Genomic DNA, 72,089 nt, shown 5'->3' on the forward strand with positions numbered 1-72,089 from the left:
TTCATGGTTGTTTTGAAAGATCATATTTAATATTTTAACCCCATTCCTCCAATATTAAAGGTAATTATTTATTACTCCTTTAAATGTGCTGTAAATGAAGTCATATTTAAGACTGGAGTAGATTTGCAGTAATTTGACCTCTTCTTAGGTATTTTTTTATCTAAAGACACTGCACATTTTCCTTCAGTCTTTCCTCTCCTAGAATTCAGAACTTAAAACAGGAATGTGAGCACAGTTTGGACTGAAATATTTGTCTTATGTCCATTTTTATATACTAAGAAAAATAATTACATTTTTAAAATTTAGAATGTGAAGATCTATATCTAGGTACTTGATCTTTTGAATTTCTTAAACGTTTACATTATTATGTATGTATATAGAAAATAGTTTTCCCTAGATGATCATGTGATCATCAGAACTGCTGTCAATCAGCATGGCTAAACTCGTATCATACCACAGTAGTTTTTTCCTCACTTTGACATTCATGCCACCTGAAGCCACACCCTGCTGCTGTGCTTCTCCTCTCACACTAGGATGAGCTCACAGGCTGACAGTAAAACCTCATGATTCTTAAAGTTTGTTAAGATTCATGATGTTGCATGAATGGAACTCCAACAAAACAGGCTTAAAAAGCTGTTATTAGCTTTTACTTAGTCTCAGGAGATTAGGGGGAAAAAAGAACTGGGACACCACAGGTTGGCTCTTTTGAGTCCAGTGTATTGTTCTCAAGCCACTGCCATCCAAAGAAAACACTTGACAACACACTGATCTGGATTTTTGTTCACTTTCGCCATCGCTGTCTAACCAAGTGTTGAAGTCTCCCGCTCACTTCCGTGTATCTATAAATGGTCTTTTGCCAAGTCTTTGAAGCTGACCCATCTCCCTCTCGCTCCACATTTTGCAAAGAGAGGACCCGCCTTACTCTGCTTCTGATTGGCTCTTTGTTTTAGCTGACCAGTCCAACCGACAAGTGGCAGTGGCAGAGTAGGAGGGATGAAAAAAACAGAACAATTAGCGTCCTGTTACGTGTGCCTGGCTCTGCATGTTTCCTCTCTCCCTCCTCCCTCTACCTGTGGGCTGCAGCACACCTGTGTGCTGTTAGCACTCAGGGTGGAGGAGGGGGAGTATTAGAGCGGCAGGGGAGAGGAGCATCGAGAGCAGAGAGAGCAGAGCTGGGCCAGGCACCCGTGACACTCTCATGGAGAAGCGCGCGAGGAGGTTTGTTTTCTTGGTATTTAAGTAACTCTTTTTTTCGTTTAGTATTAATTCGTTCGGTTTAACCAAGCGTTTTGTTCCCCGTTCTCCTTTTCCTCCCTCCCCAGGCATGTTTAGATTGCTGGGTTTTGTTGTTTTAGTTTGGCTGTAGTCGTCGGTAGTCCTGTTTTCTCGTTGTGTTCTTTTCTTGATTAAATAGTTAGTTCTTTTGGTTAGGTAGTTTTAGTTAGGGGTGGTGGCTGGTCCAATGGCCCATTGCGTGGTTAGCCAGTCCACCACCCCTCTTTTGTTCTTTTTGGCCGGCGGCTGCAGCCCTTTTTATTTCATTGATTTGATTAATGTTTAATTAATTAATTGACCTGTTTGTTAAAAAAATAAAAGCTTGGATTATTTTGGAACTCAAACCATTTGTCTGTGTCCTTTTATATATGTTATGGTCTCTTTTGATACGAGCCTTAATTTTTTCCCGGTTTAAATGAATAATTTTTAAAAGGCCGTAACATAGGGCCATTGAAATTAAAGGCCATAAAAAATCTACAGTCTTAATTTTACCAGTGAGTGGTCTTAAATTTTAGAAAGCACATTGTCTTAGACATGTTTTTTATCAAGTCTTCGTTGTCAAGCTAACCATTTTCAATTTAAATTTTTCTTTTTTGATGTCTGTCCACATAACAGCAGAGCTGCCTGCTGTCTGAAGTTCTAGACCTGAACTACATTTAAATATCGATATCTGTATCACTAAAAATAATTTGTAAACATCGGCATGTTGGTTATCAGCAAAAGTCCAGTATTGTGCTTCCCTGTCAGAAATAAACCTGCTGATGTTTTACACCCTTACTTTTAAAACAACCTCCCCTTTCTAAAACATCACATTTTAGAAGGATTTAGAGTCATTAAACACAACACAGAAGGGTTGTAGGTCATTTATTTTACATGCTTTTAACCTCAACCATAAACCCTATTACAGTAACAGTCAGCTTGCTTTATATAACTGATTGACTGATTGTTCTTTATTTACGTGTCATGCACAAAAAGTGCACAACCCTCATGGGTTTATAAGACACCAGAAATACAGTTGCAGTGTTTTACAAAAAGAGAAATTGATAACAGTTACAAAGTTGCGTGATCTTTTCCCAGCTCAGTAGTGAACAAAACACTCTGTCTTTTCTCCTTGGCTTTGCAGATAAGATCTGTTATAGCAAAGGTTCCTTTTCTAAACAGAACTCAAGTTTTGCAGTCATCCAACCACAAAAAGTCAGCATTAATCAAAGACATTTTCCTAAAAAGTAAATCCCTTAAGTCATCATAAACTGGACAGTAAAACAGAAAATGAGTCTCCTTCCTGAGCACAACTGTGCACATAATGATCTCTGTCTTCTAGTGAGATTATACTTCATATAAAGCTCTACATCAAAGCTATTCTTCATAAGACAATATTCTTTTAAATGATTAGTATTAACATGAAATCCCCTCCTATAGTCAGATATTACACATAGACTACTGACTTGATGTAAGCTTCGTTTTCTTCATTAAACGCAAAAATAACAGGCTACAGATCTATGAAGTCACGTCCTTACTCTATAATTATGTAAATCACAATCTAGATAAATTCATGAAACCGTGTCTTACCTGTGATCGTATTTATGAATCCCTGTGGTCGGCAGATGCTGTCTGTGTGCAGGAGTGAATGACGATGAGTCTGCTAACTTTTATCCACTTATTGTCCTTTCTCCCGGTCTGGACAAAAACACTTGAACCCTACACAGCTCAACTTCCCGCTAAGAAGAGACTAAACTGTGTGTGGAGTAATTTGGTAACAGAAACTTAAGAAAACCACAAGTTTAACAGGACTCTAGTTCATGTTTAGCATGCCTGTAACACTTCTGCGGTGCAGAGACGCTGTTTCACTGTTGTGTGGTGCATTCAAGAACACTACGTTGCATTCTTTTTAATGAGCAGACTTGAGAAACAGCCTAAAACAGTGTTATATGAATCCCCTGATGTAAAACATCGACTTAAAGGGATATTTCAACATTTTGGCAAATTCTCCCATTGCCATAATTTTTACAATCTTAGTAATAGGTTTGTTTCCTTTAGTTGTCAGTGCAAGCTGTTTCTAGATCTGGGGGGACCGATATACCAGCTGCGCAGCTAACGCTATGTAAGCAGATGGTATTTTTTACTTTCCCTCATCAAACTCATCAAATGCACAATCCAACAGCTCAAAAACGCTCTCGTGGACAAGTTGTGACCTGCACATCCCTTTAAACTATTAAATCTGAGGTGGGGCACTGTTTCTTCCTGACTTTCACTCTTCCTCGGGGGGGCCCCCTGGTTGCGACGGGGCCCTAAGCAGCCGCTTATGTCGCTTATGCCTCGGGCTGGCTCTGGTGCATCCCTACTACTTTAACAGTGAACTTTGCACTGATGATAGTGTACAACCTGTGGAATCAGTGCAACTTTGTTTCTGCTCTGTGAGGGCAGCAAAGCCTGTAATTCTGCTTTTGAAGTCACCCTTACATTACTTTGGTTAGTCACTCCCAACTCAAAAAATTTCATCCTGTCATGGCTGATAAAGGGAACTGAGGACAGCCCAACCTATTTAAATGTCCCAGCATGGAAGAGGCAGCAATGGCCACTGCAAACACTAAATCAACAACTCTTTCAGCATCAATCTATGGAATTTATTGTCTCAGTGACAGGGTGTAAATGAGCATTAAGATTGGCTGTTGCTGGAGATAAGGGATCTAGCCCAAACCTTAAAAAACAGCCCCATCCCTCCTCCACTAAAACCTTACAGTTGAAAAAAATGCAGTCAGGCAGGTAATGTTCTCCCAGCATGTGCCAAACCCACATTCAGATCTGACTGCCATACAGAGAAGTGTGATTGGTCACATCACAGAGCCTTAGGCCCCGTTCACATGGAAACGAATTCAGGTGTATACGCAAAAGTTTTTTGTCAGTTCGGCGTGTCATCCACACCGAAACAACGTTTCAGGTGACTGTAAACAAAGCTTTTTGAAACCAGGTCCCAGAGTGCATAAATCCGTAAACGAATACCGTTTCGTCTTCGTGTGGACTGTTATCCGCATCTTTCTTGAAACGATTACGTCACACACAGCGTAGTGCCCTTAAGGCCCCTGCGCGGGTTAGGCCAAAACAATAATAGTGGACTACACGGTTGTGTTCATGCTGCAGAAGCTAAAGAGCTTGTTGTGGCTTTTACAGAATAATCTAATGCTCCTTTACCACCACCGCGAAACGCATACACCATATGTTCTTAAATCCAATGCGGAGAACAACTAGAAGGGCAACTAAATGGAAGTTTGTGTTAGTTTTCTGTGATCTTCTTCTTCTACTCTGGTGCATTTCCGTGGCAGCGTTACAGCGCCACATATAGGCTTGGCATATGTACTACAGCGTTTTCAGTCATTTCAGTGGTTCTGTGTTTACACGGATATTTCCTGTAACGATCCCGCAACTTTTCCAAGATGAAACAGCAGTATAGCGTTTTCGTTGAGGTCAAAGTTTTAACGGTGAATACAGATGAAATGAGTCTTTGAATATGTGTGAACTCTTATTTGAAGTGAACTTATCACTGGTGAGGACAGAATTTGCTGAAAGAGCCTAACTTTCTTTGTTCTTTCTCTGCAGGTTTAACAAAACCTGGGGTTCCACTTTAAAGATCACTTTCACAGTGATTTTATTTCTTACTGGATTCATCGTTCTGCTTTTGATGTACTACCATTCAATGCCATCTCGAAAGTGTCCTCCTCCCATGGCTCGCTCAGGGATATGGGGACAGACAGTTCGATTTCCCAGCATTGAAGAGATTAAAAAGGCATCAGTGAGCAAGCCAAAGGCACCAATGGAGGACAAGCCCCTACTGTTGTTGTGGTCCTGGCCTGAAAACAAGAAGTTTGACCTGCAAGACTGTGACACTCTTTTCGGAATCGACGGCTGCCGCCTCACTGATAATAGATCCCTGTTCTCCAGCGCTCATGGAGTTTTGTTTTTTCACAGAGGCATAAGTGATGATCTCTCAAACGTCCCTACCTTACCGAGACCAAAGTTTCAGAGGTGGATCTGGTTTAACCCAGACCCACCTTCCAGCACACGCACCATTGAAGGCATCCGAGGCCTTTTTAATCTGACTATGAGCTACAGGAAGGACGCGGATATCCAGGCTCGCTGGCAGGTGTCTTTCAAGACGAATACTGATGCAGAGTTTATTCTGCCAAAAAAGGAGCACCTGCTTTGCTGGATTGTAGACGCCGAAGTCCTCCACACAAAATCCAGGGAGAACTACAGATACTACAGAGATCTTTTGAAGCACATCAACGTGGATATTTTTTTCTCCACAGAGTTTGCTAAAAGTGAGGACTACTTCCTGACCATCAGCAGCTGCAAATTCTACCTCTCCTTAGAGAACTCAGTTGAGCCAGACCACATCACAGAGACCCTGAACGGACCTCTTGCAGCTGGTACTGTGCCAATAGTTTTGGGCCCGCCGAGAAATAACTACGAGGATTTTATCCCAGGTTCATCTTTCATACATGTGAATGACTTCTCTGGTCCTGATAAACTGGCCAAGTACCTCGTGGAGCTGGATAAAGATTACTCAGCCTACATTAGATACTTTGAGTGGAGGAAATACTACATTGCCAGACCCCACTTTATTGAAGACAATTATGAGTTTACACACTCCATCTGCCAGGCCTGTTATCATTTGAGCATAAACAAGGTGTACAGAGTGGTTCCTGATCTGTACAAGTGGTTCTTTGGGTGATTTTTCTTTTCTCATGTATAACTTGACTGTTGTAGCCGGTCAAAACTAGAATCAGACTGCAAACATGAATGCCTGTAATTGCCTAGCTACAATGCACATTTTGGTTTAACATGTTTAATTTCCATGGGTTACAAGTGGGAGTTGTGGGTGGGATTTTTTTTTAATCACCATTGAAAGCATGTTCAATGGTGGCCTAGTGGTTAGGTATGCACCCCTAGTTCAGGTCCAGCCTGTGGTTCTGTCTCTGTTTATCATTCTCCAATCTCAGTTTCTGTCTCTGTCCACTATTCTGAGACAGACTGAATAAAGGCTATGTGTTAAAAGAAATGCATTTTATCACTAAAGCAGTGAGTGGGGTTTGTTGTGTGATTTTTGCATGAAAGAGACTGATGGATTTAGAGAAACTCTGTCAGATGTGAATGTAAATTAAAAGTTTTGAGAACTGTGTTGTTCTGCTATATTGTCTATTGCTTCATAAGAATACAAGGTCAGAACTACTGTAAAACTCAATTTATAAGCTGCACTTTTGATACCTGCTTTTTCATCCAAACTGATATAAAGTGCTTAACAAATTTATTAGACCACCTGTCATATTTGTCTCAGAGACCATCCAGCATCATGAAGTGCTTTAATGCGGACTCTTTTATTTTCAGTCAGCTCTCCACGTTTTACCATTTTGAACAGGAATGAGGAATTTCAAACTGAATTCACCGTTTTATACCCAAATTTGAGCCGGCTCCCTGGGCTTCTCTGAGAAGTCAGAAATTAATCAAGCATACCAGTCAACCACTAAAACTCATTTTTCTGTTCAGGAATGCAAGTAAATAACTATAATTTGACATATTAATCAAGAAATAATAATGTGCTTTACTATTTTTTCAGTTTTTTGTAAATCAGTAAATTTGAAAATTCGTGGATAACAATAATAATTATATTTTAGCGTTAAGAAAATATCATTTGGGTTAAAGAGCTTCAACATATTGGTGTATTAACCATTGCAGAAACATGAAAAATGATTTTGGTAATTACTAATGCTGTTAATTTAGGGCAGCTGTGGCATAAACCTTACTTTGGGTGGTGGTCTAATACTTTTGTTAAGCACTGTACCTGGGTGACTTATATACTAATTTAAATTGCTAGGACACACAGTGTCATTACCCCAGGTGGGTGCAGCCACTGTCACACAAGACTTAACTAGATATAAAAAATAACTATAACTATGTCATTATAAACATTTTTAATTCTTAAGCTCTGGGTTTGAAGAAAAACATGGAGAAACAGCAGCAGGTAGGAATCATGAAGCCCCTCTTCTAAAGTCTGGACAAGAGGTGTCACACATCACTCATGTATGGCCCATCTCCATAAAGCGGCCCAGTTTGGTTCAGTCCAGTTTTGTCCCATTTTTGCACATTTAAACTCTGATCTTACACGTTTCTTCAGCTGATGTCTGTCTACCCTCATACATTGTGACATTAGAGATCCGGATCATTTGGCTCAGCTCAGTAGAGCTGGTTGTTTAGTGTCGCAAAGCTCTCCCCTGACTCGTGGCAACCAGTGGAATTTTCAAAAATGGCTTCAGGGCATTGGCAGACTCCAGGGAAGGGACCCTCCATATGTATGAGGGCGATTCTTCTCTTCTTCTATTGTGGAATTTGTGTCCCTGGCAGGAATAAGAAAAACAAAAACATATTTCTTAGTTTTTATTTTTGTCACACTTGACACCAAAAGGAACATCGGAAAAATGTATGATTGATCAGTTCTTGTTTTTATTATATAAAAAACCCAGCTTTTTATGTATGGATTTGGCTTTATTTCCCTTGTCACTGGGTCAGATTTTGGACTTCAATCCCTCTTAATATTGAATTTAGTATTGTTCTAATCCCACCTCTTTTTTTTTTTTTTTTTTTTAAGGTTTGTGTTCTTGAAACATCAGTAGTCATGTGACAGGGGAGCACATGGCTGCAGAGTACATGAGCTCCATGGAAGGAACTGAAAAAAGGAAAATCAAAGGTTAATTAGAGCTAATAGAGAGTATGTTTTGTGGTCGTCATTTCCAAACAGGTCATATTCTCTTTGAATCTACAAATAATGAGAAAAACAACCAAAATACTGTGTGTTTTGTGTGTATTTAATGCTCTAAAACAGAGATTATCATGATAATATATCATGATTTTTTTTTTTAAATGTGACAAACTGTCATTTCCATAACAGTCATTTGCATCACTTGTCACTTCTTGCAAAAATGCAAAATTAAAAGACGGACCCAAGTGCAGATATATATATATACATATATATATATATATATAAATTTAATCAACAAAAATCTATTAACAAAACTTGTGTATAAAAAAAAGTCCATCGAAAGACAAAAATTCACAGGGAGAAAACACAGAACCTAAATGGACAGGGAGTGATTACAAGCAGGGAGACAGGTATGACAATCACACACAAGGAAAGGCAACTAATACATAAAACAGGAAACTCAACAAGAGAGCATGGAAACATATGCAAACACAGGGAGTGAAACTAGACATGAAACACAGGGGACAAGGAACAAATACCAACAGTGGGGAAGAAAAACTAACTCACAAAATACCAAATAAAACTAGAAACATGAAAAAATACATAGGATGACCCCAGAAAAACACAGAGAAACTCAGGAACATAAATCAACATCTGGATCATGACACACTTTGTATATCTTGATGGGGAAGCCTCAGTCCACTCCTCGTGAAGCTTCCCTACGTTTTTGAATCTGCTTTGCTTGACAGTCCTCTAAAGGCTGAGCTAACTCCTGTTGCTTGTGCTCCTTTTCTTTCCACACTTTTACCTTCCTGTCAACTTTTCATGAAAATGCTTTGACACAGCCGCTAAGAACAGCCTGCCCTTTAAACAGTAACCTTCTGTTGTTTACCCTGCTTGTGAAGGATGTCAGTGACTGTCCTCTAGAAAAAAAGTCAGGTCAGCAGTTTTCCCCATTTTTGTGGTTGTGTGTATATTTTGAGATAGTAGATTTTTGATTTTTGTGAGCTGTAAGCCACAACCATCAAGATGAAAACAAAAAAAAAGGCTGGAAATATTTCACATTGTATGAGATAAATCTAAAATTTAGTAAAGTTTCACTCTTTGAATTAAATCACAAGGAAAAGATTAACTTTTACATGATATTCTATTGCATATTTGAGATGCACCTGTAGTTAAATGTTACTATAAAACATTCATCACTGAATACTTTTTGTTTTTCAATTTACAACTAAAATTGGTTAAGTTATTTAGAAACTGTGCACTGCATCAAGAGTAGCTTAAACTTGATGTCATTTTAGCGTTCAGATCACTAAATCAACCATGAATATTTGCACTCAAGTATAAAAACATGAATGTTGGTATAATAAATTCACATGGAAGCTACATAATCTGTCATTCATTGATTTATTAACACACCAGTGATTAAATTGAGAATATCTGATTTTTTTTTAACATTGTGGCCCTTTTGGCAACCAAAGCTGTCCCATCTCTGATCTACAGCAAGTTAAAAAAAACAAACTTAACTGGTTTCCTGCAAGTCAGTCAGCTGGAAGACACAACTGATATGAGTGGGTGCATATTTGTTGTGTCCTGTTCAGTCCCAGTTGGCTTTGTTTCATACACATTGATGAGATTTAGGATAACGGTGATGCATCCTGATCTGATTGGTGTTAACATAATTACAACATAACTTCCTTCAGGTGAGAGCAGGACAGATGAGTTCATAAGAAACAGTGTCAGTGTGTTATTTCATAAAACAAAGTAATCATAGTTTAACCACCATGACTCATCTCCTGTTCCATTTGAAAGCCTTAGGCTTGATTTGTTTATCCTCACCTTGCTGTATTTTAAATGAGACAAGAGCTGGAGATGAGCAGGAAGTGGGAAAATGCTAAGTTGTCATCCAAACTCTATTTGCCTGTGGCTAACTTATCAGCTGGTAAGCAGCTAGTTTACTGCTGTGTTTCTCACTTGGAGGCTACAGTCCATGACGCATCGTTTGCCAGTTCAAACTGCAATCTTGGCACTGTTTAGCATGTCTTTACCATATTGGTCTGGACATATTTCCTGTCCTCTTCATCTGTCGTGTTTAATAAAGGAAAAAGCACCAAAAATCATCAGAGAAAAAGTCTTTTGGGTGGCCTTAAAGATCTTTACACACCGGTCTGTTATTTTCGGATCCATTTTTTCGGATCTGTAATCCGAAAAAATGTCACGCAGTCGGATCTTGCACACTGGGTCTGATGCATTTTTATTTGCCTTCGCTGCAAAAATTCGTAGAATGTGGGAAATTGCCTGCGCCTCTGTCACTCCTTTAAAATCCCGCTGGATCCATCCTGACAGAGCTTTATACAGCACCTGCTCATGTGTCATAGCACTGATCCAAGTTGAAGAAACGGAGAGCAACTTTATAATTCGGTCTCTGTTATGACCTGTGAGAAAGTTACAACTTATGCCTTTATCTGTCATATTTCCATGGCTAATATCCACATAATACACCTGCAGACTACGGTGTTTGAGGTCATTTGCATCACTTTGTCACATTTAGCAAAAATGCAAAATCAAAAGACAGACCCAAGGTCAGATATATATATATATATATATGTATATATATATATATATATATATCAAAAATCCAAGAAAAACCTATTCACAAAACTTACTTCAAAAGACAAATATTCACAGGAACCAGAAACATGGGAGAATCCACAGGGAACTACACAGGGAAGACACATGACAATCAGACAAAGCACAGGGAGAAAACACAGAACCTAAATGGACAGGGAGTGATTACAAGCAGGGAGACAGGTATGACAATCACACACAAGGAAAGGCAACTAATACATAAAACAGGAAACTCAACAAGAGAGCATGGAAACATATGCAAACACAGGGAGTGAAACTAGACATGAAACACAGGGGACAAGGAACGAATACCTACAGTGGGGAAGAAAAACTAACTCACAAAATACCCAATAAAACTAGAAACATGAAAAAACACATAAAAGGAGAGCAACTTTATAATTCAGTTTCTGTTATGAGCTGTGAGTAGGTTACAACTTATGCCTTTATCTGTTATATTTCCATGGCTGATATCAACATAATACACCTGCAAACTAGGGTGTTTGAGGTGAGGTTTTGGTGCGAGAATGAGGGAGAAGGAGAGAGGGGGAGTGGTTGGGCGGGGGTGAGTGACTGAGATAGAATAAAGCAACAGATGCTGCACTGAAGCATCAATCACCCATCTCTCTGTGAAATTTCCTTGGTTGATATCCACATAATAAATGAGCAAACTTTGGTGTTTGAAGTGAGTTTCAGTGCGAGAGAGAGAGAGGAGGGGTGTGTGCAAGTGAGGAGGAAGCAGCGGGCACTGATTTGAATCATCAGTCACCCATTTAAATGACTTTGACTGAGATGAAATTTTGCATAAAATTGAGCCTGTTCCAAAAATAATATATGATGGATGAAAATTTCGGCTTGTGTGTGCAAATGTCGTTAGAACAACATGAGCTTGATTTTATTTTGTAATGTGCGAAAAATTTGGATGAATTAAACAGACCCAGTGTGCAAAGTTCTAAATTAAAATATAAGGAATTATTTGTCTACAATCCTACAACGGCACTTATCAGCCATAATTGTGTAGCTTGGACAGGCCTTATAAATGCTGCATGTGTTAATGGATGACTTCGAGCAAACCACAGAGGAATTCTGATACCTTCAACCCATCCGGGTGCTTTGCCCAAATGATGCAGGCTTTGCCTTTTTCTGGGTGAAAACATTCCATCAAGATAAACAGCACTAAATGGGAAAGATTGGGTCACAGCCTTTTCCACAGCCTTTGATCACTTCCGCTCTGAGAACGCGCAGCATGAAAAGGGTGCATAGGCAGACTCAAACAGCTCTTGAAGCCAGTCCGCGGTGGCTTCCATGTTGAAATCGCGGCCTCAACCGAACTTCGGATCAACCTAACAGCCCGTCCACTAAGCGCGACTTCCTGTTAGATAGGTAGCTAGCATTCTGGTTGACAGAAACATAGCCTCTGCCTGTTGAGCTATCTGTCAATCAAATAAGACAGGCCAATCAGTCCGCAGTGAGGTCTTTCATAAATATCATAAATATATCATAAATATAATCTAAACCATTGTGGTTCAAAAAATTCACCACCCTTACAATGAGAGCACATGAAGACATCAGCTAATAAGACATGTTTGTTTTTTTGAACCAGGCTGTAAACCAGTTTATTTCTAGTGTAAAAAGCGTCTGTTTGACAGGAGTCCAGACGGGACCTCTGGTGTTCCTGCAGCCAGTTTCAAGTGGACACTCTCCATATTGCAATTTTTTTGCACTCCCGCGTTGGCTTCATTTTTTAGGACCAGAGGTTGGAGCTTGGGTCATTTGTGGTTTAGAAAGACAGAGGCTGAATCTCAGTCTCCTCCCTAAACCCTGAGCCCTTACTGACTTAAGTGACTGCACCTGGAAAGTGATTGAGTTCCTGAGGTTTCAAGGGCTTGAAGTACTATAAATAGGAATGGGACAGCCCTTTGTTTTTTGTTGACAGCAATGCATCATGCTACTTACTATTGCAGCTTTGGGACTTTTTATTTTACGTTTTTTGCTTTGCTCAAGGCCAAGGCACTGGAGGGATCCACTGCCTTATGTTAACATGATCTAGGCTCTTGCTGGAGAAGAGGTAAATGACAATTTATCAGTGTACTGTTGTTTTTTTTATAAGGAAATGTATACATTTGCTGTACTGCATACACTCACACATGTTGACGTTGTGTGTAATTACATTGCATTTATGTGGCTAACACCTTTAATGTTTTCCCTCTCTACCAGCTCACCCCATGTACAAGACTTAACATCCATGTGCCAGTTCTCCAAATATATATGGATGTTTAATGTGAAATGAAGATTGACTTCAGAATAACAAGGCAGGATTTCGACTGTCTTTTGAGCATTTTGGATGAGAGGAGGGTTCATGGCTGGGGACATCATGTAGACGTTTTGATTTTTGTTTATTGGCTAGCCCATGGAGTGTCATACGAGTGTCACAGCCCGGGCATTTGATGTGCCAAAGTCCACGGTGTTCAGAGTCGTCCACAGAATTGCAAAAGAAGCCGAAGATGCAAATCCAAGGTAATTTTTTTCCCATGTCGGTGAGCATTGGAGGATGTTGGTTGAGGATTTGGGGAGCTGGCACAGCATGAGGCCTTCAACAAGGCAGTGGGGGCCATAGATGGATGCCACATTGGAATAAAAACACCTAAGCAATATCAGCAGGATTATTTTAATTTCAAACAGTTTCATTCAATCCAATGCAAGACACCTGTGACTCCTCTGGGAGATTTCTTGACATTTTTGTGGGATATGGTGGCTCCGTGCATGACACGTATTTTAAAAAACAGCCCTATTGATGTTAATGCCCTGTATCCCCCACCTGTTTTTTTTTTTCTCTTGGTCGATGGAGGCTACCCTTGTCTCGAGCATCCTATTACCATCATTACACCTTACCGACATCCACTGCAAGGAAGGATACAGCAGTGGTTCAATGTGAAACATGCAACGGCCTGGTCTGTAATTGAGCAGACCTTTGGGGTCATGAAGGCAAGGTGGTGGGCCACCTTATTTAAGGCCCTTGAAGTTCGGCCACAGTTCTGCTCTGAAGTTGCCCTAGCATGCGCATTTCTTCACAATGTGTACTTAACGTATGGTGACATCATGGAGGAACCAGAGCAGACACCTGAAGAACCTGGTCCCTCAGCTCCAGGTGACCTGAATGATCTCCAGGAGAGGAGTGGTGCCCAAATGACGCACCAACTTTGTGCACATCTATCAGCACCCCAGCACCTTCCAGCTCCACCAGGATGTGATCTTCTGCTATTTTAATTATGTGGCTGAGGTTTGTTTTTTTTAAAACTGTGGCAAGTCTTACAGTTTATACCAGCAGTTACTATTTGTCTGACAACATCCCATGCATTTCTGTTCAATTTGTTGATTTAATTTAACTTTAGGGTCATTAAAATATGGATGAATACATTATGGCTGTCATTCCTGTTTGTCATTGTTTAGTTTTCTGCTACTTAATACTGTTTTAACATGCATATCTTGTTGTTTTAATATATATATTTAAACACAGGTGCCATTGCTTCTAGAGTATTCAAAAAATGTAAATTAAATTCCTACAGTCCTCACAAAATGAAATTCAAACCCTTTGGGTTGATAAAGCATAATATGAAGTATAAAAGAAACAGAATTAAAAACTTTAATTTTGCTTCTCCACTAGTTTTCCAAATATGTTTATGAGTTTGTCCAGCCGTTCTTCCCTTTTCTTTTCTCTCTGCTCCTCCTTTTTATCCAGCTCCCTTTGTCTCTTCTCCTGGCTTTCTGTATTTTCTTTAATATACTCCAGTGCCTCATTTTTTTCATTTTTTGCTCCTAGACTTTTTTGACAACCCCTGGTGGTAGCCAAAGGCCAGGCAGAGGTACTTGGTCCTTCACCAAAGTCATCTGCCACATCAGATGAGTTCACCGCAGTCGAAATGATGTTGAGAGGCCTGATTGAGTCCCTCTGCCCCAAGGCCTCATGCATCACCTCAAAGAAAGACCAGTTTGCTGCTGTCACTTCCCCTCCATCAGTTCCAGAACCAGTCCATGGTAAAATAAGATCTGGGACAAAAGAAAGAAAGTTAAACTAGCATCTTACATTTTTGGATAAAGCATTACTGATCAGAACTGGTTCCAAATTATTCATGAATATTCACCATATGTGTACAGAAAGGGAAAAAGCCTCTATGTGGCCCAGTAGCCTATTCATCAGACAATAACTGATTAAAATGGTTCACCCTTTACTTTTTCTTAAGTTTTCCCATTTTTTGGATGCTTGAATTGTTGTCCTGAAGACCCATCTCTTTAGTGACCACTCTGTGAAGACAAACAAAAGCGGCAGTCCTTTTTTTGTTAGGACAAAATTTCAGTAAGAAGAGGACATTTACAACAGCAATATACAGGCTACTATATAACACTCACACACACTTCTTTATGACTGTGTTTACAGTCTCTCTGTACATTGCATTGCCAATTAATTATAAACTTACATGTCCAATATGAGAGTTGAATACTCACTCAAAACCTTGAGCTGAGGCATTTCTGTGTCCTGTAAAAAGATGCTCATGTTTTGCTCTTAGTTGAACAAACTCTAGGGTTTGCTGTTCGGTCCCTGTTTATGCAAAAAAGGGGGTCAATCGATGCATTTACCAGTGGCAGAAATTCAATTACCTCCCTATAGGCTACTATAGAGAGCCAGAGCAATACTGCTACAATTGGAGTAGTATACCATCTCTTTCTTATTTTTGTTAAAAGTTGAGCAGGGTTCTAAATTAGCTGGAGTTTCTCAAACTGCGTTTTACCTGAGTCGTAAAAACAGCACTAAACAACGATCTACTCCCACAAAAGGCATTGATGAGCTTGCCTAGAGATAAATTTACCTTGCCTATATGCCTATTTCCTTCATTGATGAAGGCTGTTTTATATATAATATACTTATATGGGAACTTCTTTTTTGTGGTGTCAACGCTGATTGCACCCTCCAAGTTTTTTTGTTTACTAAATTGCTCATTTCACTTCGCTTTTTTAGTGGCTGCCAGCTGGTTTCCCCGGGGGATTCCTGTCATACGTCACAATGCAATGAACTATGGGTAATTCCCACACACTAAGTCTGCAGAGATGCCCAGTCACAGAAAGGGTGCATGAAGGGCTCAAAAAGTCAGCAAGAGATCCCTTATCCACTTTATGATTTGACAGTGGGACAGCGCTAAGCCCTCACGGACTTAACAAAAGCGTGCCTCCAAGTCAGTAAGTGTGTGAGTGTGGACATTTAGATTGGGCCAGAGACTGTTTACAAGCAAAACTACCCAAAAATGAGAGCTCTGCTCTCACAGGTGTAATGATTGCTTTGATCACACCTGCAAGCTGTGATCACCCATGCTTCCACTTTTCTTAGGTACATGTAGGGGGGCTCCAAGGAAAAATGGTTGGGAGACACTGGTTGTTATTTTTTTTTTCACATTTTTCACAGTAAATTCCATTTCATTCAAACTTTGTATTACCATATTTTTTTTTATCATGCAGCTTTATTTTCTTAAAACCAGCATTAGCAGTTTGACGTCAGCCATTCGAAATTACATTTAGCTTGTTTCTTAGATTTTTCAGTCATTTAAAATTACATTAAGCTTCTTTCAGGGATTTTTCATACCCAGCATTGGCAGTTTAGCGCCAGCCATTCAACATAACATTTAGCTTGTTTCTTAGGTATTTCAATGCAAGTTTGAAGCAGCAATTCAGCATTCACAGCGCAGTTTCTTCAGAAATTGCATTTACTAGTTGTTAATTGTGGTAGTGGTGGGCCTATCGATACTAAAGTATTGATGTATCAATATTTACAAAGTACTCATTTGGTATTGAGTACTTTTTAAAAGTATCAATATTAAATGAGTACTTTGATAAAGCGTCCAACCATGCACCTCATCCGTTTGTTTGCAGTCATCCTCCTCTGTCTGTTGTGCCAAAAGTCTGCTGCTGCACTGCTTTCCATGTCACATGACTTTGGAGACCAATCAGCTGGAGCAAACAGGCACATACACACTCAAGGCATCAGCACATAAATGGTTATTCATAGTCCTCACATCTGTATCAAACTGGAGAGATCGGCAGAAATAAACTGCTGCAGCTTTGTGGGATAACTTCACACAAAAATACAAAGGTGAGTCAGCATTTCCAGTGTCTAACAACATACTATCTCAAAGTTATAAGAAACTAATACAAGAAGAGGATGTTAGATTCATGTCTAATCTGCACTGCTCACTTTCAGACTAAAGACATTGGTGGCATTTTTCACCGAGCCAAAGCCACAGCTAGTACCGTTAGTCATAAAAACCAGGGAAATAAGTTCAGTATCTGACTCTGCTGCATGTGCAATTTATTTAAATTTACTTTGAGAGCTTCAAAATCTGTTCCCCTTTATTATTGACTTGTTTTTCACCAATAATTTGACTGCCTTTTCCAAAAATGCAGATTGTTGTTTGCAGCATTTCCTCAAACCACACATTGAATAGTACACAGATTAATTCATTCATTTAAAGAGTCCAACCATTGGGTACAGTAGACCTACAAACTAGATAAAACAAGTCCCATATTACTAACAAATTTCAGTTAAAATCCAGCTTTGAAATATGGTTTACTTAGAAAATAATTTGTTCCATTAATTAAAATTTATAATTAAGTGATACATTATGGTTTTTGAGTTTTTATTGGCCTTATTTTTATCAATCTAAAAATTATGTATACCGCTGCTTTTTCAAGTAAAAGGATCAGTATCGATACTGGTCCTGTATTTACTTGGTATCGGATCGATATTAAATTTTGCAGTATTGCCCACCACTAAATTGTGGTTGCTCCCAATAGGTGAGACTTCTCTAACTCAGCCAGTAACTTCACTCATGGTGCAGAAGTGTTGAACGCCCATAAGTGTTCAAGGAAATGCAAATCAAGAGATGACTGTCGAATAATTTGATTACAATGACAAAAAATGCTCATGTGATTAAGTACTGTAAGCAAAACTAAAAACTAGTTCTATTCAGTCAAAGATAGAGCTGAAATAGCTATTTCAGGTCTTTAACTTAACACAACTCATTTTTTTCTGACAACTTCAACTGTTCGGTCTTACAGAGCAGGACAGTTGTGTGGATTCTTGAGTCCAAGTTAATGTAACTGAATCCATGGTTTCTCCTCTCTACTATTCTATAAAGAACAGCCAATGTAGTAAAGTAGAAGTTTGTCATGCTCTGCCCATGTGTGTGCAAAGATGAACACGTTTTTAGGATATTACAAAGATGGATACATTTATCAGAGCAAATATGCAATTCTAGGCCTAAAAGTCTACCTTATAATTTCAAAAACATCAATATATTCTCTTCACTTCTGTTTCTGGCAATCTTTGCTCAAACACATACTCAGATTGCTCAGGCTTGTATTTCTTCTTCTTGTTGTGCTTGTTTGAGTGACGCTTTCATCTGACTACCGCCACCTACTGGACAGTGGTTAGAATCAGCAGCCCAGCCCTTCAACTTTGAGTTGACTTTAGGCTACTTGAAACAGCAGTTAAATGGTTTCCTTCACTCTGCAATAAAACATAACTGATCAAACCTAAAGCCTCAACCTAGTAATAAGTTAATATGCTTGATTAAAGGAATCAGGGCCATCTTCAGGTGGACACTTTTGTACGGTGTAAACAGGCAGCACTGTTAGTTAAGGCAGTCATGGGAGCATCCACATAAAAAAAAATCTTTCATTTAAGTTGAATTAAACTACAGTGGTTAAGTGGCCTACAGCAGGTGCTAACTAGACCCCCAGTTTCCATCATTCATCCGCAAGAGCGGGGCTCCGTGACGTCACGTGAAAACTGTAACGTTAATTGAACGGCGCCGGTCCACTTCACTATTTCAGCAACTGAAGGAGCTGACAGGAGTATTTGTGCTCGCTCTCAGATTTTACCAAACGGTGACGGATGTTTCCACATGGGGGCGGAAGCAGCTGTCCCCTGGATGTGACCCTGGACTGTGCGCATGTTTGTGTATCGAGCCTGCAGTGGTGCTTAAATACCCTGGACGGAGACAGGCGGATCACAAACACATCAGACAGCGGAAGAACTGAAGTGGACCACTTACAGTTTTAAAGCAGTATCCATCGACAGATAACCTTCCCCTGATTTAACTTCAAGAAGTTTTCTACCTCCTCTGCTCCTCTAGGACCTACTTTTTATTTTAAAAAGGGGGGAAACCCCTCCCATTTTTCAGCTGGGCATGAAGAAGTAGATCCACGCCGTGCACGGAGCACCGAGAAGCGGGCTCCTCTCGCTTCTTCCGCCTCCTGCTGGAGCTGGAGAGATGCCCGGGGCAGGATGTGCTCCAGCCGCAAGATTCTGTGGAGCCTGCTCCTGCTGTCGGTGGTGGAGGTGGGCCTGGGTGTGGCGAGCATCGTCCTGGGAGCCGTGGGCATCAGCTGGGTCCGGGGCCAGTACAAACCGCAACAAGGGGACGCGTCTCCGGTGTGGAGCGGACTCTGTGTACGTCCTGGGAGCAACTTTTGGTCCCACTTTTTCACTTCCAGAGAGGATAAGTAACTCATACGAGGTAGATGGGAGTAGATGTACAGCTAATACTTGAGAAAACTATCAGCTTTATGCGTTAGACGAGGAAGGTGTTTCACTTTATTCAAATTTAAAATATAAGATGAAAGAAATAATGACCTAAAATAAGTTTAAATGTGTTTATTTGTTACTTCCATTTGACATAGAACACATCTCCTCTAAAAATCCAGTAAAAGATCACAATTTACATCTGAATAGGAGACTTACAACTATAACAATCCCTTTAAAATTAATAAACTGTCATTTAAATATTCTTAAAATTCAGAATAAAATCAGTTTTATCACTATGAAGATGGAAGAAATCAAATTCATTTAAATGATCAAAATCCTCAGAACTCTTTGGGTCTATTCAAGCAGCCATTTGGCTCTCTAGATCTGTGCTAAACATAAGATCACTTTCATTTATTCCTGCAGAAGTCATGTCTCAGTACTCAGGAGGGTCAAAGCTTCATCCCTCATAATGTTCCAACTCTCCTCTTAGCCCCAGTGTCTTGATTTTGTTGCTGAGTAATGAAAAGTGGAGTTACTGACATTCTTGGTTGCTAAATATAAGATATATGCATGAATCATCTTTACTACATGGCTGCTCCTCCAGACGGGATATCTGTCTGTTATTGCAGTGAATTAGTTTAAGTGCCTGGAGCTCAGGAAATGTGAGTCATATGAAATATATATCAGCTTCTGACTTATGCATATTGTAAACCCTGATAGCTACCCAGACTCAAACAAATTAATTTTACTTTGCTTGATAATCAAGTATATGTACTTAGTACTAGGTTTTGTCAAGTAATGTTTAATAGCAGGGTGAATAAAAATGAAACAGCTTTTTCGAGTAAAGTCAACTTAAAGAAGTAACATAAAGGCAGGGCTGTCAATTTGCTGATTCACACCACTGTCCAGTAGGTGGCGGTAACCAGGTTAAAGCATCATTTAAAAAAGCAGAAAAAGAAGAAGAAATTTAACCGTCTGAACATCTGAGCGATGGAACGTGGCTACCCAATCCATCCCGGAAACCAGATTTGTACTGCACATGTGTAAAGATGCATCTAAATCCGCTCAGCAGCCTATCAAAGCTAGGTTAGGTTTAGCATTTTAATTTCCACTGGTTAGATTATGGGGTAGCTCACTGGGGTGGGTTTAGATTTTAATTAATTAGCTTCCTGGGGTTAGGTAATTTATATTCCACTGGTTAGGGTTAGAATTAATTTATGTAGACGCGTTTGCACATGTGCACAATTCAGATTTACTGCATGGATCGGGTAGCGACATGGAGTGTAAAAAGAATCGGACAAAGCCTGTGTGACGCCAGCTGCTTGATTACAATAGGTGGACTCATACAGCTTTTGAAGCCAATCCATAGCGCCTTACACATTGAAATCGCTCTTTCAACCGAACTATGGATCATCGTAACGGCAAACAAGAGCCTGTCCACTGAGCTCAACTTTGACTAATGTTTGTGTATATTTGTATTGTGGGCACGTATCAATTAAAAAAAAAAAAAAGAGCTGGACTTTCTGCCAGCTAAACTGTCATCAACGCTGGGGTCCGTTTGAATGGTCCACTTTGCTTAGGAAGGTTCCTAACTGAGTGAAATGACCCGGAAGTATTTTAGTGTCGGTCATGATAAAGGCTGTTCAAATTCTCTAACTGATAACGAATTGAGCTTCGTTACTCCCGTTATTATCACCTTTAGCCAAGGAAACACTGGACCATCCATTGCCAAAGGAGAGATGAAAAGATGAACCACACTTCTGTGCATAAACTTTGTTTAAAGTGACCCGCCTGTTGGCCGCTCATCAAAACATGCGATCAATTTGTAACTTTACTTGTAGCCTATTTATTTAAACAGTAAAATTCATTGTCAAACTTAGAATACATGTGATAAATTGAGGGAAATAGGGTTGAACAGAGGAATATTGCAGACATGAAAACTATCATTCCACTTATGATAACGATCTCATTTCTTCCCCATTTAATTTTTTTATCCCACCAGTAAACTGATTAGTCAGTATTTTAAACTGCATTTGTTTTGCTATTTTGAAATATTACAGTAAGCGTGATAAAAGTTTGTAAATCACAACCAATTCAATAAAGCTGGCATGTTACCATAATGGGATTATTATATCTATCATCATAAGCTGAAAGAAAGACAGAACCAGAGGAGACCAATAACATTAACAGAGACGAGAAAAATAAAGAAAAGGGATAGGCAGGGAATAAAACAAAACTATTTAATATCGTTGTGAAATAAAAAAGGACTTGAATATTATTCATCTAGTCGTATTGATTTTGCAGAGTTCAGATTAAGAGGAACGTTTCTGCTGTTCTAGTTGTTCACAGGCACAGTCTTCATCCTGAAGAGACTTTAGGATATAAAAGCTTAATAAGCTTATAGTTATTACCGAGGTTTTCATGTTTTATTTGCTGCACATAACAACACAGAGAACACACCGAGTGGTTGATACGAATTTTGTAGTTCATCAACATTAAATTGTAGTTTTTACACAAATGACACACGTCATGTCCGTAACATCCGCCTTCTGGGGAAGTGCGGACAGATTCCCTAATCACCACTGTTCTCCTTTTCTATCCTCTTACTCCCACCTTTCCTTGACCCTGTGACGTTTTTCACCAAGGTTAAGGAAAAGTGGATAGGAAAGGACTTAAGAGGTCATTTTTTTGGACTTTTCGAACAGACCCCTAGCCTTCTGGTTAACTGAGAGGTAGCTTCTGCCTGTCAAGCTATCTGCCAATCAAATGAGACGCACCAATCAGTGCACAGTGAGGTTTTTCCTAAATATAATCCAAATGACTGTGGGACAAAAAAATTCACCCCCCGTACAGTGTGAGGACATGAAGACATTAGCTAATGAGACATGTTTTGTTTTTTTAACCAGGCTTAGACCAGTTATTTTTTAGTGTTAAAAAAATTCTTTTTAACGTGTTGTGTGTGGGACTTCAGGTGTTCCTGCAGCCAGCCTCAAGTGGACACTCGCCGTATTGCCATTTTTTGCACTTCCACATTGGCTTCATTTTTCAGGACCGGATGTTGCCGCGTGATCTGAGCATGTGTTTTTGGCCAAAGTTTGCCTACAAGCTCAGTAGTAATACAACCCTAAAGGACATATCCAAGAGCTGACTCTTCAGTTTTTGGCGTGTTTTTGGTCATGCAACTGAAGAGTTCACATTGTTTATCTACTCTGGTGCAAGAAAAGTTAAAAGAAATGTGATTTAAATTGATTTGACTTCATCTCTGTCACACTGTTGTCCAGAAATTTTCAGTTTGGTTGCCATAACCCCGTTCTCTCTCTTCTAACAGTTTTTTCAGAACAATTGAGTTTCATTAACTTAAAAATTAAAAAAAAGCTTTGTCAGCTCTATTTTTCTAAGTTGCTCAAACATACTCGTAGTTTTAAGAAAAACAGTACACGATCATTCGAAGTCCTTTTACTCAAAATTTAGACTGTCTAATACATTCATCCGCATAGTTTTCCCAGAATACTTTCGGGCTTTAGACTAGAGCTTGACCGATATGGGTTTTTTGGGGCTGATGCCGATACCGATATTGGGGGCTAAAAAAAAAACCGATATCTGATATATCAGCCGATATCCGATATATTGGCCAATGAACGATATTTTGGCCGATATATGAAATAAGAACATTGATACACACAAGATATTTACTGTACATGAACACAAATGTGGACATGTGAATAACCAGTTGCATTTATCTATTTCACAAAGAGGCAGCTTAGACGACATTAAAACGCTGTATAATAGTCTTATACTGTGGCTGTGGACCATATTAGACAGGAAAATGATAAATGAAGAGCCATGTTTACATTGTTGTGGCAAATATGCACATAGAATATGTTTACAATGTGTTTCTTGATAACCCTGAGGAAGGCCACAAGCTTAAATGCGCATTTAGTTGTTCTGTAAAGATCTACTATTAGTGAAACTTTCTGTCTCCACACTGGTAGAATATGTCACAGGAAAGATAAACACCATATGAATGCTCTTCTGGTTTGTTTTTTTAAGTAAAAGCGCGGTTTAGCTTTTCTGTAGAGAAAACCGCAACCACAATACAGAAGGAAAGGTGTACCAAAAATGATGGAGAAGGACTTTCTGGTTCAGTGTGCACTTTCACTTTTTGTTATTGAAATCCTTAAGTTGCACCACCTTGGGTGGCATATATGTTCAAGATTAAAGTTTGTAATACAAATAAGCGATAATTGCAGTGGATGGACAACATGTTCCTTTGTAAAAAGTATATGAACATGTTATTTGAGTTGGATTTACAGTCGCTAGAAAAAGTATGTGAACCCTTTGAGATTTCTTGGATTTCTGCATAAATTTGTCATCAAATGTGTTCCAATCCTCATCTAATTCACAACAATAGACAAACACAGTCTGCTTAAACTAATACTGCACAAAAAATGATATGTTTTCATGTTTTTATTGAACAAAACATGTAAACATTCACAGTGCAGGGTGGAAAAAGTATGTGAACCCCTAGGCCAATGACTGGTTGACCCTCTTTTGGCAGCAATAACCTCAACCAAACATTTCCTGTAGTTGCAGATCAGACCTGCACAACGGTCAGGAGGAATTTTGGACCATTCCTCTTTACAAAACTGTTTTAGTTGATATTCTTGGGATGTCTGATGTGCATCGCTCGCTTGAGGTCATGCCACAGCATCTCAACCGAGTTGAGGTCAGGACTCTGACTGGGCCACTCCAGAAGGTGTATTTTCTTCTGTTGAAGCCATTCTGTTGTTGATTTACTTCTATGCTTTGGGTCGTTGTCCTGTTGCATCACCCATCCTCTGTTGAGCTTCAGTTGGTGGACAGATGGTCTTAAGTTTTCCTGCAAAATGTTTTGATAAAATTGGGAATTCATTTATCCATCAATGATAGCAATCTGTCCAGGTCCTGAGGCAGCAAAGCAGCTCCATACCATGATGGCCCCTCCACCATATTTCACAGTTGGGATGAGGTTTTGATGTTGGTGTGCTGTGCCTTTTTTTCTCCACACATAACGTTGTGTGTTCCTTCCAAACAACTCAATTTTGGTTTCATCTGTCCACAGAATATTTTGCCAGTAGTGCTGTGGAACATCCAGGTGCTCTTTTGTAAACTTCAAACATGCAGCTATGTTTTTTCTGGACAGCAGTGGCTTCCTCCATGGTGTCCTCCCATGAACTCCATTCTTGTTTAATGTTTTACTTATTGTAGATTTGTCAACACAAATGTTGGCATGTGCCAGAGATTTCAGAAGTCTTTAGCTGACACTCTAGGATTCTTCTTTACCTCATTGAGCATTCTGTGCTGTGCTCTTGCAGTCATCTTTACAGGACAACCACGCCTAGGGGGAGTAGCAACAGTGCTGAAATTTCTCCATTTGTAGACAGTCTGTCTTGCCGTGGACACATGAACATCAAGACTTGTAGAGATACTTTTGTAACCCTTTCCAACTTCATGCAAGTCAACAATTTTTGATCGTAGGTCTTCTGAGAGCTCTTTTGTGCCAGGCATGGTTAACATCAGACAATGCTTCTCGAGAACTGCAAATTCTGGTGTGTGTTTTTTATAGGGCAGGGCAGCTTTAACCAACACATCCAGTCTCATCACATCGATTGGACTCCAGGTTGGCTGACTCCTGGCTCCAATTAGCTCTTGGAGAAGTCATTGGCCTAGGGGTTCACATACTTTTTCCACCCTGCACTGTGAATGGTTACATGTTTTGTTCAATAAAAACATGAAAACATGTCATTTTTTGCACAGTATTAGTTTAAGCAGACTGTGTTTGTCTATTGTTGTGACTTGGGTGAAGGTTGGAACACATTTGATGACAAATTTATGCAGAAATCCAAGAAATCTCAAAGGGTTCACATACTTTTTCTAGTGACTGTAAATAGAATTTTAATTATAGGAACATTTCCACTGTGCAGTTTCACTTCAAAGTCCTGTTAACCTAACATAAATGTACGAGTAATGATTATTCAACACTACATAAAAATAACCAGACACGCCAGATGGATGTGTTTCACACATACTTCTCGTAGAGAGTGTTTGGGAGAGGGCAGAGCCTTTAAAAAAGAACTTGGAAGGTGATTGGATGAAGGTTCTGCCTGTCACATCTTTACGGGCCAGTCAGAGCAACAAAACACGTGACACAGCCGTTACCTAGTAGTAAACTACATAAAGAACTGCATAACACGAACCATGGTGACTGTAGACATGTCAGTACACGACTTTTGTTGTTTCTGAGAAGAAAACAACTCACTGCTGTTCTTTTTTCTTCTTTTAATGAAGAAATGTCAAGTTCTGATAAAACTGGCGCTTAAGCCGCATTCACGCTAATCTCTTCCGCCATAATTGCATTGGCCTCTCGTTGCTGCTTGCTTACGTCACAACTCCGCCGCGTCCGAAAGTACTGCCCCTTGTCACTGATTGGTCCTGTCACTTTTTAACTGGGCCCAAACTGTTCAGACGGGAGCTTTGAAAGATGGATTCGCCAGTGAGAAACACAGAAATGGGCATATCCATCTGCTTTGCAAGGGTAACATAAAAACTTTGAAGTATGAGTTTCAACAAAATTTTTGAGCAGTTTGGTTTTACAGTGTATTCTTCACTTGTTCAAGGTGCAGCAGCAACTAACATCTTACCTGCTGAAGGTGTGTTTCAATCCATATTTCACTGGGCATTAGTCCTGGTTAAAAGAAGACTGTGGCTTTGTCTCTCTCAAAGCACTGTTAAATCCCTTCTGTCTGTTATTTGTCACAGTGCTAAAGTTTAGTAAGGTATCTGATATGGTCTAATCTTGCCAAGACTGTCACAAATGCCTGTAATGCTAATCATTATTAAAGACTTCTTTTTTTTTTTGTTTTGGAAGAGCAACATCAGGAAATGGAGTGTTTTCATCAGAGATTTAGAAAAGACGTCTTATAAATGAGAGAGACTTAACTTCCCATAACTCAGAAAAAAGAAACTAGGTATACCAGAAGAATTAAATACAGGATGAGAAAATGAAACTGAGACTTTGTAGCTCTAAACTCATGACATAAATGTGATTGTTTCTCTCATGTCTTAAAAAAGAGAGTTGTAAAATAGCAGCATAGCAGACAGATGATTCCTCTGTTCAGGTTGTAATATTTTTAAAATTGGAGTGGTTTGTATTTCTCGTGTGTGGGTCTGGCAACGGCTCATTCAGAAGACACAGTCACACCATCTTAGAGCAGTTTTTACAGCCTCATTTTTCATGATTTTGAATCTCAGTCTTTTAAACTTAGAGAACTTTGACCTGTTGGTTTATAACACAGTGGCCTTTCATACAACGAACCTAAAAACTGATTTATTTGATCACTTTACAGGGACTTTAGGGAAACAGTGCTTGATCACTTTAAGTGTTTTTTGCTTTCTACTCGAATTATTTGACAATCATGAGTGGTTACCTACTGGGTTAGAGAAGTTCTGACAGTGTGGAGAAACAGTAACATTTCATTACTGATGTATGTTCAGTGTGCACCTTTCATTCATTGCTACTTAACCACAAAACTTAGACTACTCCAAGGAGCTCGAATGTTAGAAATTAGAGTATGTGAAAGATTTAGCTGGAAATTACGATGGATGAGAAAAGTAAGTTAAGAAACACTTCCCTTATATGAGTGATTTATACTTGATTATTGTAAGGCAAGAAGTTTAACGTGATTAAAATTGCTGTTCAGGTTCAGACAACTAAGAAAACTTAATTTACGGGTAGCATCTATGAAGTTCACCTAAAGTTAGGCTGTGACAACCATATTTCATTTTTAACCTGAATAATGACCACTCTTATCAAAGCAATAAAAATAAACTTTATTGTTGCTGTAGTACAATATAGCCTAATTAAAAAGTAACCCCTTTTCTTAAACCAACGCACCCTTTGTTTGCTAATGTTTACAGTGTGCATGGGTAAATTGACTGAAATATTTGGAAAGCAATGGCATACTTCATAGCTAAGCCATGATGTGCAAAAATGAGTTCAAAGAGGCAAAAATGGTCGAGAAAAAATGGGTCAAGAAAGGCAAAATGGTAAGAAAAATGGTTGAAAGTAAATAAAAATTGGCAAAAATGGATTAAGGAGGCAAAAATGGGTCAAGTCAGGCAAAACAATTCAAAAAAAGGAAGGGAATGGTTTGATTTGATTTTTGATTTGATTTATTTTATTTATCTCGAACGTACAACAACAAAAGAAAAATATATTGCTCAGTATGGTTGTGTCAACTTGCCAGTCCAATTTCATACACATAAATAAAAATATACATATGTATATACATACACACACACACATATACATTTATACATATCTGCATACATATATACACACGTATGCACATGCCACATTGTTCGAGACGGGGCAGAATGAAGCTCAATGCTTATCTTGTCCTGCCCCTACCTTACATTACCTTATCGATTAACAAAAGTGTTTTTGATACCTGAGCAGTAATCTATATTCTTACCTGTAACAATACAATATAAACAAAACATATATACACATAGCCTACCTTAACACACCCACACCAAAAAAAAATGCACATATACTGTATATAGATGCACACATGCATCTATACTTGCCTATATACCTACACATACACAATGGTGAAAAACGGTTTAAAAGTGGTAGGTTAAAAGAGGCTGAAATAGGTGAAGTGTGGCAAAAAGAGGGAAATATGGACGGGAAATGGTGAAAAATTGGTAAAAATGTCTAGAATGGGCTAAAAATGGAAAAATGTGTCAAGAAAATCATAAAGGGACAAAATTGGGTGGGAAAATGGTGGAAAGTAATAGAAAAATTTTGTGATAAGAGGCAAAAAGGGACATTAAATGGTAAGAGAATGGTTGAAAGTGGTTAAACATTGGCAAAAACGGATTGAGTAAACAGAAATGGGTCAAGTCAGGCAAAACAGAACAAAAAAAGTGGTACAACATGGGTTTAAAGAGGCTAAAATGGGTAAAGTGTGGCAAAAATGGAGAAAGGTGGTTAAAATGGCTACAATGTGATAAAAGTGGACAAATCTGGAATAAATAGGCAAAAACAGTGAAAAGAGGTTTAAGAGTGGTGAGAATATGTAACTTCAACATCAGAACCCAATAACACCTTAGCCAGCTGTTAGCTAGGATTCTAGCACCAGTGCCACTGATTCAACACACATTGATATATCAATAGATCCTGGGCAGGGCCCATTCTCTGGGTTTGTCACCAGCCCAGACACTTGTGTGGGCAGGCTTGGTCGATTTCACTTGAAATTGCCCACTTGTATAAATGGGTATTACGTGATGTCTCCATTCAGCCATTTACATCTTACATAAACTCAAACGCAAGTGCAACACAAAAAAGCTTTTGTAAATGCGACAATATCTCTTTTACTTTACTGAGGTCACAAAGATATTGATAATGATGGTTTGCATGACTTTTAAAGTCCGGTTTACTAACATGGGTTTTACAGTGGAGAGTGTCTAAATTCAACATAACTCCTATAGTGTGTGCACAAAGGCAGGAGAAAGTGGACTTACACCATGCATGCTGTGTATATGAGTGTTTAGCCACAGTGTGAGTGGCTGCTAGACTCTACTGTAAGTGACATCTGTGTATTCAACCTGACTGTGCAATGCTGACTGCTGAGTCAGCCACACTGTCTCGTGTTTAGCAGAAGGTTTAGATCTCCTGCTGGGACCCTACAGTTATTAGATCTGACTCTTCACAGTCCTGGAGTTAGACCAGACTTTTTGTTCAGTTTCCTGCTGAAACAGAACAGTGGGCGGTACATTTAGTTCTATGAAACGGTGTCCTCTTACATGATGTCTTTCCAAAAATTATTTTGATATTGCTTCTAGTTTTAGGGCAAATTTTTAAGAACTGGAAAATGATCTGATTCATTCCTGTTGGATCTTTATGGTTTTTGACATTCAAATGTCTTGTAGAAGTTTGACTTTAACATTGGACCGCTGCTTTATAATGTGGCGTATAGATGTAACTGATAAAATTGCAGAAGTACAATGTCTTTCTATTTGAATGTGTTTTGGTAAAAATAGAGAAGGAGGAGAGTGACCAGGTCCAGCACCCTTGAAATCTGATGTGCCCCTCAAAAGAGTAAGGGTAACTTAACCCCCTGGTTTCTGCAGATTTTTCTTTCAGCAGAAGTTTTCTTACAGAAGCAGACGGACGAGGGAGGCCGTTTAAAATGGTTTATTGGTGAAGTTGCTGGCTGGCCAGTTTGGGTCATTTGGCTTTCCATAGAGTGAGTCAATTTTTTTGAGGTGTTGACTTGACTGTAGATGTAGCAGGATCTGAGCACAGAGTAAAAGTGTCAGACAACATTGAAAAGCTCAAAGACACATATCACTCTGATCTTAGAGTGTGCAGAGCAGCTGACAAACACTACCGCTTAGTGGATGTAATCTGGCGGCAGGTCAAGCTGAAACCAGGCTTTTAAACCGAGGCAGACGAGTCGATGGGATGCAGGTGTGTGGTCCAGCCAGGTGCTTGATTGCAGATTGATTACCAGGACGTGTTGCATGTAAACACACACATAAAGACAGAGGGAAGGAACACAGAAAAACAACAGGATAATTGCCAGAGTTACCATGCAGGTTGCTGCAAGGTTTGAACACAAACTTCATGCCTCCCTGGCACATTCATTACAGCAGTTGGTCCGTCCCATTAAAAAATTGGTTCTGCCTGTGAGTAGAAATAAGTTCTCAGCAAAACAGAGGTTTCAAATTTCCAGTTGCCTTTCATTTTGCATCTAACAATGCAAATTAGAAAGTCAGCAAACTCCCTCATCTGATGGAGACAAGGTAAAGGTAAAAGTTCAAGAATAACTCCATAGACTTCTTCACTACTGTATTAATTAAAGGTAAATAAAATTTAACCAAACTGAGAGAAGGGTGGTTTTAAAATGGTTCCAGACACGTGATAAATAATTGTTAAACTGTATTTAAAAACTTGGTTGAAGATCCTCAAACTACAAAACATTCCTTTGTGTTAGAGATGTCCAAATTACGACACACAGCCCAACTAAAGCTTGTAATATGTAACCATCTTCAGAGTTTGTTGATGTGCATTGTTTGGCAACTTGGGCAGTTTGCTCTTGTTTTGTGTCTGTGTGTCAAATAGAGATAGCCTATCAACTCTCTGCTGGAGCTCCATTCTCATCCTGACCAGGGGTGAATCCAGTGGTGGTAAGGGCCAATCAGGGCCCCTTGAAGCCTGATTGGCCACCTTGAAAGCTTTGCAATGGTTGTAATTTGCCTTTTCCTTGCAAAGCCAGTGGATTGGCCAGACTCCATGTCTGTCATCAGGTAGAGACATCCTGCAAAGCTCCAGTTTTAAATGTTTGTTCCCGGTCTGAAAATGGACCTGGTCAATCAGCATTCTTTGAGAAGAAGGAGGCTGTGGCTATGGACAGGGCTTAGGCCAGCCACACACTACTGGATTTTAAGCCCGATATGGGGCGAGATTTGCCTCTCTCGACAATCGTGGGGGCGTATACCGACTGGAGCCTCACCGCAAACAATTATTTGTCTGAGAAGTCTGCATGTGTGTAGTGTCAACATGACTAATTTACTGCTCCAAATCGCGTCACAGTCTCCCAAACCCTGAATCGTAAATATCAAACATGTTTGATATTTACGATTCTAGGTCATAGTGCCGCTGACGGAGTACCCATAACAACCAATGAGAGTGAGCACACCGAGTTGTGACACCAGACCAATCATACAAACTTTCACTGTTTACAACCATAAATGCAACCGTACCTTAATTCCAGCCAGGATTTCGTCCTAAGTCTTTCCCTTTTTTTATGATTGTTGCTGCACCTGTAACGCATGTCAGGACACGTTGTGGAGAGACAGCAAGACGGTATCGACATCATTTCTGAAGTCATGTGATCACACAAGGTCGTTGTTAGGTCGGCAGGTGTGTGGTCTCCAGTGATCTGAAAATCTGGCTGAGTCGTCTAGTGTGTGTGTTCAGAGGATTAAAGATGAAAAATCTTTGGAAATTGTTCTGAAGTCTGTGGTCTCCCACGGTTTCAAAATCATTTTAGATTAAAAAATCATCAAGTGTGTGGCCGGCCTTAGTTGTACTAAAAGTCTATAGCAATGGCTGCCACTTGTGTAGCACTTAGCTCGGATGTAGCTGTAGTATATTATAGCAGCTGGCAACAGCACAGTCAAATTACATTGTTACAAACAATGAGCCATGCAAATAAAATGTCAAACACCACCTTAATACCTTGAAAGAGATGGTGATGTTCTGTATATGAGGGCTTCAGCCAAATGTCCACAGTCTTTGAGTTTTCTTTATGACTGTTCTCTGAGGTTTGAACTCAGATGACCTTTCAGGACATTTCATTCATACCAGTAAGCCTGAATGTCTTTCTTTCAATTTTCAATCCATTTTTGATAATTTATTACCGCTAGCTTGAATGCTACCTGACATATTGTTTTCCCTTTGTGAGAGTCTGGTAACCAATGGCAGGCCACCACATCACTGCCTGAATAGAGCATAATGGAGAGAAAGGAAGAGAGAGCCTGTGCCTCCTGTGTGATTGTTATTTTAATGTTTGTATAATATCTGTGGCATCGGAATCAGTATTGGGAAGGAAAAATGGTATCCTCTTGTTTTTCATGTGCGGAGTGTACTTGGAAAAAGAGGATGTCAGTTTTGCAGCCCTGTGTGCATGGAATAATCTCCAAACGGATTTAACACTGAACTCAATTCACCTAAAGTTCTGTTCTATCTTAAATGACAGACAACGTGAGACCACAGCGCCATGTCTGTGTTTTAAATTGTTACTGTGACCTCAATTTCCTGCACTTCAATTGCAAATGAGCTTTGCACTCTTTAAATTAAGTATCATTTATTATGATGTGCTGCTGACCTCTTGGCAAGGTCACACTTATAAAAGAGATCTCAACTCAGTGGGTCTTCATCTGGTTAAATAAAGGTTAGAAAATATTTAAATCAAAACAAAATAAGGAGACTAATTGCAATTAACTACAGACAAGATGAGGTATATCAGTATATCATCCATATAAAGTTTGGACACTTTTACATTTTGCTGTGATTGTTCTGTACCATCATAATACACTACAGTTCTGGCTTAGCTCAGTCTGAACTGCTGACATCCAGGACATTATGGCCTCCTGCTGGAAGCCCACAATGACTCTCTATTTTTGGAGGGAGAAAATTACATCTGAACCAGCTGAGTGTGAAGAATCCATTCACCATTCCTACTGTGAGCACAAGGGAGGGGTGACAAAAATAGCTTAAATTTCATCGACTATTTACTGTTTTCTTCCAAACAAAGACGTGTTCATTTACTCTTTGCTCTTATCTTTCTCTTTTTCCAGTTTCTGGTCTGTGGGATGTGCGGAGTGCTGTGTGCTCGAAAAAGGACTGGTCTTATTGTAAGTATATTTAATCTTTTGGTTACTTATTTTGTTTTATTTTATGTTATGTAGACTGCAGCCTCTCTCTATGAAAGCCATTTCCTGCCACAAACAGGGAAGGATTTCAGTAATGTGGAAAAGGCATAATCACTTCCTTGCAAAGACAGGTGTCCCAACATGTACATTACCATTTACCACCTGTATGAAAAAGCCATTTTAGTAGTGCTGTTAGAGCAAGGAATTTTTAACACAGCTTTTCCAAATATCCTGGTTTTATTTTGGATGCTAAACATTATTTAGCTTTGCACAGAGAAAAAAAAAATCATGCATGTCTCCTGAGGAATCCCAGCCCATTCTTTGTTTGCAAGTCTCTCAAGCTCCTCCAGATTTGTTGTCAAGTTCTGATGAAACTGCTGCTGTTGCTACATCCAAGCTAATGTGGCTTGCAGTACAACTCAACCCCAACAGTAACAATCACAAACTCATACTGAAGCAGGTTGGGAGGAGAGTGCAAACACTTTTTTGGTCATCAAGGGTCCAATTTGAATATTGCTCTTCTTTCTGATAAAGCTGCTACTATACTATAGCTACAAAAGAGCTAAATGCTGCACCGACAGCAGTCATTGCTGTTAGCTTCCAGTACAACTAAACCTGTTGCTATCTAGCTAGCTTTGTTCTCCTGAATTGAAGCTGATTGGTTTGGCACAAATGCTGCAGATTGGAGCTTTGCAAGGTGGATTTACCTGATAATAGTCTGGCAAATCCAACTGCTTTACAAGGTTAAGTGCCACATAGAGTCTTAGAATTTTTGTGGCATCACAGCAGCTCAATTTGCAACATAGAAATTATAAACAAAGACACATTTGAAACGTATTTGGATGCAGCTTCAAATTCAATCTTTGACTTGAATGGTGTTTGAAATAGTACTTTGAGTCTGACCTTGTTAAACATTAGACCCTGTTTCTCAGTTTTGATGGTAACTTACAAAGATTCTTTCACATTGTCAGTCGGGATTATACATTTTAAAAAAGCAATACTATTAGTAAGTAAGACAGTTACTGAAAAACAAATCTAAAACATATGGACAAAATTAGGTGTATAAAATCAAGCAGAAAGCCATGCAGTCTCCATTTGTAAAACATAGTTCTGTGATGAATGCCACCTTTGCAATAAGATGTTGGGGAAATTTCCTCCATGCTGAATATTCCACAGTTAACTGTAAGTGATACAATTGCAAAGGAAATTGAAATGTTTAGAAACATCGCTACCACTCCATAGCTGAAGTGTTCTGAACTTCCACTGGCATTAATATAAGCACAAAATCTGTGCGACAGGAGCTTCATGAATGGGTCTCCATGGCTGAGCAGCTGCAGGCAAGCCTCACATCACCAGGTCCATTGTCAAGTGTCAAATGTAATGGTGTAAAGCACATGGACACTGGACTGTAAAGCATTGGAAACATGTGATAAATCACACTTCTCTGTTTGGAGTCTGGGTTTGGTGGATGCCCGGAGAACATTACCTGCCTGACTGCATTGCGCAAACTGTTAAATCTGGTGGACTTTCTATTCCAGCATGACTGTGCCCCAGTGCACAAAGTAAGGACTATAAAAACATGCTTTGATGAGTTTGGTGTGGAAGAACTTGACAGAGCTCTGACCTCAACCCCATTAAGCACCTTTGGGATGAACTGGAGTGGAGGTTGCAAGCCAGGCCTTCTTGTCCAACATCATTGCCTGACCTCATAAATGCTCTCCAGAATGAATGGGCACAAATTCCCACAGAAACACTCCACAGTCATGTGGACAGCCTGCCAACAGAGGGTTATAGCTTCAAAAAGGGAGCCAACACCATATTAAAGTACATGTATTTAAATACAATGTCATTACAGTCCCTGTTGGTGTTAGGGTTGGGCACGGTTGATTGGCATTTGGTGAGGATGAAGATCCTTTGAGCAGTCATGGAGATAAAACCCAAATCTTCATTCATTTTTTTTGCTGAGAAGCTTTGACTTTTTTTCCTTTGAAAGATATTTTATTTTGAAAAATGAGTACCATTTGATGTCCAGTGGAAACACTTGATCATATTTTCTGCTGTCAATCAGGAAATATCAATATAGCTTGCACACATCGATGTTTTAGTATATGTGTAACTGCATCTTTAGTTTGCAGTCTACAGGATCAAAACATTTGCAGCATGCACAGGGTTTTTTCAGAGGTATTGATGCCACACATGTTGGCATAATCTGATCCTGGAAGTCTACTACCAGGGACATGCGGTTGACATTTGTGCTGCCGAGGTGCACGAAGTTTGATTTGAAGATGACATCTGAGGAAACCAGAGGAGACAAGCAGTCACCTCTCCTCTTCTCTTTTGTCTGTTTTCCTCAGTGATCCTCTCTCTGTCTCTGCCTGAGTCCTCGTGTTTCTCTCTGACTCGCTCTGTCTCCTGCAGGGAGGGCACTAATGACGGATCAATGTCAGCACAATCTGCTGTAACGGAGACATCCTTCAACCTTTCTCTCCCTCTGTCTCACCCGATTTATCCGCACCTTTAGTCCCCTGTCACCATCTCTATTCACGCTCTTTTTCCCTTTCCAATCAGTCTTATTTAGCCACCGCTCATCCCTCTTCTTTTCCAGATAAATCTCACTTTCACAGTCGTTTCTACGCTCTGATTCTCTCCATTTTCCTCCCCTCATGTGCTCTCTTGCCCTCCCTCTTTGTCAGCCTGTGGGGTTATGATTGCATTAGGTTGGTTTGGCTCCGGACTCCTACGAGCCGCTTTCCACACTTCACTGAGGTAATGACTGAAATTGGAGACACCGCTTTTCCATGCGGTTAAAGGCACTAAAGGCATCTGCACCAGGAGCAATGAAAGGGAACCTGAACTCTGAGCACAATACACACTCATTCATGGACAATAAACAGAGAGAGGAATGAATCGATATATTTTGATGAGCTAACTGCAATCATTTTTCCATGAGATCTTGCACAAGTTCCAGTAACAATTCTGAGGATCCATAAAATAGGATTTACTGAACTCTAAAAGTAAAATCTCACCAACACACAAGCACAGAAACAGTAAGTGAGTGATGCAAGAATATTTACAAGCCACACAATATTTCTGGAAGAGACTGTGTGCCTTGAGAGTGATCCAATTTTCTAATAGGAAATGAGATTTATTTTGACCCACATGCATTACTCACCAGAGCCGCCGCCATCCCAAACAGCGAAATGATGGAGATGGAGGCTCGGTAGCAGTTTGTTTATCTCCCATCTCATCATATTTTGTCAGTTTGTTTATGGTTTTGTTGATAAGAAATAAATTCTGAAGCTTGCATTAACATAAAGCATTCTTGCTCTGTTTTGCAGATGATCCTATTTTCAGCGTGCTGTATCTGCGGCCTGATTGGTGGGATCCTCAACTTCCAGTTTGTCAGAGCTCTGAACAAACGTCCAGACTCAATGAACTCCATCCATCTGGCAGCAATGACACTGGCCTGTCTGGGTAAAAGGAGCACTTCTTAAGACAACCCGATAAGTTTCTTTGATTGCTGTTGCTGTTTTAAAAAGGCAAATTCTTAAATATTAGCTCTGTTGAAGTATCTACGGGGGAAAGGGGAACCATGGGTTTAAATCAGGGAGCAAACATCCAGGGCTTAGCCCAAACCAGAGCATGCTCCTGGATTATTTATGTCTCCATCAGGCACTTACAGTGCATTCAGAAAGTATTCAGGGTCCCATAACTTTTTCATTTGTGTTATGTTGCAGCCTGATGCTACAGTTTAAAAATATATACACAGTTGCAAGAAAAAGTATGTGAACCCTTTGGGATTTCTTGGATTTCTGCATAAATTGGTCATCAAATGTGTTCCAATCCTCATCTAAGTCACGACAATAGACAAACACAGTCTGCTTAAACTAATGCCGCACAAAAAATGATATGTTTTCATGTTTTTATTGAACAAAACATGTAAACATTCACAGTACAGGGTGGAAAAAGTATGTGAACCCCTAGGCTAATGATTTCTCCAAAAGCTAATTGGAGCCAGGAGTCAGCCAACCTGGAGTCCAATCAATGTGATGAGACTGGATGTGTTGGTTAAAGCTGCCCTGCCCTATAAAAAACACACACCAGTTTTGAGTTTGCTGTTCTCAAAAAGCATTGCTTGATGTGAACCATGCCTGGCACAAAAGAGCTCTCAGAAGACCTACGATCAAGAATTGTTGACTGGCATGAAGCTGGAAAGGGTTACAAAAGTATCTCTACAAGTCTTGATGTTCATGTGTCCACGGTAAGACAGACTGTCTACAAATGGAGAAATTTCAGCACTGTTGCTACTCTCCCTAGGCGTGGTTGTCCTGTAAAGATGACTGCAAGAGCACAGCGCAGAATGCTCAATGAGGAATCCTGGAGTGTCAGCTAAAGACTTACAGAAGTCTCTGGTACATGCTAACATTTGTGTTGACAAATCTACAATAAGTAAAACATTAAACAAGAATGGAGTTCATGGGAGGACACCATGGAGGAAGCCACTGCTGTCCAAAAAAACACTGCTGCATGTTTAAAGGTTGCAGAAGAGCACCTGGATGTTCCACAGCACTACTGGCAAAATATTCTGTCCATAGATGAAACCAAAATTGAGTTGTTTGGAAGGAACACACAACGCTGTGTGTGGAGAAAAAAAGGCACAGCACACCAACATCAAAACCTCATCCCAACTGTGAAATATGGTGGAGGGGCCATCATGGTATGGAGCTGCTTTGCTGCCTCAGGGCCTGGACGGATTGCTGTCATTGATGGATAAATGAATTCCCAATTTTATCAAAACATTTTGCAGGAAAACTTAAGACCATCTGTCCGCCAACTGAAGCTCAACAGAGGATGGGTGATGCAACAGGACAACGACCCAAAGCATAAAAGTAAATCAACAACAGAATGGCTTCAACAGAAGAAAATACACCTTCTGGAGTGGCCCAGCCAGAGTCCTGACTTCAACCCAATTGAGATGCTGTGGGATGACCTCAAGAGAGCGATGCACACCAGACATCCGAATAATATTGCTGAACTGAAACAGTTTTGTAAAGAGAAATGGTCCAAAATTCCTCCTGACCGTTGTGCAGGTCTGATCTGCAACTACAGGAAATATTTAGTGAAAACATATCAACATGAAAACATATTTTTTGTGCAGTATTAGTTTAAGCAGACTGTGTTTGTCTATTGTTGTGACTTAGATGAAGATCAGAAGACATTTTAGGACCAATTTATACAGAAATACAAGAAATCCCAAAGGGTTCACATACTTTTTCTTGCAACTGTATTTATTCTAATTAATCTACACCGGTGGTTCTCAAACGGTTTGGCAAGGAACACTGGTACATCTAGCTGTGCCATGGGAGTTTTTACAGTCTTATGTTACCACTTAAACTATACAACAAATTGAGCAAATCTTGTTTCTTCTGGCAGGCCACCGTATCAAGCGCTGCCTTCTCATTAGAGATCAGCTGACTGCTGGCCGATTCAGGCTAAGCTTCCCATTGGCTATTGCTGCCATATTTAAGCTGCTCTGGCTGCCTATTCTTTGCTGCTTACTCTGCAAACTGCTTTTGCAACCCTCCTCCACCAGAGCTCCTCGATTATGTCACATATGACAATCAGTGTCATTCTGTTGTCACTGATGCCTGATCTGCTCTGGGATTTTGCTGTTACTCTCCTTGCAAAAGGCTTCCTTATATGCACTGGAAGGGCAGGAACATGTGCTGTTCCTTCTTTATGCTTTCCACAAAGGCTCGTGGAAGGGTGGGGGATCCCTGCACAGCCACACTGCCAAATTTAAATAACCACCTGTGGTAAATTTAATTGATTGGACATGATTTGGAAAGGCGCACACCTCTCCATAGAAGGCCTCACCGCTGACAATGCATATCAGATCAAAAACCAAGTCATAAGGTCAAAGGAACTTTCTGCAGAGCTCAGAGACAGAGTTGTTGACAGGCACAGATCTGGGGAAGGCGACAAAACAAATGTCTGCTGCACTTGAGTTCCCAAGAGCACAGCAGACTCCATAATTCTCATATGGAAGAAGTTTGGCACAACCAGGAATCTTCCAAGAAAGAGATCTGACCAGGAACCCAATGGTCACTCTGACTGAGCTCCAGATGTCCTGTGTGGAGATGGGACAAAGTTCGAGAACAACCATCGCTGCAGCCCACTGATCTGGGCTTTTTGGCAGAGTGGCTTGTCTGAAGCATCTCCTTATTGCAAAACATACGAAAGCCCACTTGGATTTGAAAAAAAAAAACACTTATGAAAGCAAAGTGGACTTTCATGTGTTTTGCACTGAGGAGAGAATATGGGACATAGCTGTCCTGGCTAAAGGGGGCCGTTTGGCAACCCTATTCTGTTCTGACAGCCGGCGTCTCACAAGGGGAGAGTCCACAGTCAGATTTTCTTGAACAATTAAGCATTTTCAGGATAAAAGCCTATGGCAATGCCAACTTGCAGTGAAGGTCTAATGTAATCTTAGCAAAGAGTCTGCTAATAAATAGACCTGATAGGTACCTAGAGCGGAACAGAGTAGTGCTTCTAACATGTACCAAAAAAGGGCATTAGGTGTGCATTAGAGAAAAATGTCAGTGTTGTGACTTTGTTTAACCAGAAGGAAAATTTGAAAGCAGAGTTTTACTTTCACCCTCCCCATTTCTTTTTCTTTACAGATAAATCTTCTGACTAAAAGCAGTGGTATGATCTTAATTGTGTATCCTGTGAGATGTTACATACCCAAACATTCTGCATTTTTGGTAGTATCAAAAAAAAATCCATCTGTTCCATAAAATCACTGTCAAAGAGAGGAAAATTTCTTAGATTTCACAGCACTCTGTTCTTTTAGAACTAACAAATATTTGGATTCTTCTTTTAGCTGGTTTGCATTCCCTGTCTTGTCCAGGTATCTCCTCCTGTACGTTATCTACATGGCTGACTTGTCGCTTGGCCAGCTCGGAGCAGCAGAGGATGTTCCTGGAGAGGGAGCACTCGTTGCACCACTCACACGAGATGACCGAGAAGGTAGGACACAGCAGGGAAAGACGGCCTATATATACCTGCAAAATAGCAATGTTTGCAACATTTGCAGGAAATCTTGTGCCGAAAAGCTTTCATGTAAACCAGTCTATGAAATTACCCGGCCTTTATTTGGGACAGGCATCAACAGGAGACAGACCTTTAGTGGTTTTAAAACTGTCAAAGCCATGCTCATGTAGAATGTGGCTTGGTGTCATCTGGCTGAAATAAGCAAGAGCATCTATGAGTCACTTTTCACTTTAGTACTGAGTATCTACAGAGGAGTTTTACTGTAAAATCTGATCCTCTCTAGTGGCAAAAACAACAACAGAGTAGATCTCCAACTAGATGTATCTGCTAAAGTCACACCTCTGTAATAAACTGAAATACAAAACAAAATGTCAGTGATGGTTAACCTCATATAGAGTTAAATTTAACACTTTAAAGTGTCTATATTAGCCCATAGTTAAACTACATTTTTAAAATGTTAAATATTTTACAACAGGACAGAGCTGCAGTAAGGCTGGCCACACACTGAACCCTAAAGGGTTTTAAACACATGCGAGACCACAGACATAAGAACAAGCTTCACTGATTTTTCATTTTATAATCCGCTGAGCGCACACTCTACACAACACAGCCAAACTGTGAGACCACTCGGACCACACACCTGCTGACCTGCCAGCGACCTAGCATGATCATATGACTTCAAAAGAAAACCAAACATGAATGTCTATCAGTGCTCTCATCTTGCTGTCCTCCACATTAAGCTTTCCTGGCGTGTGTTACAGCTACAGCAAAAATCATGAAACAAAGACAAGAATCAGAAGGAAATCCTTGCTGGAATGATGATACAGTTTTGTTCATGTTTGTGAACAGTGAAGATACGTAAGATCTGGTAATGTTGGTTGTTGAGGCATTATGGGGTTTGGGATGTCATGACCTGATTTGGAGCAGTAAAATAATTGTGCTGACACCACACACTTGAGGATTATCCAGACAATTAATCGTTTGCGACAAGCCTCCACTCGGGATACACCCCCACGATCGTAAGGGGAGGAAGTTCTGACCTTGAGCTGAACTAGCCTAACTCTTGAAAATCTGTGGCAAGGTGGGTCTCCTATGGCAAGAAAAAAGCAGAATGCATACTGATGAAGAATATGCTCTATGTGTCCTTTAGTGACACCTAAAGTCAACACAGTTGAAAACTTCACTCATGTGCAAATGTGCCTATAATCAAAAACACCAACAATCCAATCCAATAGTCCAGCAGGGATCACTGTACAGCAGGAGACATCTAAAACACTCTGTCCAAGGGCATGATGGGGAACTCTGCCCTCACACCCCCCCTGATTTGAAAGTGGGCAGAGCTTAAATCAATTGACTCTTAGTTGAACTAACACTGCTGGATCAACACTGTCAAATAACTCCAACACTGAAGACCATTTCACTCATAGTGGAGTTAAACTTACACTTTTTATTCAGATAGTTCAACTACCAAAAAAACACTACTTAATTACAGTCATTTGAGTAAATGTAATTAGTTATTTCCACCCCTGCCTGCTACCAATCAACCTACTTACCTGTGAAATGTCCTGGGTGTTTTTCAGCATTGCACAACTTTCTCAGGCTTTTCTTTCTGCTGTCCCAACTTTATTGGAACATGATGCAGGCATCAAATTTAGAGTGTGTGTATAATTCCCATATCTAATGAACGTTAGATATTGTATCTCTGTGCTGTATTCAATATGGGCTGAAACAGATTTGAAAAGTAATGAATTCTGTTTCTATTCATATTTTATGTCACAACATTTTTGGAGTTGGAGTTTATATTCCAACACTGAACACATAGAGGCATAGATGATTGAGACCTGCCTTTGTTTGTCACAATGTGTAACAACAGACTAGTAAAAGGCATTGGGCCTTAAAATTGTGGTGGACTTTGTATTTAAGGTTTTACTGCATATGAAGTGAATAATGTGTGTGTTTCTTCACTTGCAGGAGATCCTGGACAATTCCAGTAATGGCATACCCCAGATCTCCTATAACGGACACACCACAGCAGCTTCACCGTGATGGCATGTCACTGGAGCATCTGTGTCTTCCTACATGCCCTGCAGTATACACAGTAACTAAATACGCTGACCGCAGGAAGCGGAGGGAGTAAAACCAGGTCTCTCTCACCTTGGGACTCTTCATCGCTAGAGTCAACAGCAAGACAGAGAAGGTCTGAATAATTATGCAAACAGAAGTTCAAAGATGCAGAACAGATGCTGTGTGGGCAATAATTCAGGTGACAGACATCTGCAGGACATCATGTGACCTTTGAACCAATGAGCATTAAGGATGGACTCTGCAATCGGAAGCCTCAAAGCGATGAGCACAAACCAAGCATGCAGCTGATTCACTTGTTATGAAGAGCTATTTCAGTCTCAGTGTCCTTACTCTCTCTATATGTTATGGAATGCAGATCTTGAGATAGGCTATCTGTATAATGGAATGCTTATCATGAAAATACAGCCATGCACAATGTACTGAACTGTTTATCCATGCTTGTATTTCAGGTATCCAACCGTATCTATAAATCAACATATTTTTATAAATGCTTCTTATAAAATGGAATTCAATAAAAGTATTACAAATACCATGATGATTTAAGTCAGGGGGATTTATTACAACCTCAGTTCAAAAAAAAGTTGGGGCGTTGTGTAAAATGTAAATAAAAACAATTCAATGATCTGCAAACCTCATAAACCCATATTTTATTCACAATAGAACATATACAACAGTTTATGATTATAACAGTTTAACAATCAGATGTTAAAACTGAGACATTTTACCATTTCATGAAAACTATTACCTCTCAAAGAAGTAGGGACAGGGCAACAAAAGGCTAGAAAAGTAAGTGCTGCAAATGAAAAACAGCTGGAGGAGCATTTGCAGCTAATCTTACTACTATAACTGGTGGCATGTTGTCTGTGTTGATTTGCACACCAAACAGTTGCAACGATTGTTTTTGTTACCTTTCAGAAGACTTCTTGGGGAGTACTGGTTCAAAACTGTTGCCATAAAAAACTATAAATGTGTACAGATTTTCTGTAAAATCTGAAAATGTTGCACGGAGGCATCATTCGGGGACTTCTGCTGTGTTCTGTTTATCTCAGAAGTCAGATGTTGGAGCTGGGAATGATGTCACACCAGTTGAATGTGTTCCATTTGCTCTTAGGGTTAATTTGCAACAGGTCAAAAACATGACAGGGTATAAAAGGAGCATTTTAGAGAGGCAGATTCTTACAGAAGTAAAGATGGGCAGAGGTTCACCAGTCTGGGAAAAATTGTGTTGATAAATTAGGGAATAATTTCAGAAAATGTTCCTCAACATGTGAAGACTGACCATCCCTCCATCTACAGCCCAGAACATCAACAAAAGATTCAGAGAATCTGGAGAAATCTCTGTGCACAAGGGACAAGGCTGAAGGTCAATACTTGACACTTGTGATCAGGTGACCCTGCATTAAAAACAGTCTTGATTTTCTACTACAAATCATTGCATGGGGTCAGGAACACTTCCAGAAATCATTGTCAACAAAGTCACCAGTTACGGGGGGATATATGGGGTCCAGGCACACTGTGGACCCATGGAGGTCAGCAAAATCACAGCCCATTAAAAAGTTATGCTGTAACAAACATATTTTATTTATTACCTGAATAATAACCACTTTTATCAAAGTGGTAAATATTTTTAAAATATATTTCTCCACTTTTTTAAGGGGTTAAAGTTTAAAAAATATGTTCAAAGTGGTGAAAATGGGTTAACAGCAGTAAAAAACGGTGGAAAGTGGGAAAAATGGACAGAAAAGGTGGAGAAACATGAACAAAAAGGAGTGAAAACTGGGATTACAGTGCCAGTATGTGTTTGAAGTTACAAAAAATGATTAACAGAGGCAAAAAAGGCATTAAAAGGCCCAAATGAGTCTTAATTGTCAAAAATGTACAGAGAAAGTGTGCAAAATTGATGAAAAGTGGCAACAAGATTAGTTACAATGCAACTGATCCAACACCCAAAAACACAGCTGGAGTGCCCATTCTCTGGGATTGTAAGGAGCCAAAATCTGTGGGCAGGCCTGTCTGTCGACACAGTTGACTGTGCAATCCACAAATGCAATTTTCAGCTGTATCATGCAAAGAAAAAGCCATAGGATCAACAGGATCCAGTAATGCCGTCTTCTCTGGGCCAAAGCTCATTTTAAATGGTATGAGGCAAAATGGAAAACTGTTCTGTAGTCAGATTAATCAAATTTTAAAATGATTTTGTAGAACATGGGCATGGTGCCCTGTGGACTAAAGAGGAGGGGGACCATCCAGCTTCTTATCAGTGCACAGTTCCAAAGTCTGCATCTCTGATGGTATGGGGCTGCATTAGTGCCCATGGAGTAGGCAGCTTACACATCAGGAAAAGCACTGTCAATGCTGAAAAGTAGATAGAGATTTTGGAGCAACACGTGCTCCCATCCAGTCAACGTCTCTCTCAGAGAAGGCCTTTTAGATTACAGTAAGACAATGCTAAACCACGTACAACATCCATCACAACAGCATAGCGTCACATTAGGAGAGTCCAGGTGCTGGAATAGTCCATCTGCAGTCCAGACCTTTCAACAACAGAAAACATTTGGCACATCATAAAGACTCCCAAGACACCAGAAACTGGTCTCCTCATTTCCCAGATGTTTACAGACTGTGGTTAAAAGAAGAGGGGATGCTACACAATGGCAAATATGGCCCTGTCCCTACTTTTTTGTGTTGCCTCCATCAATTCAAGATGAGCTAATACTTTTCACGAAATGATTAAATGTCTTAGTTTCAACATCTGATATGTTGTTTATATTCTACTGTAATTAAAGTATGAGTTTATAAGAGTTGACAATCATTGCATTCTGTTTTTATTTACATTTTACACAGCGCCCCAGCTTTTTTGGAATCAGGGTTGTAGATCAATAGAGAGATCAGGTGAACATTATCTCACATTAACAACTGGTGCTCCACACTCTCAAACAATCAATGCACAGCAGGATTTAAGAAGTCTGTGCATTCCTATGGGACCCCACTTCAACACAGTGCTGCCTTAAAGGTCCACACAGCCATCGTAAAACAGAGTGCTGGTGTAAATCTGTTTAATAGCACCTCTCTAGCTGATTCACACTCAGTACTTTACAAAGCAGAAGCTGAAACATAAACAAAGTAACACACAATCACACGTCTGCACACAGACTCACAGCTGGGGCGACTAATGAAGATATACAGTCGCTGTGAGAACGCCATGCTGCTCAATACCTCATTACTGGATTTATATGTGCGTGTGTTAACCAGGCCCAACGGCAGCAGAAGCCACTGGGGTAGCTTGTGCTGACTAAGAGGCCACGTCACTATTTATCACCGCGACAACAGACAGGAGCGGGCCCCAGTGCCCCGGAGAGCACCAGATCTGCACTGCACTGCATGTGTATGTGTGTCTGTCCATGTGCTAGAGAAATGCTGAATCACAGAAGCTCCTGTGCTGCTGCTCAGTCAGAAAACGGTAACGTTAGATTAGTGTGTGAAAGCGTGCTCTTTATGCATGTGTGTGTGTGCACTAGTTGCACTAATCGACACCTCAGGTCACCCTAATGATCTTATTGTGCCATTGCAGGTAAGAACAGGATACAGAATCAATGGACGTCTCTTATGAGGTGAACAGCTCGACTGCATCCTTGCTAAGCAGACAGTATGCAACCTTCAGTATACAAAGGGTATGTTGGTGACAATATGTTATTTCTATTGTTAAAGAAACAGGAATGACTCGTCTGCATTATGAAATATTATTTAGCTTAAAACGTCCTGAAGAATGAGAGGCCTTTGTCTGTGAATGTTAATTATAGGGGTGAATATGGATGTGTCTATACTGGGAGTTTAATGCTGTGGCTGTACTGTCAGAACCTCATTTGCTCCCTGCTCTTCACATTCTCTATCTCATCATTATGCAGGAGTATAGCACTAGCTACAGCATCTGATAAACACAGTTTGATTTTGTTAAACCCGCTGAGCAAACTGACCTAGTGGTACCTAGTGGTGCTATTATTAAAAGCAGTGGTTCTCAACTGGTGGGTCACAAAGCTCTTTCCAGTGGCTCGCAAATGCGTGCCAGGAAAAAAAAAACAGGGGCAGAAATTCTACATACCGAAGCAATAAGTCAGGGGTGTCCAAACTTTTTTCCACTGAGAACCACATTCGAAAATATATGAGGATGAGGGGGCTATTTTTATAGGCCTCACCTTGAGGATAGTACAGTTGGTAAAAAACAATCTTATGATGGTTAAGATAAGGCAAATAGACAAAAATAGACAAAAAAAAACTCAAATCAATAAATCCTCTTGTCAAAATATTTGTTTACAGAAATAGAACGGTAGCACTGCTTTGTGCTGAAACCACAGTCAAGCACAAGCTTCATGTTCAAATGTGGGCCGTATTTCATTTAATGTTTAATGTTTTAGTTTTTCTGTGCCATAGTTTGGACACCCCTGCCCTAAGTGGATGAAGAGTGGACAAAGAGTTAAAGTCATAAATGTATTGTTTTGGTTTTCCCAGTTACAGGGAAATGTCAGTATTTGCCTCAAGCTATCTACTTATTTATCTCCTTTTAATAATAATAACTTTATTTATATAGCACTTTTAAAAGCAAGGTTTTACAAAGTGCTTTCACACTCAGAAAAACAAAGCAGCAAGACAACAAAACACAACAACAAAGACAAAAGTGCACTCAAGGGGACTCTTTTCTTTGGATAATACTGCTGGTTTTCCCCAGATAACATGGAAATTCCTCCAGAAATGACCAAATTTCCATTCTGTCTCTGGAAAATGAAATAAAATAAGGTATGCATGTGTGTCCATCTGGAATGATGTGCTTTGAAGCATGTTTGTCTAGTCTGGTCTCATTTTTTGATATAGTTTTTCTATTTAGGGTCCAAAATTTCTATTAGATTAATTTGATTAGTTGGTAATTTTAAAAAACCTTGTTGGAATTTCTTTTAGGAAATACTTTTTGATGTTGCACGTGTTGAAATGATATTATCATAATAATGGTCACCTTAATCAGTAATAGATATCCACAAATATCTGTATTAACACATGTTAAAGTGTAGTAAGTAGGTTACTGTAAATATTCATGCATGGTTGTACAAATTCCCAAGGCACACATAGACTTTCCTCAAGGCACAGCGGTGTGCCTCACTGTTTGAGAACCACTGCTGTAGACAATGGTACTCTGGACATGTTGAATGACAATTGATGTCAATGATTTACCAGCGCCATCTTGTGTTTTCCACATAAAGGCTTTTTTTTTTAAATATTTGGACTACCATTTGAGAGAGGCATCACATAATCTACCAGCTGAATATGTGGTGTTAGGCCTAGTGGGGGATTCTTTATGCCAAACTGTAATGTACCTTTTGTAAAAACAGGAAAAGCTCGAAGAATTAATTTTTATTAATATGATCTTTTGCAGGAAATAAAATCAAGTTAATGATTTTAAAATAATTTGAAAAATCTCCCAAGTTCTTAATACCTCTGGAAAAGACAGGAGGCCTTCAAATTAAATTTTAACTACATTACCCTCAATGCAGATGCACAACAAATATTTGAAATTAAAACTTAAACCAGGATAAGTTGCTCAACAAGGTTGTGGAATCATATAAAGAGCACGTTTTACTTGTTTAAATTTGTTTTATTTAATGATAAAGTTATTGAAATCAGCAGAGCAGCTGTGGATTATCATGCTGATAAGAGGTACGCAAAAGGCTCAGGTAATCACTGATACGTAAATAAGAATATCTAAAACGGAGAATAAATAATTAGAACTACCTTAAATTATTATTTTTTATCTTTGGACACGTAAAGCATACTCTCTGTATGGTCAAAACACTGATTAGTGATTTAATTTAAGTGACGTTAATAAACTGGACCGTCAGTCTCTTGGGTGTCATTCCACTCCTGACCAGCAGGCGGCAGCATAGAGAAAAACGGTTTGGTATTTACAAGCTGTTGGGCTCTCTTCAGAGGACGTTGTCGTCCTTCAGTCTTCCGGTTCCCCCACGCAGCATGGCGAACTTAAAGCATGTAGCAGACAACTCTAAACATGGGAAAATGTCCGCTGAAATCACCGCTGAAGCTCAGCCGGCTGAAGTGCCTTTTGTACAGCACAGAGACGGCGGACCGGTCCCGTGCTCGGTCCCGTCGTTCGCTGCTGCCTCCGAGCTGCTGTCAGCTCCGTACTCGTGTCTGGTCATGAACACGCACAGGAGGCACATCGCTTTACCACCAGTGTACCTGAACAAGAAGAGGACGGGTATTAAAGAGGAGCTGGAGACTGAGATGCTGAAATTTTCTCAGAGGTAACTGAGGTTTCTCAGAGGTCGCTGACACGTGTTTTTCTTACCCTGCTCTCCTGTCTGCTGTGTCCTACTAAAGAGTTACCCTGTTCAGGTCTGGCCAAGTAGCTGGATTCTGTATTGAGACAGGCAGCTTTAGAGGACCTCTATGTCACTGTTTAACTGTGAAGAAGAGTCTGTGTTGGCTTTGCTACCACATGTATTTATGTTGTAGCCAGGGGCGGTTTTATGAAGTAGTGGGCCTTTTCCCCTTTAGCTAAAAGCAATGAAAACAAGTGAACAAAATATTTTGTAGAATCTCGTTTCAGGTAAGAAAAACATAAAAAATACAGGACATGACCAAAGCTGAGATACAAGCTACCAGTGTTCATACAAAGCATTCAGAAAATACGCTACGTTCATTTTTTTTGCCATTAATCTACTCTTAATATACATTAAGGCATTCAAAGGGCTTTACAGAGTTAAAATCAGATCATCTACAACAAGGCCATTAAAATATCTCACAGCGAAAATAAGACAACAAAACATTAAATACACCAATACATAAGTAAATAAAGAACAACATTTAGTAAAAGTAAGTACATATAAGATAAAAGGTACCAATAATATTTAATAGCAAGTTAAATGCTTTTTGTACCTTTCAGACAGGGATGCACGATATTGGATTTTTGTTGATATTTACAAGTTAATTATAACAGATACAGTTTAAAGTTTGAGGGTTAATAAATGTTGATCCCAAAAGCAGACTTTAAAATGTAAGGAATGATGTGGGATAAAGAAAAAAGCTTTAGCTGATGTAATGTTGGTCCAGTCTAAAACTCCACTAACTTATTTGTTTATACAGCCAATGTTTACAGTTGATAGAGGCAGATTTTATAGCCAAAACATTGGTTGTAATTGCCAATAACAATATAATGCTGATAATATTGTGCATCCCTTCCTTAAGTGTTAAATGCTCTGAAGTCCCTGACTTAGTCTTACCATCCCATTGGTCAGGTTCACCTACTGGTCTTCATCCAATCAAAATGGATTCAATATAAAAATCCCCATTCATAGTGCTGATTTAGCTCAGTGATTAGAGCAGGGGCCCATATGTAGGAGGCCGTAGTCATCAACACACTGGCTGCAGGATCGATTCCTGGTCTTGGCACTGATTGGTACATGTTTTCCCCCACTCTTCCCATATGTGACCGAAGCCAGATAAAGTTCCTGCAAGTCGGCATTCCGGTGGTTGAGGAAAAATGGATACAAAGTCGTTTTCTTCAAAATGATCATTTTTCGTATTTTTTCTCATTTTATGCAACATTTCAACTACTCATTCGATGAAAAATTAACACAAATGTGACATTTAAAAGCGTTAATTTTGTGTTTTAAAATGCCCTATTCTCGCAGTTGCTGCAAGGATATTGAGGGGAGGGGAAAGCGAAACTGTGGGGTGATAATTGGCCGCTCAGTCTGCCATTGTTCCCAGTTTCGCCCATTGAGATGGATGCAGGGACAGTAACAAACACCGCATGGCTCAAGCGCCACCCCCCTCGGCACGTAACTACAGCTGTTTCTAGTTATCACCTTTAACAACAAGCCTCAAGATGCACCCTGCAGTGGAGAAAAGTAGAAGAGGCATGAAGAAGATGCAAGAATTATCAACAGACTCTGGACAACTTCAGGATCACTCGACACTGAAAGTTTGATGACGGCGGATTTCCTGTGGGAATATTTTAATGAGCGTCACCAGTCCGATTCAGAAGCTTGGTTTGGGTGGACTTTATGTAAATGTGGCTCTATCATCCACGCCCATCTCCTGGCCTGCCTGAAGGTAGGAGAAGTCCTGAAACTTTGAGCCTGTTTTTTCTCAGAACAGACAGGAAATAGAAGTTAACATTCATATGAGCATATCTTTGTAAAATATGCTCAGATTAAGGTGTATGATACTCCATTTCAAAGCTTGGAATCTACGCTTTCATAATGTGTAAAAAACTCAAAAATGACCTCGGACGACTTGCAGGACTTTTTACCAGCTTTGGTCACATATATCTTATCTCCAGTCAGCTGTTCTATCTAAATGGAGGCAAAACACCAAAAATTACTCTTTTAAAAATAGAAAAGGAAAACAAAATCCCCCCTTTGAATTACTAATGCATCGTTGCCATGATATCGATATCAGAAGATGTGAAAATTTCTGCAAATGTTCTGGCTCTATAATCTGTCTATATCAGCTGTAAATGTTGACTGTATGAACAAGTAAGTTAGTGGAGCTTAAGGCTGAACCAACAGACCATCAGCTAAGGCCCTGAGCTGGCCTGGAAACCCCGTGCAGTGTTTCTGTGACAGTAAAAACACACAGCCCTTACACTTCAACACTTTACCTGTTCATACTACAAAAAGTATGAAAATATAGAAGTATAGAATAGAACAATATAAAGAAGAAGAGTTGTGATATAGATAAAGATATATACCAAAATACACAAGGAAAGTACACTGTACATATAAACACGCTTAAGGAAATTGGGGGGGGTCAAGAAATATAAAATACATGACAAAACACTGCTGTAAATATTTTCAAGTCCTGAGATTTTTTTAAACTTATTGTACACAAAATGTTTCCTGCAAGCATGAAAAATATTTTTGCTTCATGTAGCAAATATTTTACTTGTATAGTAAATATTTCTACTTGCTTACTTAGTCTTTTCTAGATTTTGTTTAAAATATGTTTGACTGCAAGGTTATTATTCATTTCAGTGCATCTTTTTGTTTAAAACATTTTTATTAAACTTGTTGATAACTAAAGCTGTCTCTTGTATGTTGTGGATTTAACTTTCAGTACGCTTTTATATATTCACTCTATTTCCTGTGGGTTTTAGATGTCAGATGACTAGTTGATATTTAAACTGGTTAAAGGAAGCACCATTATTAACACAAATTAGATTTGTATTTATTCCATATTACTGAGCTAAATCCTCCTTATGTTTTTGTCTTGTTTAGTTTAAAAGGAGTGCCCATGGCGTACGATGATATCAGGATAGTAGGCCAGCATGGAAACATATATGACGACAGCGGCTACATCCACATGGAAATAGAAGCCAACTTTATCGTTTTTCAGCCCCAAAAAGGACAGAAGTTGTTGGTAAGGATGACATCTAACACCATATAGATGATGCCTTCCAGGAAATGAAACTATCAAACCTGAAAACCTTTCTTAGTCTCATTGGCCCAATTTTATGCTTTGTTTTGGTTTGTTTCCATTTTCTGTTTTTAATCTTTTCTCAGGGTAAGGTGAATAAACTGGGAATGAGCCATGTAGGCTGCCTAGTGCACGGCTGCTTCAATGCCAGCATCCCCAAACCCAACCTGGTTTCCATGGAAACCTGGCGGGACGCAGGGCCCAGAATTGATACAGACCTGGAGTTTGAGGTGACGGCGCTCGATGCTGACATGTTTGGGGTGCTGCTGATCAGGGGGCGCCTGAACAGGACCAGGTAAGGGTTCAGTCATGGTGGTGATGGGTGGAGCAGAAGCTTGTTTGACCATTTGTTCTTCTTGGGAACATTTTTTAGTTACTCTTAGTTTGTTTAAAAACATCTAACTTGTGTGCTGAAGTCTTGTGTCGTTGAGAGTTTAGATTATTCATCAACCACAAAGTCTGTGGCAGTCCTCTCTAAATTTTCTAGAAAACTTCAGGAGTGCATATGTGACAACTAGAGATGGGCCAGATATGATCCAGTATGGGTGTAGGATATTCACATTATTTTCATACTGGACAACAGACTGACTCGTTGATCCAAGTCACAGATCTAAATTCCGATATTTTCACTGGGCCGTAAACAAACCACGCTGTAGCTTGCATTGGGTTGTTGGCAGGGAGCTGTGTGAGAGACAGCAGCTCAGTCTGAGTCCACTCCTCATATCTCACTCCAACACTAAAGAGCAGTCAGATAACCCAAACATCAACCTTTAGAGTCTGTGTGATTAATTTGAAGCACAACAAGCACAACGGTGAGGTAAAAAGTATTCTCTCTCCTCTTTAAGTTTAATATCTTTATTAAGAGCAACACAAAGTGATTGTACTCTGTCGTCGTTTCTATGACTTGAATACAGGCTGCAGCAACTCGTTTTACAACGGCTTCAACAGCAGTTTTAAATAGTACTGGATTAAAAAAAACAATTCACCTCTTCAGATCAGTTCTTTAAAAAGAAAAAATAGGTATCGATTTATATAATCCAAGGATCAATCTCTGAGTAACTGCCTTTTTCTTCTCCTGGCGACTCCTTGCACTAACAGTCTCAGTCTTAGGCCGCTTAAAACCTGACCTGCACTTGCCTCTGAAAGCCTTTAGACTCTGATTCAAGGTTTGAATCTTATTCCCAATCGTTTTATTTTGGATGTGTAGGCGTGTTATCAACACAAACTGGATATCTCTTCCTCAAACATAAACTTGCACTGGTGCAGCGCGAGCAGCCGAACTCTGCAGGTGACCCGGTGGAGAGCACTAAAGCTGCTGCTGCTACAGACTTACAAGCAATTCAGATGATCGTCTAGGGTGCTACGTTCAAGACAAGCACTGCTTCAACCCTTCAGTGTTTTGTGAAAGCCCTGTATATGACACTCTTTACAGCACGCTTTATTTAAGAACTCGTATTCCTCCATTTCACCGCCGCAAAATTACACACAGTACCCACTGCCTACAGCAGGGGAAATGACAGAACTCCAGCTATTTAGAAAGAGATGAGTTACAAACTCGCATCTCACTTGGATTTTCTACAGTTAGCATAATATAACATGTACAACAATATAACATTATGTACAATATACATGATATAATAGATAACATGATGCACATTTTTTTATCATTGCTGTGGGTTCTGTCGTTGATTAACGAGTGTAAACGTCTGCATGTGGCGCACACGTCCCAGACAGCAAAGAGGTAGACGGTAGTGTATGATGTAGGGACAGATAAATATCAGTTTACAACAGATAACCATTAGAGAACCATACAAAATGTTTAGCATTATATTTCATTGACTATTATCACCACAACCACATTATAAACATCATCAGCTTCAGTGTAATTGTACATAGACTCATAGACTGACCCAACCTAAGTAAAAATAATTTATCACATTTACTTTTTTTTAATCTGTATTCATTTAACAAAAAAGAGTTTCAACTTGGACTTACAATAAATGACTTATCTCTGCCGTACAAGAAATACATAGAAGTCTGGCAGCTCTGTTCCAATGATGGCATGGCCAGACTTAAAGAGGATATCAGGCCGTATTTTGGATTTAAAAACTAAAAAGGTAGGTTACCTAAAAAGGTAAGAGGTAGTCTGGACAGAAGAAAGGCTATATACAAAATGTGCTACATGGAGGTTAAATATTAATGTAAGTACTTCTAGTTTGGGGTTATTTTTTAATGCAAATGGATTTTTTTAATGATATACCTGGTTGGAACATTCTTTGTAGTATTTCCAACTAGGGCTGGGCAGTTAATCAAAAATTAGATTATATCACTATGTGCTACTGCTATTTTCAGTGTGATTTGCTTCTTTTAAGTCCACGATGATTCAAAGTAGCAGGCCACGGGAAAATCAGACTGGACAAGGAAGCAGGATAGGGCAAATAATTATAAACTTATAATACAAGCTGCATGTTGTGATTCATATTAGACTTTTATTTTAAATATTCAGTTTGCTGCAGTAGCCCTGTAGTGACGTTGGTTGTCTACATTTTTTTACAGTGCAATGAGATTTCAAATATCTAATTTGAAAATATGACATTTGTTGCTGCTACCTGTTTCTATGTGAAGCCAGCACAAAGTCTGAATAATTTTTGGGCATAATATAAAGTCTTATGGATCACATGGTTTTGTCTGTCTCAGGGTTCAGGAGCTGCTGGCTTTGAATGAGAGCTCAGAGTCCAACGTAACCACGGACCAACCAGAACCAGCACAATCAGACCTGAGACCAGAACCAGCAGAATCAGACCTGAGACTAGAACCTGCAGAAGAGTCTCCTGCTGAAACCCCCAAGAAAAAGAAGAAAAAGAAGAGAGTGAAAGAAGAAGCGATGGAGGTGGAGATCACAGGTTTACCCACCATGTTGGAGAGCAACACGACAGAAGAGCTGAGCAGAACAACCAGTGAAGCTAACGGCAATGAAGCTGGGGAGAAGAAGAAGAAGAAGAAAAAGAAGGAACAACATATAAAAGAAGAGGAAGAGGAGATCGCGCTCTCTCACACGGAGCTGCAAGGCGGCAGTGACTCGAGCGGTTATCAGAGCGACAAGCCGAGCAAGAAGAGGAAACATGAAGCTATGACAGATGTCACATCTAGTTTAAGTGAAAATACTGAAGCTGTAAAACCCAAAAAGAAGAGGAAGAGTGACATAAAGCAGTTTGCCTAAAAATCATCATTATAAATCAAGTTTATTGTGGGTAACTAACCAGGAATATCCTGACGTGCCTTCAGTTTTAATGAAACATTCTCCCTCAGGGTCAGACTTGCAGACGGACAAAACTTCACTGAATTAATTTGGAGAGTTTATGGGTAAAATTCCTGGGAAGATGTTGGCAAACCTGGCGGATAAACCCTCATTGGAGTGCAATTCCCTTATACTGCCTGAGGGGGGCACAAAACTGCTTCATAAATCTCCACTTGGGTACAGAACCAAAGGAGGGAAACCTTGAGAAATACACATCAATACATGGTGCTGAGATTTGACTTTTAATTTAAAGAGAAAAATGAGGAAAATAAATTCTGTACTGACTTTGGCCTCATTTGTCCAGCAAACTGACATGGATTTAAAAATCTTATTTCATTTTCTACTCGTGCCTCCGACTAATGAGTTCTGTCTTTAAGTACCATTTATAATAAAGGTATAAAATATATTTTTAGAACATTTACAGGATTCACTCTGCAATCTGGGGAAGCGTCATCATTGACAAAGAAAACGGTGAAAACAAAAATATATTTGTGCTCCCACATGTTGCATTGTTAGCATTCATGTAAAGCCGTACTCTCTCCCTTTGGCATAAAAACTGAAATGGAAATTAAATATTCAAATTAAAGATCTATATATTTTGAAAGGTAGTCTTTGCCCTTCTTTCATTGTGAAGCTCAAATCACACCAGTGCAGGACTGTAACATCACATGTCATGTCTCAGTTGCTGTCCCTGTCAAAGGTCAACTCTCCACCAGCCACTGCATGGCCAGGTACTTGGTTCCAGAGCCGGGGCCCCGCTCGGGGCTAGTCTTCCTACCTGATCGAGAAAATTAAAAACAATAATAGCGGTGGTATTTTACCAGCAGTTCAGGCCTCTTACTTATTCTACACCTCAAACAAAAGCAGGTGCTAAATTTCTTTTCTGTGCTCTCAAACTGAGCTGCTACTACAGCAGCTGAGATGTACAAAACAGCTGTTCTCTCAGGAAACACTTCACAAACTGTGGCCGGTGGAATATAACACTGACCTAAAGTACTGTGGTTGTGGTTGCAGTGCTTCCACACACATCTAGCTGCCACCGATGTGGGTTTGTTCTTATGTCTTATGTTTGTTCTTAATAATGGGGGCGATCCATTGGTTGTGTGTTTTGGGCTTGAATCACTTGAACTTTTGATTAGATTTTTCTAGAGGGGAAAGTTTGAAAAATGTTGCTGAGATAATGACAGAAATATTTCCCCTCTCAATGATTATCGATCCCACAGGGCGTTAAAGTCTTCAGTGATGGATCTCCACTTTGTTGCTCGGTCAGGTCCCAGCACAGATTTATGGTGCTGTGATCTCCTAATCTGGCAGTAACCATTGTAACAGACAATTTAACTGTGCCGTCTGTAGTCAGTTTAGGTTTCGAACCGGCTCAGGTTTGCTGCTGTTACCATCCCAATAACATATTAAACATAAGTGCCCTGATTTTCATCGTGTAAACAGATTTCTTGGGGTGTTTTTGAGCCCACTTTATTTGCTCCTGAGGTATTTTGTCTTAGAACATAAGCACAGAGTTAGCAGTTTTTTTAGGTCAGTTTAATGTTAGCTTGACATAGATTTGGTTTATTGATACATGACTAGAAATAAGGGCATCGATGACTGGGTTCACAATCAGTTTGTCTTGGTAGGTGGTAGTCTACAGCTCCAGCTGTCATATACAGTAATCAGCAGTTACTGGTTTAAAAGCCAGTTCATTTCATAAGCAGTAAGATTACAGGACTGGGCCTCAAGGTTTACCACCTTTATCCTTCATGCATGCACCCCTAGAGCTGCAGACGTCATCTGCTTTTCTTTACCCTTTGTAGAAGAAGTCATATTTTTTTAAAAAAATCATCCTAAGGGGTAATAAAATGTGACCCAGTAGTATTTAGATGGTGTGTTCTTATGAACAACTAGCACTTTCACTGCGTTGTTTTTGGAGAAGGAAGTGACATTTGGCTGCTCTTATCTGTTGCTCTGTGAGTTTCCAGGGCCTTAAATCATTTTACTAAACTGTCGACATACAAGAAGACGCTGTTGAAATCTACAACACAAAAAAGGGAACTGACACAAAGCCTGCATTCATCCTCTTATGACCACCTTGTAACAGGTGATAGATGTGAAATATAGCTCATCTAGGGGTGAAATCATGGTATTTTGTGTTTTGTTATAGCTGCAGGTTTAGTGTTTGGTCAGTCATAGCTTTGTTGTGTTACTGAGACTTCATCCAGGTGGCAGCTTAACTTACTTAAAGAAGCAAAAAAGTTATTGAACCTGCAAAGCATCAGGTCAGTTTCAAAATGCTAAATAATGCAGACACCTGACTATATCATCAGAATAACATTTGGGTCATCTCTGCTCTTCTCCTGTGAAGCTCAGTTCTAGCACACTGGCCACCAAACTCCTCCAAGCTTGTCGAAGAGCTGAAGCAGCTCCAGAGGATCAGAGTGACTCTGGACTGGGACAGAGGAAGGCTGTTGTTCTCTGATGCTGATACTAACACCTACACAACATCACACTGAGAGGATGTTTCTAATCTTTACCTCGATGAAAAAATGAAGATATTGCCAGTGAAGATCTGTGTGACGCAACAGGTTTGATGGATACTCACATTTGATAATCAGGACTGTTAGCATGTCTGACCCCCTGAAGTCAGTTTTTTTGATAGGTGTGAGTGCTCCATACTGTACTCAAGCAAGGCAGGACCGCCCACAGAAGTGTCAGGGCCCCTGACAGACCCAGAGAATGGGCCCTCCCCAGGTGTGATTTATTGATTTATCAGTGTGTTAGATCAGTAGCATTGGTGCTAGCATCCTGGCTAACAGGTAGTTCATTCTGAGCTGAAAAGTGTGTCAAGCTATTATTGGGTTCTGATGTTGAAAGTACTTATTTTCGTCACTCTTTAACCCCTTTTCATCACCGTTTTTCCAGATTTTTTCATGTTTATTCTATTGTAGCAGTTTTGATCACCATTTTCTGATCCATTTTGCCACTTTTTGCCACGCTTGACCCATTTTTGCCTTTCTTGACCAATTTTTACCTCTTTTTACACATTTTCCCACCATTTTCCATCACTTTTTGCCCCCTTATTGAATTTTTTTCCCTCTTTTAACACATTTTTGCCACTTTTTAACTGCTTTTCACCATTTTCCCACCCAGTTTTTGGTCCCCTTTTTGCCTAACTTGCCAAATTTTCCATCGTTATCCCATTTCAGCCATTTTTAACCATTTTCATCCATTATCCCACCTATTTTTGCACCTTTTTTGCCTTTCATGACCCATTTTTCCTCTTTTGGCCCATTTTTGCCACTTTTTAACTGCTTTTCACCATTTTCTCACCCATTTTTGCTCCCTTCTTGCCTAACTTGTTCCTTTTTTTCCCAACATTATCCATTTTTAGTAACTTTTTTTTACCTACTTTCCACCATCCATTTTTGCCCCTTTTTGCCTCTCTTGACCATAGCCTCTTTTGACCCATTGTTGCCAATTTTGAACTGCTTTTCATTATTTTTTCAACCCATTTCTGCCCTTTTTTCCTAAGTTGATCCATTTTTGCCCATTTTAACCCATGAAGTCTGACATAACTTTTCAAATATTTTAGTGTATTTGCCCAGGCACATTGTTACCATCAGCAAACAAAGGGAGTTTCTGTTTAAGAAAATGGGTTTACACATTAATTGGGCTATATTGTACTACAGCAAACAAAAGTTCATTTTTCATTGCTTTGACAAGAGTGGTTATTATCCAGGTTCAAAATAAAATATGGTTATGACAACTAAACTTTACAATGGACTTTGATTTTCCCGATCTATTGGCCCCCCATTTGGCTGGGCCCCAGAAAATTCTCCCCTTTTCCCCCCCTTACGGATGGTCTTGCAGCACAGTACACTTCTTTGGCCCTGACAGGGAATGGTTGCTAATGCATGAACACAAACACGGATATGCAACGTGGACAGAATGTGCAGCACTAATAACTGAAAATTTAACTCTTGCATTTTCAAGAGATCCTTGACTGGGCCTGAAGCAGCGGCTGCAGGACAGTGAGGTTTATCTGGCCAAGCCAGTTTATTTGGAATGACTGTTTAGGCAGCTCAGTGAATGTGATATCTTTAAGTAATCATCAGTCAGCAGAGAAATTTTTTATTACAATAGCTGTAGGTTTGTTGCCAAGCATAAATATTTCAGATAAACCTAATTAACCGTCTAACCCAGCTGTTACCCTAACTCCAACCCTACAGATTTGATGTTTTTCTTCTTTTATGTATGTATGTTTTGTTTGTGTGATGTTTTTTCCTCCTGCTTTTTTATCCTCTGACAATGATGTATGTAAGATTTGTTTTCCACTGCAAATTCCCTCCAACAACAGCTCTTTAATGCTGACCAGTGAGTGTCAAGTGATAAAAGTGCTGAGAGACAGCCTAAAGATCTCTGTGTTTTCTTTACCCCCTACCCTCACACACACAAATCCCCTTCAGTGGGGAGTCTCATCATCAGCTGTGAGGTGCTAAGAGCCTGAGAGCTTATCAGGAGCTGCCCAAAGAGGAAGATAAGAAGCAGCAATTAACTCGGCTCATCCTCCTCTGTCACACATGATCACGTACATCTGTTCTCTTGAATGCAAAGCCCTCAATGTCCCCTTATTAGAAAGTAAAAACTTCTGTTATACTCTGTTAAATCCTTTTGCTGAACATTTTTATTTCTGTTTGAATGTATCACTCATAATTAGAAAAATAACAATATGGAGCTTTGTACAGTGCAACATGTAACAACGTTGTGACTGAGTATGATTTTGTCATCTAAGTGAACGATCTCATAAAAATGGGCAAACTCTGCCTCCTGGCTGGGCCCCAGAAGGAATGGACAAAGAATAAATGAATGAGTGAATGTTGGATCAGTAGCATTAATGGTAGCTTACAGTTTGGAGTTTGGTAACAATTTTGATGCTGAAAAGTGTGTCAAGCTTGGATCTGAAGGTGAAGTTATTAATTTGTGCCACTTTTTAACCTCTTTTAACCATTTTTTCAGCCAATTTTTGCAACTTTTGTTTGCAACTTCTCATCTTTTTGTGCACTTTTTACCTATTTGCCTCTTTTTACCCATTTTTACCACATATTGGCCCATTTTCATCACTTTTTCCCCATCCATGTCACTATAAATCAATTTTTGATACCTTTTAACCACTTTTTCCTGCTGGTTTTGCCACTTTTGGCTCATTTTTTTCTGTTAACCATTTTTTTTTTGCCCCTTTCTACCCATTGATTTGCCTCTGTTAACCTTTTTCCCTACTTGTTACCAATTTTTGCCAATGTAAACCATTTTCCCCCAATTAATCATATTTCACCACCTTTTGTGCTCATTTTGGGGGATTTAAAGGTGCAGTATGTAATATTTAGTCTAGTAGCATTTAGCTGAACAAACTTCATAAAATAAAGCAAAACATTTCTAAGATGGTCTATCTAAATAAGTGTTTAGTCATCTAAATTCAAAAATAGCTATTTTGAAAAAAAAAAAAAAAACAACTCAGAATAAACCTTTAATTCATACATAGGGAGGGTCCCCTCCATGGATGCCGCCACCTTGGATTTTTACATGTTTCCATGGTAACATAGAGGAAAAAAGGAAAATTTCCCACCACTTTTTTTGCCCATTTTGCCTGTTCTTTTTTTTTTTATAGATAGATGTTTCCCACCCTAATCTGTTTTATTTAACAAATATTTTACTGTAGGTTATAGGGGTGTTAAAAAACATAGATACACTAAAATATCACAATATTTCGTGGTGTGTACTGTATTGATATTTAAGAATGCAGTGTCGTTATGTTATTAGTTAATAATTTGCCTTGTTGGTGCAGTAGTTTGTGGTATACTTTTACCCCCTGACTGCTAGCTGGCAGGCATTTGACGCGTCACTCTTCTCCTCTGTGTAGGTAACAAAATCATGCGAGCCTTCCCTGAGTGAGCCAGTCGCTCGTACCTACCCAGCAGAGCAGCTTCTGCTGCATTCATAGCAGATGTGTGGACTTATTTTGGCTTCCAAATCATTAAGGACAGTACAAACTTGGACAGGAGTCAAGTCATATGCCAGGCCAGAGTGAAATACTCAGACAACACGACAAATCTGAGAGCTAGAAATCATAGCGATAGCATTGTAGCCAACCGCTAACGTGAAACAAGCTTGTGAAGCTAACGCTGGTCTTTACTCGCGCAATAATAATCACACAGTCAATACTTCGTTTAATTTGAAATGACCTGCACTGTCTTATTGTTGCTACAAATGAAGGTTTCTGTAAAACGATTAAAAAAAAAACACTGGCATGTCACGTCATGCCCTCTTCACATCACGGTCCATCAGTCCTTAAAGCTGAACATGAGCTTGTCTCTCATAGTCTCCATCCACAAACACCTTGTCATTACATGCTGACATAAAAACTGATATAACATGAGATATAAAAGATTGTAGTGCATTTACTTTTTATTGATTTATTTTTCCACTTTACTTTTAAAAAAAATCCTGAAAGCATTTTAATTCATTACAGCAAATGGGGAAAATCCTTATCTCAGGCTGCACAAAGATAGTTAAAATGCGAGATGATGCAGGACTACATATTTTTTGATAGCTTAATTCTTTCTTCTAATATTCCATATTAACTTAAAATTACATAGTAGATGTGTATACACTACAAAAATTAGCGCACTATATTGATATCAGCACCCCCATATCGCATTTTGTATCATATCGCCAGATTCTTGCCAATACACAGTCCCAGTAGGTCGCTGCTTAGGTCAGATCAACCTATTTGATTAAAGACATTAAGAGAACATAACAACATACATTTTTAAAAATCTATCTGTTGATATTAGTCTATATAATCACAGCTTACTGCAAGCTTTTATTTTACATACCTCTTTTATTTATTGTCTCAGAGATTTTCATTATTTCCTCTACCAAGGTGGTTATGTGATCGGCAGGGTTTGTTGGTTAGTTAGTTAGTTTGTTTGTTAGCAGCATAACTCAAAACGTTCAGCATGGATTTTGACGAAATTTTCAGGAAATGTCAGAAATGGCATTAGGAAGAACTGATTAGATTTTGGGAGTGATCTGGATCACCGTCTGGATCCAGGAATTGACATGACAGTCCACACGTAACGAAGGCAATGCTTTGCCTCACAGTGACAGAAATCAGGAATGACAAACACTGCGGAGGTAGAGACGTGGTAGAAGCCTAGAGTAGAAGCCATGGGAGAAAACACACAGCCAATGGCTGTGGAGGCCGCCTGGTGATGTCAGACTATGCAAATTAGATGAGTGAATTTATTTGTTAGTTTGTTAGCAACATAACTCAAAAAGTTATGGACGGATTTTCAGGACATTTTTGGGAAATGTCAGAAATGGCATAAGGAAGAACTGAAAAGATTTTGGGAGTTATCCAGATCACCGTCTGGGTCCAGGAATTTTTTAAAGGATTCTTTACTATTGGGGGGACCGAGCTGCCTTGGCGGAGGTCTGCGCTCTCTGAGTGCTTTTCTAGTTATGACTTACACTCACTTCTAATGACTTAAACGATTGTTTAAATCTGTTTACCTTTTGTTCAGTAAACCCAGAGTTCCCTCATATACTTCTTTGTCCATGAGGCGGTATTTTCTCCGGTAATATGGCAGAATCATCGACATATTGTGGCAGTTGGCAAATGCAGTCAATGAGGTGTCCACGTTCATTATGTGTATATTTATGTATAAGTATAGAACAGAAAATACATTTTACTGGCAAATTACGTCTCTTCTGTCTTGATAGAGGTGGTGCCTCACAGTAGTGGTCTGCAAAGGGGGGTGTCTGAGATCTGGTCTGAGAGTCTGCAGCCAAAACCCTCTCATGATTTAAAAACATAACTACAAAGACACCTAGATAGAATACAACATTTTTTTTTTTTTTTAGATTTCCCAGAATGCTCTTCGCAGCTGGATCATTTTTTAAAATTTAAATTGCCTGGACTTTCAAAGTAATCCTTAAAGTTCAAGTGGACTTTAAATGGTTCCCTGTCCTCCCATGACCTCCGTCCTTCCTTATCACACCCCAGCGGTCTGCGGCTCTCTCGCACCTGTAACCCCACCTCACCACCTCCCCTTCATCATCACTCATTTATCTCGTCTCTCCCTCCCTCTGACTTCCCCCCTTCTTCCTCCTCCTCCCTTCTTCTTCTTCTTGTCTCTCTGATTTATCGGAGGCGGTGTGCAGTTCACACACATTCCACTTCTGACACCCCCCTCCTCCTGCCACTGGACTCTCATATCTCTGCTCGCTCGTTTATCTTCATGATCCCGCGATGAAGACGAGGAAAAAGGAGAGCAGGAGAGATGAGACAATAGGGGGAGTGTTGTTTTTGTTGAGCAGGCCAGACTATCTTTTAGAACACCTCTGTCTGCCCCTCTCTGCTGGCTGTCTATCTCTCTTTTCTGTCAAAGTTTCCAGGCCTCCTACATGAAAGAGCCCCTAAAGTCTTTATGGAGAACAAACGGCTGCCTGACGCAATGCTCCAGGTCCAGGACGCGCACACATATCCACAACCCTCAATCCACAAATCTCCATCCTCGCACACCCGTGTCGGCCAGGCCTAATTAGTCCTGCGGTCCATGCTCAGAGCCCCAAATGGCAGCAGGTCATAAAAGCTTTAAGTGTTCCACCAGTCAGAGCCGAGCGTCTGTGGCCGTATATCGTCCAACACGGCTGAGTCCTATCAAAGTCCGTCTCTCACAGCCCCACTGACATCCATGAAATCCCTTTATGGTGCTTTCAAAGGCATTTCTGAGAGATTTTTGGCACTTCTGCTCTGCATCTCTGTTTTTTATGCTTGCTCAGGTGGGCAAAGAGCTCACACAACTTGAGCGTTAAACTCTTGCTCTGGGGATCAATATCCTCACATGCATGCTAAAGCTAACACTCACACATACCATTAACCCAAAAAGAAAACATAGCTGTAGGTTGGTGGGTTGGATTCTCATAGTTCGTTTGTTTCCTCGGCCGTCTCCACCCATCTTTTTCCTTAAACTGTGGTGACGGATGAGTCGTTCCTCTAACAACATTTTACTCAAGGGATTTGTTCTGCATTTCTGTATGTGTGTGATGGACTTTGGTTTGGGTTTTTTGTGTGTTTTTGTCCAGTTTAAGAGGCCTCTGTCCTCTGCAAGATAAATCAGGGAGTCGTCTGCAAATTTGTAAATGATATGAATTATAAGATGAGAGTTGAAGCCAGTTTTTTAAGGTATTGTAGGCAGATGTTAGACAAAAAGATGCATTACCTCTACAGTTATTTTCAATTTCTGTAAATTAGAGATGTATGTGATTAGAGATTAACCCTTTTATTGATTTTTATAGGTAAATCACAATCAATAAAATTTGTATTATTTGGTTAAAAAACTACAAAAATAAATAAAGAAAAAAGTCATGTCAATTAAATAATCATGTGAGGTTAAATAAGTATAAATGCATAAATATTCATACATTCCAACTCAGTATTTCGTGGAGTTATCTTTGGCTGCAATAACAGCACTGAGTCTGTGTGGATAGGTCTCAATCAGGCAGCACATCTGGAAACTACTATTTTACTCCATTCTTCTTTGCAAAACTGCTCAATCTTTGTCAAGTTGCACAGGGATCGGGCACTAACAGCCCTTTCCAAGTGCAGCCACAAATGGATAGAGGTCTAAGCTTTGACTCGGCCACTTCAGATTTTTCACTTGTTGTCTTCAAACTAATTCTGTGTAGCTTTCTCTGTATGCTTCAGCTCATTGTCTGAAAATAAATCTTTTTTCCAAGCCGTAATTCTCTTGCAGACTGGATAAGATTGTCCTCCAGGATTTTCCTATATTTTGCCGCTTACATTTCTCCCTAAACTGTATAAGCCTTCCAGGGCCCGCTGCTGAGAAGCATCCCCACAGCATGATGCTGCCACCACCATGCTTCACAGTGGGGATGGTGTGTTTGTGCCGATGTGCAGTGTTTAGTGTCCGTCTAACATTGTGTTTTCTCTAATGGCCATAAAGCTCCATTCTGGTCTCATCAGAACAAAGAACTTTCTTCCACTTGATGGTGGAGTCTCCCACATGCCTTTTAGTGAACTCTAGTCCAGATTTAATCTGAGTTTTCTTCAACAGTGTCTCTTTTAATTGTTAGTCTCTCTCATCTCAGCTGCTGAAGCTTGTAACTCCTTCAGAGTACTCATAGGTGTCTTGGTGGACTCTCTCACTAGTCTCCTTGCATGCTCTCTCAGTTTGTGAGGTCAGCCTGATCTAGGCATATTTACACTTGCCATATTCATAAATTACATATACTGAATTTACTAATTGAGTAGTTGTATTGGGTACTTGTACTTTTTTGAGCATGTTTCAAAATCAGTACTTTTTACTCTACTTGAATAATTTTCAACCAGAGTAACTATACTTTTACTTGAGTACAATACTCTTTTACCTTTTCCAATTCTGTTGACTAAACAGTAGCACACAGAAAAACAGCTGTTATACACATCTAAAACATCATATGTGAGACACATTTGCACCATGGGTGAAGTTATCCACTGGGTTAAGCCTGACTGATGCTTCTGCATCAATGCAATGCCATTGTTGACCATTCGAAGTTCTGCATCGAGGGAATATGTCCCTTTGCAATTCACCGCCATGCCGCTAGGGGCGTGTGGCTGTGTGTGTGTGTGTGTGGGTGTGGGGGTGTGTGTGTGTGTGTGTGGTTTCAGAGGGGTCACATCCAAATCCTTGTTTATCTTCCAGCCACAGTAAACAATGGCGACCGAGGTTATTTGCCATTTGGCAGTCCTTGTAGTGCATCGAGGAGGAGTTGTAAAGGTGGTCGTATTTCCTAAACTCCTTGATTATTCTCTCTTCGACTTGATCCATTGTTGAAACACTCGCACCACTGCAAAAAAACGTTAAAAACGGCGGTGTTGCAGGAAGAAAGACTAACAAGGAAAGATCATATTTTCTCCTCAATATCTCCCCAGTACTCAGTACATCAAAATATAATTTAAATTGACTTTTTACTTTTACATGAGTAGATTTATAGACCAGTCCTTTTACTTTTTCCTGAAGTTAATTTTAATAAGGGTAACTGTACTTTTAGTTGAGTACAAGGGTTGTGCACTTTTAGCTTGTCTGGCCATATTCCTTCAAATTATTGTTGATGGGTTTGACTTAACTCTGGGGGATGTTCAGACTTGGAAATGTTTCCAGATTCATCCCCTGACTTATACTTTTCAATAACATTTTTCTCTTAGTTGCTTGGAGTGTTCTTTTGTCTTCATGGTGTAATGGTAGCCAGGAATACTGATTAACAAATGACTGGACCTTCCAGACACAGGTGTCGTTACACTACAATCTCTTGTGATACATTCACTGCACTCAGGTGATCCTAATTTCACTAATTGTGAAACTATAGCACCAATTGGCTGGACCTCTGTTGAATTAGGTCAGTCACTTTAAAGAGGGTGAATATTCATGAAGTCAGATGATACATCACATGTTTTTCCTTAGAGTTCTTTTTCAAACAGTTGTGCATCATGTACTGAAGATGCCTTATATTTAAACTGTCATGTTGCTCATTTTGCACTCAGAAAATGATTGCAAACCACAACCAAATAAAGCAATGCAAGTTCTCATCTTATTTCAGTGCCCACCTTCCCTTTTTTTATGTTGTGTGTTTGGTTCTGTCGGTCAGGGAGATTAATAGGGCTCAGAGTAATCAGGAGTTAATGGGAGGCTCAAAGGCGTCTAGACAGTGTTCAGACCAAACCTCCTACACCCAAAGCACTGCTAGGAAAGACTGCAGCAAGAGGGCAAAAGTAAAAAATAATAATAGTAATCTCTACTTTTTTATGATAGTAACATAATCCATAGAGACGCAGCTACAGTTGAAAGAATGAGGTCTTATCAAACGGGCACACAATGATATACTGTGCAGCTAGCTCATTTATAAAAATGTGTTTTTATAATACCTCATTCCTTTATCTTATAAATCAAACGAGAGCAGAAATGTAAGGAGTTATTCTGTAAGGGGAGGGGTAAGGCGAGGAACACACGCACAATATCATCAAACTTCCAGGGACAACCTCCCAAAACCACAGAAAATAAATAATCCAGAGGGGAAAAAACTTCAAGGTCTGGAAAAAATGATCTCACAGCTCGTCTTGTGGAGTTTTTCAGGACAATACCCCTGACAACGCTAAATATTTTATTATATTTTTATGACAACCTTGTCAAGATGCTGAGCAGAGAGATTTAAATGGGAAAGATGGTGAAAGAGATGTGGAGGAAGTAAAACCTGGGTGGCCAAAGTGCTGCTCGGGGTAATGTGCTTCAGAAATGATTGAAGGCAGTTTGGAAGTTGTTTTGAAAATCTGATCAGCCAGTGAATTATCTGCAGACTGGCTAGCTTTAATAACACAAGAAAAATGACAAATATGTTTAACATTTAAAGAGAAACAAAAAATACAGTGGGTTAGTGGGATCATGCTGTGCATGCTTTAACTGCAGAGATCATGATAAATCCATTATTTATGTTTAAATGGATAAAACACTGGTGCTTTCTTTATTTACCTTTATTTCTTTATTTCATACCTCACTACACATTTAATTCATAATAATCCAGCTGTGCCACAGTTTTACAATAAAAAATAATAAAGACTGCCACAACCAGGTGCAACCCAAAGTCCAAAAAGGTTGGGACACTGTGTAAAATGTAAATAAAAACAGAATGCATTATTGTCAAATCTCACAAACCAATATTTTATTCACAATAGAGCAAAAACAACATATCTGATGTTGAAACTGAAACATTTTACCTTTTCATAAATTATGATCTCATTTTGAATCTAATGGCAACAACACATTTCAAAAAAGTAGGGACAGGGCCGTGTTTACCACTGTGCAGCATCCCCTCTTCTTTTAACAACAGTTTGTAAAAGTCTGGGGAGTGAGAAGACCAGTTGCTGGAGTTTTGGGAGAGGAATGTTGTCCCATTCTTGTCTGATGTATTATTCTAGCTGCTCAACAGTCCTGGGTCTTCTCTGCCTGTTTTTTTTGTTTTATGATGTTCCATTTGTTTTCCAGACGTTGAAACGGAGAAATCTTACAATTTCACGAAAAATATGAGCTCATTTTGAATTTAATGGCAGCAACAAATCTCAAAAAAGTCGGGACAGGGCTACAAAAGGCTGGAAAAGTAAGAAGTACTGATACAAAACAGCTGGAGGAGCATTTTGCAACTAATCTGGTTAACTGGCAAGAGGTCAGTAACACGACTGGGTTTAAAAGGAGCATTTTAGAGAGGTAGAGTCTCTCAGAAGCAAAGATGAACAGAGGTTCACCAATCTGTGTGTAAAATCTGCATCTAGAAATTGTGGAACAGTTTAAAAAAATGTTCCTCAACTAAAAGTTGCTTTGACTTTAAATGTCCCGCCATCCACAGTACATAACATTATTAAAAGATTCAGAGAATCTGGACCTCTTTGCACAAGGGTCAAGACTTGGATTGAAGCCCTCAGGTGACATTGCATTAAAAACAGGCATGGTTCTGCACTGGAAATCAGTGCATTGGCTCAGGAACACTTCCAGAAATCATTGTCTGTTAACAGACAGACCGTGCCATCCACAAATGACAGTTATAGCGGGATCATGCAAAGAAGCTTCATATGTGAACAGGATCCAGAAATATAGCTCTTTTCTTTGGGCCAAAGCTAAAATGGACTGAGGCAAAATGGAAAACTGTTCTGTGGTCACATGAAATTAAATTTGATTTTTAATTTTTTTAAACACAGACACCATGTCTGGTGGACTAAAGAGGAGAGGGACCATCCAGCTGTTATCCTGGCACAGTTCTAACACCTGCATCTCTGATGGTATGGGGCTGCATTAGTGCCTATGCCGTGGGCAGCTTACACATCTGGAAAGACACTATCAATGCTGAGAAGTAGATAGAGATTTTAGATCAACATATGCTCCCATCCAGACAGCGGCTCTGTCTGGAAAGGCCTGGACCATTTCAGTTAGACGATGCGTAACCATGTACCACATCGATCACAAAAGTCTGGCTTCAGGTGCTGAACTGGTCTGCCTGCAGTCCAGACCTTTCACCAACAGAAAACACTGTGAGCATCATAAATAGATAAATCCAGCAAAGCAGAACCAGGACTGTTGAGCAGCTAAAATAATACATCAGAGCTGAATGGGACAACATTCCTCTCCAAAGACTCCAGAAACTGGTCTCCTCACTTCCCAGATGTTTCCAGACTGTTGTTAAAAGAAGAGGCAATGCTACACAATGGTAAACACAGGACAGGGCCAGGACTGGGGTTCTAAAACATGCTTCATTGAATGTTAAAATCAGTTGCATGTGATCATAAGTTTGTGTGAGGGTTTTAGTTTCACTTTCAAAGTTGTGTGAAAAATACACATTCTTAGAAGAGGATATTCCAACAAGTATTACACAAAAATTTCCAGAAGGAAAAAATCCATTTAAAACTGTCATCTGATCTGTGTGGAAGCTCTTGCATCACTGTTAGATTAATAAAAACATTTCTATTGCCAGATGACAAATGGTAATATATCTGCGTCAAGTATTAGTAATATCTCAATCACAGAGTCTCCTGATGATACTGAGTGACAGCGGTTATTAAATCAGTCTGCAGTGTTTAACACTGAGGCTAAATGCATTGACACTGTCGTCATGGCAGCAGTAGCTGAGTCAGTAAGGACTTGGTTTGGGAACTGTTATTGCTCATTGAGGTTTGAAATGCATTCCTGGGGTTCTTGGTGGTCCAGCATTTAGGTTCCCTGTGTACAGAGGCCATAGTCCTCCAAGCAGGCAGCCGGGTTCAAGTCTGACCTGCAGCTCCTTCCCCTCATGTAATACTTTAAATTCCTCCTCTACCAACTGTCCTATCTAATAAAAGCAAAAGCCCCAGAAAAAAACTTAAAATCATGCTGTTCTAAAGATGCTGAAAGGTCATAATCTTGCATGTTTATGAATAAGCTAGACTCTGTCATCTGGTAGATCTGTCTGAAAGAGCTTCAAGCTGAAACACTTGAATGACCCGACCAATCATTGCTATTAAGGATAAATAGGTGCTTACTGCGGCCGTGGTTTAGCTGTACTCCAGGTCTGTTACCATTGGTGGTTAGTGAAGATGTTAGCATTGATGCAGCTACAGTGGTTTTATCAGAAACAGACATTTCTTTATTAAAAGAACATCAAAGAAACACACACAAAGCTTTATGGTTGAAAAGATGTTTTACTCTAAAGCAGGGGTGTCAAACTCAGTCACAGCAGGGGCCTGAATTTAGATCTAACCTGAGGGCCTAACAGGGTCAACTTTTAACAAAACTGTCACCCTAATTATCGGCAGTGATAAATTATGGGGAAAAAAAGTGATTTTGAGTTTAAAAAGTCAAAATAGTAAGTTTAAAATGCTCAAATTCTGAGGTAAAAGCCAAAATTATTAGTTCAAAAGGTCAAAATAATACTTTTAAAAAATTCAAATATATAAATTTGGAAGACAAATCATGATTTTAAGGCAAAAATATGACTTCATATTGTACCTAAAAGGTCAAAATATGAGATAAACAGTCAAAATAATAAATGTAAAAGGACAAAATATGAGATGTAAAGTCAAAATAATAGAAGTCATAGCTGTGCAATGCAAAATTGAAAATATGAAATGTAAACAAAAATGAATTTCTTTTCTTACATTTCTTTTTATCTAATTATTTTTACTCTTTATTTTTCACATTGTTATGACTGAAGATATTTGATATCATCAAAGTTACGTTTACATGTTGATCCTGGAGGAAATCTGCAGACCCCATACTGGTGGGCCACTTATAATAAGAATATGATATGACCTTGTGGGCCAGGTATAACTGTTCCACGGGCCGGATTTGGCCCCCGGGCCTTGAGTTTGACACCCCTGCTCTACAGTAAAGTATTGTATCATTTTGTGTCTTACTGTACTGTGTAAATTGTACCATGTCATATTGTATGGCATCATGGCACACACAGGCCTTGAGTGCCAAACTCACCCTACCCATGACATAATAACCATTTTAAGTTCAGCACGACCCATGAGACGTCTCAGAATGAAGCAGAGTTGTTTTTGTCTAAACAAATGAAACGCAGCACCATAAAAACACAGTAAAAACTGGGTGACCCTCTTTCAGAAAACAAACACAGACATTACTCAGACTGCAGAGGGGTGGGGGGTGGGTGTGAGTCGAGGCAAGGTGCTGACATGGGCGTGTGTTCTTTAGTGTGGTGGAGGAGAGGGAGAGCTGAGAGCTTTAGAGAGGCTGGATTAAGAGGAGGAGGGCGACTCGGAAGGGAGGAGAGGCAGCGGTTTGGCGATCAGGAGAAAAACGGGGATAAGATGTGGTATTGGGGGGCTTATCCAACTTCCACACACAAAAAAAACAAGCACTCTACCTTTCACTGGTAACCCACACATGTAAATACGCCATGATTGGCTGTTGGCTGGAATGTGCAGCCAATCAGAGGGGGAGATGAAGAGGAAGGTGGGGGAAATGTACCAATGAGTCAGCCTTATGGGTGTGGAAAGAGGAGAGAAAGACGAGAGAGTGGCCGAGTGACGGAGGTCGGGAGTTAAACTCATCTCCCTCCTGCCTCTGTCTTCTTCTCCATCTCTTTAAATGTTAACACCTGATTTGTTTGACTGGTACCTTTTTATACTGAATGCACTTACTTGCTTATGTTATGCAATGCACACAAAAGTAAATCCAGTCTTTAAAGGCTTGAATAAATCTGAAAGTCATTGTATTAGTTAGGCTTCTCCTCTTCTGTAATTTGCAGAAACACAGAGGGAGTGATAATTGTACAGAAGAGTATTTGATCTGTGTTTCTGAGAGAATCAGATCAGCTATGAAGGAAATGAAAAGCCTTCAGGAGAGAGGGAGAGTAGCTGAGAAAGGAAAAAAACAGAGAGGAGTGTCTGGTTTCAGATTTACTGTGGTAGTGGGAGAGATTTGGCGTTGTTCTTACAGCACACTGAGGACAGAGCCAGAGGAGGAGTAGGAAGACAGATTTACATGGTGAGAACAGCTCAGGCTGCTCTGGAGCAGCATGCTGCACACATACTGTTCTCTGATGATCTCTATATTAAAAAAAATACCTCACGACAACAGATTCAACATGAAAGCCAAAAACTGGCACATAAAAATCAAAAGAGAAATCTTCTTTCCCAACACGTAAGACTCTCTCCAAGCCTCCCTCTTGGATTTGACTTTTATTCCACTTTTACAGCTCCTGGGTTAACAAAGTAATGATTCTTTTCCACTGTGATATCAGCTCCACTCATCTTGACTCTTCTTGGGATTCTTTACTTTCCATTAGGGATGGCTTTTGGTACTTTGTGTCACTTCTGGCGAGTTTCTAAGCAAGCAGTGATCTAGACCAGGGGTTTC

At 39.7% G+C, this 72,089-nt stretch overlaps 3 protein-coding genes across 4 annotated transcripts; all 3 read left to right on the plus strand.

Moving 5' to 3' along the window:
- The first annotated feature begins 4,966 nt into the window (after positions 1-4,966).
- Positions 4,967-6,004, plus strand: LOC121524209 (4-galactosyl-N-acetylglucosaminide 3-alpha-L-fucosyltransferase 9-like). The gene has a single exon (XM_041809484.1). The coding sequence runs from the start codon at positions 4,967-4,969 to the stop codon at positions 6,002-6,004; it is 1,038 nt and encodes a 345-aa protein (XP_041665418.1).
- Positions 6,005-18,732: 12,728 nt separating this feature from the next.
- Positions 18,733-42,304, plus strand: LOC121524357 (transmembrane protein 196). 2 transcript variants are annotated; one of them, XM_041809708.1, is made up of 5 exons: positions 18,733-19,218; positions 32,637-32,693; positions 36,050-36,185; positions 39,625-39,743; positions 41,739-42,304. In XM_041809708.1, exons 1-5 carry the CDS (start codon positions 18,973-18,975, stop codon positions 41,811-41,813), a joined length of 633 nt encoding a protein of 210 aa, XP_041665642.1. In that variant the 5' UTR covers positions 18,733-18,972; the 3' UTR covers positions 41,814-42,304. The 2 variants fall into 2 exon arrangements, with proteins under 2 accessions (XP_041665642.1, XP_041665643.1); XM_041809709.1 differs by having other exon boundaries at positions 18,733-19,151.
- Positions 42,305-47,734: 5,430 nt separating this feature from the next.
- On the plus strand, positions 47,735-55,240 carry polr1f (RNA polymerase I subunit F). The gene is made up of 4 exons (XM_041807977.1): positions 47,735-48,160; positions 51,140-51,281; positions 51,425-51,633; positions 54,036-55,240. The coding sequence occupies exons 1-4, from the start codon at positions 47,868-47,870 to the stop codon at positions 54,556-54,558; spliced, it is 1,167 nt and encodes a 388-aa protein (XP_041663911.1). The 5' UTR covers positions 47,735-47,867; the 3' UTR covers positions 54,559-55,240.
- The last annotated feature ends 16,849 nt before the right edge of the window (positions 55,241-72,089 follow it).

Source organism: Cheilinus undulatus, linkage group 16, assembly GCF_018320785.1.
Source record: "Cheilinus undulatus linkage group 16, ASM1832078v1, whole genome shotgun sequence".
Lineage (NCBI taxonomy): Eukaryota > Metazoa > Chordata > Actinopteri > Labriformes > Labridae > Cheilinus > Cheilinus undulatus.

Bases quoted from the DNA above. Each gene is read 5' to 3' on its own strand.
- LOC121524209 (XM_041809484.1), top strand. From the start codon at position 4,967: ATGCCATCTCGAAAGTGTCCTCCTCCCATGGCTCGCTCAGGGATATGG.
- LOC121524357 (XM_041809708.1), top strand. From the start codon at position 18,973: ATGCCCGGGGCAGGATGTGCTCCAGCCGCAAGATTCTGTGGAGCCTGC. The intron at 32,694-36,049 runs GTAAGTATATTT...TCTGTTTTGCAG, and splicing joins GAAAAAGGACTGGTCTTATT to ATGATCCTATTTTCAGCGTG. The intron at 36,186-39,624 runs GTAAAAGGAGCA...TGTCTTGTCCAG, and splicing joins AATGACACTGGCCTGTCTGG to GTATCTCCTCCTGTACGTTA.
- polr1f (XM_041807977.1), top strand. From the start codon at position 47,868: ATGGCGAACTTAAAGCATGTAGCAGACAACTCTAAACATGGGAAAATG. The intron at 48,161-51,139 runs GTAACTGAGGTT...TGTCTTGTTTAG, and splicing joins ATGCTGAAATTTTCTCAGAG to TTTAAAAGGAGTGCCCATGG. The intron at 51,282-51,424 runs GTAAGGATGACA...ATCTTTTCTCAG, and splicing joins AAAAAGGACAGAAGTTGTTG to GGTAAGGTGAATAAACTGGG.